This window comes from Symphalangus syndactylus, chromosome 24 (genome assembly GCF_028878055.3).
Source record: "Symphalangus syndactylus isolate Jambi chromosome 24, NHGRI_mSymSyn1-v2.1_pri, whole genome shotgun sequence".
In the NCBI taxonomy this organism is placed as follows: Eukaryota; Metazoa; Chordata; class Mammalia; order Primates; family Hylobatidae; genus Symphalangus; species Symphalangus syndactylus.
In genome coordinates, this window is record NC_072446.2 from 21,397,754 (window position 1) to 21,469,842 (window position 72,089).

The following is a 72,089-nucleotide window of genomic DNA, read 5'->3' on the forward strand; positions in this document are numbered from 1 at the left end:
CATGTTACTTTATATTTGTGGGTCTGTTTCTAGAAACTTCTATTCTTTTTCGCTGGTCTGCTTGCGTATCCTTGCACAAATATTACACTCTCTTCGTTATTGTCATCTGTTAGTAAGTCTTTCCTCCAACTTTGTTCCTTCTGTGGTTGTCTTGGTTGTCCCTGGACTTTTACATTTTTGTATAAATTTAAGAATCAGCTTATCAATTTCCAAACACAAAAAAGAAACCTGTTGAGGTTGTGTGGATTGCACTGTACCTGTAGATTTGGTGAGAACTGATAGCTTTGCAATATCGAACCTTCCAATTCATGAATATAGTATCTCTCTCCATTTATTTATGTCTTTTAACATTTCTCTCCCTAATGTTTTAGAGTTTTCTGCAGAGACTCTTACATATCTTTCAGTGGATTCATTCCTAGCTATTTGATTTTTGATATTATTGTAAATAGTATTGCTTTTAAAACCTCATTCTATAATTGTTTCCCTTTGTTATATAGAAATGAGATCAACTTTTTTAATGTTAAACTTGTATCTAGGGACTTTGATAAAATTAATTTATTATTCCAATAATTTATTGGCAGATTCTTCCAGATGTTCTAATTACTCAAATATGTCATATGTTGATCATTTTATTTCTTCCTTTCTAACCTTTATACATTTTTTGTCTGTTTTATTGCACTGACTAGGACCTTCAGGACAACATTGTGTACCAGTCATGATTAGCAGCCATCCATTCTTTCAACATTTTACCAAGGTTTTTATAGATACACCCTATTAGACTAAGAAAGTTCCCCTCTACTCCTGGTTTGCTAAGAAAGTTCCCCTTCTACTCCTAGTTTGCTAAGAATTTTTATACTAACGAATGTTGAAATTTATCAAAAACTTTTTCTGTTTATATTGAGATAATCTAATAATTTTATGCCTTTATTATATTAATATGGGAAATTGCATTGATGAATTTTAAATGTTAAACTATATTTGCATTTCTAAAATATATCCAACTGGTCACGATGTATTACTTTTTTTCTTAATTTCTTGCACAAATTAACATATTACTCTTAATATATACCAGATTTTAAAGTGTGCTAATATGTTTAGAATATTTGGGCCTATACTTAAAAGAGAGATTGGTCTAAAATTTTCCTTTCTTATAATGGTCCTATCAGATGTTGTTAGCAGGGTTATAATAGCTTCCTAAAATGAGTTAGAAAGGAGTCTTTATTATCCACTGGAAGGATTTGTCCATTTGTATTATTTCTTCCACAGATGTTTAAAAATTTTTTGCCAGAGAAGCCATCTAGACCTGCTTGAAGTTTTCTTTGTTAAATGGTTTTAAATTAGATTCAATTTTCTTAATAGATAAAGGACTCTATATTTTTACTTTTTTCTTGTATCAGATTTATGATGTGTTTTTTAAAGGAATTTGTTCATTTTATCTAAATTTACTGTCATAAAGTTGTTCATAATATCCTCTTATTATATTTTTTCATGTTCATTTGACCTATAGTGATGCCTTTTTAAATTCTTAATCCTGATCATTTTAGGCCTTCTCTGTTTTTCCTGATCAGTTGCTAAGGATCAAAAATTTGTAAAAATGTTATTAGTCTTTTCGACAAGCCTTGGGCTTTGTGAGCCTTTCCTTCGTATATTTGTTTTCAATTTCATTATTTGCTACTCCTAACATTATTATTTCCTTCTTTTTATTTTCTTTGTGTTTAATTTGCTGCACTTTCTCAAATTTATGAAAACAGATGCTTAGATCTGATTTCTACTTTTTATTATTTTCTTAATATGTGTGTTTAAAGCTGTATATTTCCTTCTAAGTACAGTTTTAGATATCTCCAATAAGACTTTTCTTTTTTTTTTTTTTTTTTTTGAGATGGAGTTTTGCTCTTGTTGCCCAGGCTGCAATGCAATGGCACAATCTTGGCTCACTGCAACCTCCGCCTCCTGGGCTCAAGCGATTCTCGTGCCTCAGCCTCCTGAGTAGTTGGGATTACAGGCATGTGCCACCATGCCCGGCTAATTTTGTATTTTTTTTTCGTTGTGGGGAAGGGTTCTCCATGTTGATCAGGCTGGTCTTGAACTCCTGACCTCAGGTGATCCGCCCATCTCGGCCTCCCAGAGTGCTGGGATTACAAGCATGAGCCACCGCACCTGGCCTTTTTCCCATTTTTTATGAAGGTATAATCTACATAAAATAATTCCACTTTTTAGTGTTCAGCTCCAAGTTTTGACAGATGTATACAGTTGTGTAACTACCACCATGGTGAAAACAGAGGAGAGCTCTGTCACTTCCCAGAAATAACGTTATGCCCCTATATACAGGGCAATAATTTTCTCTTCAGCTGCATCTAAGCGGCTATCAAACTCATCCACTGAGTTCTCATTTTTGTGCACTTGTTTCTGTTATAGAAATTTAATTATTCATATAATCACCATTATATGTGATCATATATGTTGTTTCATTTGTTTTTCTACTTTTTAGTAGTTTAAAGCAGAAGGGTAAATCCAGCCCCTGTACTTCATCTTGATCAGAGTAAAAATTCCAACAAGTTTTTATAGGTAATCTTTTCATTATCATTTGGTTGAAAATATTTTCTAGTTTCCACTGTAATTTCTTCTTTGACTCATCAGTTATTTAAAAGTGTATGGCTTATTTTCCAAACACATGGGAAATTTTCTGGTTATCTTTGGATTAATTTCTTGCTTAAATCTACTATAGCCAGATAACATATTCTGTGTGATTTCAGTTCTTTGAAATTTGTTGAGACTTGCCTTATGGCCCAACATATGGTCTGCTTTGTTAAATGTTCCATAAGCTGTTGAAAATAATGTGTATTCTGTAGCTGTTGGGTGCAATGTTGTAGGTATGTCAATTAGGCCAACTTATTAATCATGTTGATCAAATATTGTAAATCTTTACCTTTTTATTTCATCGGATCATATTAAAATCCCTTCAGTGATTGTGGGCTTATCTATTTTCTTTTTAGTTTTGTTGACTTTGAGATTACATTATTTGATATAAATGAATTTTAAATTTCCAAATCTTCCTTATGAATTATACTTTTTATCATTATGAAATATCTCTTTTACCGGGTGCTGTGGCTCATGCCTGTAATCCCAGCCCTTTGGGAGGCCGAGGTGGGCTGATCACCTGAGGTCGGGAGTTCGAGACCAGCCTGGCCAACATGGAGAAACCCCGTCTCTACTAAAACTACAAAAAATTAGCTGGGTGTGGTGGCACATACCTGTAATCCAGCTACTCAGGAGGCTGAGGCAGGAGAATCCCTTGAACCTGGGAGGTGGAGGTTGCGGTGAGCCAAGATCACGCCATTGCACTCTAGGCTGGGCAACAAGAACAAAACTCCATCTCAAAAAAAAATTAAAAAAGAAATATCCCTCTTTATCTCTAGTAATATTTTTGCCTGAAAGTATACTTTGTCTGATATTAGCAAAGCTATTTCAGCTTTCTTTTCATCTATCTTTTTCTATCCATTTATTTTCAATCTATCCTCCTGTTTATGATAGTCCCTTGTAAGCAGCATATTGTTGACTTTGTTTTTCTAAACAGTCTAATAATCTTCAACTCTTAATTAAAATACGTAATTCATTTGATTTTAAATATATTATCATCTTGTTACCTTTCTTTTGCATCATCTAGTATAGGCTCCCTTTTTCCCATCTTATTTTCTTTTTGAAAATATTCAATATGTATTATTACATGACACTCTCAATTATCTTATTATTTATACATTATTTTACTGTCTTATGGATTTACCTAGAGATTGCAACATACATCCCTGATGTACCAGAAAAAATAAATCTAGCCTGGGCAATATGTGAAATCCTGTCTCTACAAAAAAATCTTAAAATTTGCTGGATGTGGTGGCATGCATCTGTGGTCCCAGCTACTTAGGAGGCTGAGTTGGAAGAATCACTTCTTGAGCCCAAGAGGCCGAGGCTGCAGTGAGCCATGTTTGTGCCACTGCACTCTGGCCTGGGCAACAGAGCAAGACCCTATCTCAGAAAATAGTATACACACACACACACATACACACACACACACCCCTACACACATTTATTTCATTCTGAATCCCTAAGTTTCCATCTACACACACACACGCACATACGCATATATATGTGCGTGTGTGTGTGTGCTTTTACCATTTGTCAGAAAACAAAAGGTCCTTGGAACACTTTAACTCCATTTACTACCTCCTAATTTAAATGTTTTTATTGTCCTGTGTTTTAATTCTATGTATAGTTGACCCTTGAACAACGTGGGTTTGAACTGCATAGGTCTACTTATACATAGATTTTCTTTCACTTCTGCCACCGCTGAGACAGCCAAGACCAGCCCCTCCTCTTCCTCTTGCTCCTCAGCCTACTCAGTATGAAGACGGCAAGGATGAAGACCTTTATGATGATCCACACACCACTTAACAAATAGTAAATATATTTTCTCTTCCTTATGATTTTTTAAAAATTTTTATTATTATTATACTTTAAGTTTTAGGGTACATGTGCACAATGTGCAGGTTCCCTAGCTTACTTTATTGTAAGAATATGGCATACAATCCATGTAACTTATAAAATATGTGTTAACTATTTGTGTTTTCAGTAAGGCTTCTGATCAGCAATAGGCTATTAGTAGTTAACTTTTTGAGGAGTCAAAAGTTATACATGGATTTTTGGCCAGTTGCAGTAGCTCATACCTGTAATCCCAGCAGTTCTGGAGGCTGAGGTGGGTTGATCGCTTGAGCCATGAGTTTGAGACCAGCCTGGGCAACATGGCAAAACCTATCTCTTAAATTTAAAAAATTTTAATTAAAAATAAATCAATAAAAAGTTATACATGGATTTTTAACGGTGCAGCAGGTCACCACCACTAACCCCAGTGTTGTTTAAGAGTCAACTGTATATTATCTTAATGTAATAAACATATTACCACAATAATAAACCTATTATCATTATAAACCTATCATATAAAAAGATAAACATATTAATTTATGCAATCAGTGTTCATTTAGATCTATCCATTTATTTATCCTCTACATTGTTCTTTATTTCATCCTGAATTCCAAAATTGCCATCAAGGATCACTTTTCTTCTACCTGGAGAATACTACTTATTATTTTCTTTAGTGTTAGTCTTCTGGTGAAAAATTCTCTTGGCTTTTGTCAAAGAATGTCTCCATTTCTCCTTAATTTTTAAAAATAGTATTCTGGATAGAGAATCTAGGTTGATAGTTTTTTTTTTTTTTTTCCTGCACTTTGAAGCTATCATTTTATTGCCTTTTGGCTTCCATTATTTTTAGCTGTTATCTTTGTTTCTTTGAAAGTAACATATCTTCTTTCTGGATGCTTTATAAGGTTTTCTCTTTGTCTTTAGCTTTAAGCAGTTTGACTATGATACAACTAGGGATGATTTTCTTTGTATTTACTGCATAAGGTTCTTATAGCTTCTTTAATATATGGATGAATGTCTTTTATCATTTTTGAATAATTCTCATCAAATATCTTTAATTGTATTTCTTCCATATTCTCTCTCTCCTCTGTGATTCCAATTCCATGTTTTAGAATGTTGCATCTTATTGTGTGTCTCATGTTCTTTCATTTCCCACCTTTTATCTTTCTTTGCTTCATTTACATATGTTTTTCTGATTTATTTTTCAGATTACTAATTTTCTTTTCAGCTGCATCTAATCTACTATCAAAAACACATCCACTGAGCTCTCATTTTCAAGTGTTTCTCAGTTGTAGAAATTTTTTTATTTGATTCTCTCCTACAGTTTGTTATTCTCTGCCAAAATTCCTCATCTTGTCACCTAGTGCTTTGAACGTTTTAATAATTATTATTTTAAAGTCCCTGTCAAATAATGCTAATATCTGAATTCCCTGTAGTTCTATTTCTGTTGACTGTATTTTTTCTTGGTTTTTGTTCTAATCTTGCCTTTTTGTCTTCCCAGCATTTTTGTAACTGTATGCTAGACCTTGTAGATTAAAAGTGTAGAATATTTTAACCCCCTATATTGTATTAGTCTTAGCCTGGATTCCCCCAGAAAGGAGAACCTGAGACCTTGATTTGTGTGCAGGTTAATTTTGTTAGTAATCCAAGCACACAGGAGTGGGATTCTGAGAAGAATATGACAGGGAAAGAGAGAAAGCCAATTCATGAGTACACACTTGAATCAGTCGTTACTGGGGGTAACTGGGGGTTGATCCAAGCTAAGATCTCCTAAACAACAACAACAAAAATCTAATTGCATCTCAAAATGTCCTGCCTAAAGAACGGAAGAAAGAAGCATTTATTCCCCAACTCACATTCCCCATTGGTCAAGGGTTGCTTATGGGTGGTTAATTCCATTTCACTTCCAGGATGCATGTGCATGATGGAAAGGTAGATTCCCATGGACAGAGGCGTCAGAGTAGCCCTGACATGGGAAGTTAGAGATAGCAAAGGCTGAGGCAGGTGATGTTGAGTTACACCTGCACAAAATTAGTTGTGGCAACAGTGGCTGGAATAAAATACAGAGCAGTAAGATATGAGGAGGGATGGAAAAAACTTACAGTCTCTTTCCAAAGAGGATGTATTTTGCTTCTAACTGGCAGCTAGGTTAGGAAAAGATGAACCTGATTCAATCATGGATTTTAATGGCTCAGAGCCGAGCTTCAGTCTTTTTGAAGGATGGTCTGTTTCTAGTTCTCCCTTACTTCTAAGGAGCAGCTCTCCGGGGTCCTAAATCAATCCTAGGGTGTTTACCAGGGCCCTCCTTCTGTGGCTGGCTCTGAATGCCTGTATTTGTTGCCCCAGCTCCGTAAATCTGCCTTCAAATCAATGAATGCCTTAGGGGGAAAAGTGGTTTGAAATATCAGACTCAGCGTTAACGGTTTCTTTTCTTTCTGGGATCTTGGCCCCTTGAATCCTGGTTGCCTTTGGTAGCTTTCCAAAGCCTTTGATCAGATTTTCTTTTTTATGCCCAGGTTTTCTAGTTGTTCTCAGCAGGAAGATTTGTCCAAAACAAGTTAGCTGCCATTGCTGAAAGCAAAACCTTCCCATTTGTTTATGAAAAGTTTTTGGAGGTAGACATGTACCTTCAAGTGTTAAAACAGCCTTAAAAAACAATCGCCTCAAAGTCTGGGTTGAGCTTTGCATTCACGCTCTCCTCCTCTTTCTAGGACCCCTGCCTCCAGCCCTGCCATAGCTGTCACAATGTCTGGCACTTGGCACACACTTAATATGTGTTAAGTGAATGCACACCCTGCAGAGTTCCTTGCTGTGTCCATGGAGGATGCTGTGGGGGTTGGGAAGACCATCCTCTTCCTTCAAAGTCCCCATGGGGCTGACAAGAAGCTAAGGTGGGGATGAGAGGTCCCACAGACTTTAAAACTCATAAGACCCCCTGGGAGAAGACTGATATGAGCTCATTTCTAGATCCCATCCTGGAGTTTTAATTTAACTCTAAGGCCAACATCTACTGGGAAAATATGCCCTAAGCAACAATGGCTCCAGCACTAATAATTGCCCAAGACCTGGAATTCCTAGTTCAAGGATGACCCAATTTGGGGACCCCTTATAGAGGATCTCCAGGCCAGAACAAGCTGGGCATGAAGATACAATATCTACTGGAATGGTGTTTCCCAAAGCGTGTGACCCCAAGTGACTTTGGATGGTAGAGGGGCCACCACTTGAAACAGAATTGAATCCCAGAGTAACTCTTTTTCTATCCTCATTCAGTCCCTTCAATTAAATCAAGGAGAAAGGCTCAGGATGGTGCTAGGAGGTCCTTAACCCTTCTCCAACACATGTACATCTTCCTTTTTAACAAAAGACGGGCAGGTCTCGGGTTAAGAGCCTTCTTAGGCACAAGTATCAGCTAGCAGACAATAACATGATTTTCACTGTATTTCTGTTTACTTGTAAAGTCTAATTATAGAACATTATTATTGGCTTTCCATTTACCTTAGTGACATAAGTTTAAGTAAACTTTTATATCAACAAAAATATTAAGTTAATAGTAGCTTTAATTGTACATAGCTGGAGCAAAACCCATGAAGGTTGTGTGCAAAAAGTGAAATTTGAGCAACAGTGCCCTGAAGCAGTTCTCCTTCACTGGGAACAGACAGATGATGATGAGAACAAAAGATGTGACCCCAGGGATCCTAGGAAGCCAGAAACCCACACCAAGGGGCCTGGCCTTTTAGTTCCTACCACCCAACCAGGAAGGAATGAGGATCAGTCGGGAACAGACAGGTACCAGCCTGCCCGACCCCTGCCAGAGGTAAGTTCCTCGGGGTCAGGACCAGCCATTTCCTAGTGATGCTCGTTTCCCACATAAACACTCCTTTAAGGAATCCAGCATTTTTTCTAGCACCTCTTGAGACTGAAAGAGACGCATGTGAGAGTCTGAAGGAGAAGGTGAGAAGCAGGTGGGGGCAGTGAGAACTTTCACATGGGACTCAAGAGAAGTGGAAAGAAGTGTGTAAAAGGAGCCAGGTGCGTTTAGGCATTCACAAGACGTCTTCTATGGGGTCTGTTTCTCTCTCTCTCTGTGTGTGTGTGTTGTGAGACACAGTCTCACTCTGCTGCCAGGCTGGTGTGCAGTGGTGCAATCTTGGCTCTACTGCAACCTCCACCTCCCCAGTTCAAGAGATTCTCCTGCCTCAGCCTCCCACATAGCTGGGACTACAGACACCCACCACTATATCCAGCTAATTTTTGTATTTTTAGTAGAGATAGGGTCTTGCTATGTTGTCCAGGCTGGTCTTGAATTCCTAACCTCAAGCGATCTGCCCACCTCGGCCTCCCAAAGTGCTGGGATTACAGGCATGAGCCACCACGCCTGGCCGGTATGGGCTCTTGAACCTTCTTAAAGGGATATTTAATACTCACCAACAGTGGGGCAAATAGTCCCACTTCCAAAACCTTCCTAGGTTGCCTGACATGAAGGCCAGTGATTGGTTCATTACAAATTTGCTGCAAAAACATAAGGCCTGCATAGGCCACCACCATGGGAAGGCAGCCCAGAGGTGACGGAAAGCCAATGGTCCTGCCTGTCACATTTGCCTGAGATGAATGGCTTTCATTTCCCCAAGCCACCAAGACATCATCACCCACAGCACCTCTGCCCGAGTTTAATTTCACATCACGCAGCATTCACAAATGAGTGACTGGGGGCAGTGTTTATCGAGGAAATCTTTTTGTAGCCACCAAACCTGTGGAACCATTTTCTCCTTTAATTTCCGTCCCGTACTTCCTGCAGAAACAAATAAGATTGAGTTACAGAGCCGCTCTGGGAAGGCAGGAAATAACGTATGTATCCAAACCAAGAAACACCCCATCCATTATGTAAGTGAGAGGGGCTGAGAAGAGTGAGGAAAAAGTTGTAAAATGGCAGCCCGAGGGCCCACACTGGTCGGCAAAGGTGTTTTGTTTGGACCACGCAGTGTTTTGTTGTTTTGTTTTTTAATGTTAAAAATATGTAAAAATTCAGAGATTTAACCTACAAATCCAGCTGTCAGGCTTCTCCTGGAAAAATTGGATCTGAACACACTGGGCCGACAATATGGCAACAACCAGATGGAACCAAATGACCGGGGCACACGCTCCCCAGTTTGCCTCAATCCCTACCCCCGCTCCGCTCGTGTGTGTTTCCCATGGAGTAACCAACTCATCTTGGGTTGGCCCCAGGTGGTTCTGGCCTTAACACTGAAAGTCTCATGTCCTGGGAGCCCTCTCAGTCCCAGATGAATTGAGACGGTCAGTTATCTTGGGTACCAACCTGGCCCCGATAAACATAGTGGACAATATGCATACTATATGCATCTCCTGCTAAGCACAGCTCTAAGCATTTTAAGTGGGTTAACTTATTTAATCCTTGCAGCAACTCTATGAGGCAGGTACTATATTATCCCAGTTTTACAGGTGAGAAACTGAGGCACAGTCAGCTGAAGTGTATGCAGCCTGGAGGACTCAGCTATGAGTTGGGACCTCAGTCTCTTTCCCTGGGTGGGGTCTCTCTAATCCGGGGAGTCAGGGCATCTTATTTTAGGTCCATGCAAGAGGAGGAAATTGACTGATCTGCTTCTAATCCGCTTATCCCCATGGCCCTCTTGGTGGCAGAGGTGGTTCCTACCCACCCAACATGTGGTCCCTCCTCTTCTTGCTTAACATTACAGGGCCTTCATTTTTGTGCAGGGCCCATCATGTACAGGGAAGGTGAGCCCCTCCCCAACCCAACCCAAAAGAATGACACTCGATGGTCCCCAGCATGGTCATTTTACTCCACTTAGCTTGGTTTGATTGGTTTAGGATTTATGGCCCTGTTCTGAACAATGAGACATTAAGAGGAGATGTGGTGAGGTTTTTTGCTCCTTGGAAGGTTTTCACTCCCTGATGAAAGTAGCAATAGGCACAAGACCTTCTCCTATATTCTGCCTTGAATGAGGTTGTGTAAGGATGGGATGCTCGGAGCTGTAGCAGCCATTCTGTGACCAAGGCACAAACCTAAGGATGAAAAGTCAACAGATTCAGCAGGGTGGGCCCGAGGGACAGAAAGAAACTTGGTCCTTGGTGACACAGTGAAGCCACCAAGCCAACCCTGAAGTTACCCACCTCCAAATTCCTTTACTGATTGCTTAGGTCACTGTTAGTTCATTACATTGTAACTTGCAGCTAAACATATCCTAACTGATATGCCATGGGACCCTTGAGAACTCCTTTGCTTTTCCCATAAAGTCTAGAGCAGCCCATGCCCTATTTTCCTTCTGTCTGAGCCCTCCCCGATCCTGTAGGGACTTCCAAGGTTTAGGAGGCACCTCCCAAGCATGAGGCACACACAGGCCCAGTCTCACCATGTCAGCCACATGGAAGTGAACAAAACAGAGAAATATCAATTGGCTGAGGAGCCAGAAGCCAGAAGTGTGCAAAAGAGCCGGGTCAAGAGAAGGGGTGTGTTTCTCCCAATGTATTCGGCAAGTAATGGAGTGAGCGCTAGTGAGGATGAGACCTGTCCCTGTGACAGTTCCTTCCCATCCCCTCCAAGTGCTCTCCCCCATCATAGTCTCTGCAGGTCCTGGCTTTGACATTCACTCGCCGTGTGACTTTAACGGGGTCCTTTGCCTTTCTGTGCCTCAGTTTTCCCATCTTTAAAATGGAGATAATAATAATCTCATCCTCGTAGTGTTGTGTGGTAATTGAACAAAATGATAACTGTAACATTTTCTCCAAGGTGCCTGCCACATAGGCGCATTCTGTAAATGTTTGTGATTATCTTTATTATGGAGGTGGGGAGATGGAGTAAGTGAGAAGGAGTTAGGCATTCCCATTTTGTGGGTGAGTAACCTAAAACTTTGAGAGGTTAAAACGGATTGTCCTCAAGTCCCCCAAATAATAGGTAAATAACTAAATTTGAATTTAAACCTGGATCTATCCCATTCCAAAATCTGTTCTGGAAAGCAGAGTATTATTTTGAAGCAGGTACTAAAGGCAAGGAAAAAACCAAAAATTTCTATTCACATTTGGGATTCTTTCAATTAAGAAAAGCAAAGAGGTTTTCTGGATGGCAGGCTAACCTATTTTTACTGAGACCTTTAATTAAAGACAATTACCCTTGGTGATAGAATGGCTGATCTCAGCTCTCAGGAAAATTACCCCAAATGGCAAACAGAATTAAATATCCACTCGGTTACTGACAGATGCTCTCCGAAGCAATAGAACCATAGGACTTGATTACAATGACAAGAATAGGGTCTGGGCCCCAGATTGGAGGAGAACAAAATCCACTTTCAAACAATTCTCCAATGATTTCAATTAACCATGGGCTAAACCAGGCAGTTAGTTGTATAAGCATAGATCTCTTTGGGGTTCAAATTTAATTTTGTCTAGTACAAATGCTGCTTTGAGATTTTCGGAGAGAAAACACAATACTCAGGAAATGAATTTGGATCTCGTCTGCGTGTGTTGTGTAATTAGAGATCAGGTGGGCTCTCCCTATTCCCCAGGGCATGTTTAAGTTATTTTGTTTGATGATAATTATTTATAATTATTATTAGCAACATCCTCATAATACTCCCATTCCTACTTACCTGTCCAATTCCCATCTACCATAAAAGAATCAGCAAACTCTAGGCTCTGAGCCAAATCCGGCCAATGCTCGTTTTTTTGTAAATACATGTTTTACAGCACTGCCATATTCATTCCATTTACATATTGCCTCGGGCTGCTTTCCTGCTGCAAGGGTAGAGCTGAATCGATGGGTAAGTTGCAACAGAAACTGTAGGTGGCCAGCTAAGGTGAAAATTTCTTTCAGGCCCTTTAAGAAAACATGGCTTATGCCTGTAATCTCAGCACTTTGGGAGGCCAAGGAAGGCAGATCATCTGAGGTCAGGAATTTGAGACCAGCCTGGCCAACATGGTGAAACCCTGTCTCCACTAACAATACAAAAATTAGCCGGGTGTGGTGGCATGGGCCTGTAATCCCAGCTGCTCAGGAGGCTGAGGCAGGAGAATTGCTTGAACCCTGGAGGCGGAGATTGCAGTGAGCTGAGACTGCGCCACTGCACTCCAGGCCTGGGTAACAGAGTGAGACCCCATCTCAAAAAAAAAAAAAAATACAAACCCCTGCAGAGGCAGTAGAGAGGAAGACTTTCTGAAGGAAAGTCCATGCTCAGAAGTTGAGACTTTGCCCAGAAGGTGATAGGGTGCCCCTGGAAGGTTAGAAGGAGGGGAAACATGGCCCCTGCAGCAGATGCCATCAGTGCCTCATCCTGTCCCCTGGTCATCTCCTCTGCGAGGATAAGGTCATTTACTGCAAGCACCTGTGGGCATGCAAGCCCTGCCCTGTCCATGGTCACATTAGTGATCCAGGGGCTCTAACGTCCGGACAGCCCAGGCTCGGGAGTCAGCTAGACCTGTATTCAAATTCCAGCTTTTCACATGTCCTACTGAGTGACCTTAAGCAAGTTGCTAAACTTTTCTGTGGCTAGAGAGATGGGCAGGCCAACTTTTCAGGGCCTCGAGGGACATGTGAGGAGAAACAGGCAGCACAGATGTTATGTTAGATTTGTGCTTGTTTAAAAGACAAGGAGAAGGACAGGTGCAGTGGCTCACATTCAAAATCCCAGAACTTCGGGAGGCCAAGGCAGGAGGATTGCTTGAGCTCAGGAGTTCAGGACAAACCTGGGCAATGTAGTGAGATCCTGTCTCTACAAAAAAATAACAATTACCTGGGCATGGCGATGTGTGCCTGTGGTCCCAGCTACTTGGGAGGCTGAAGCAGGAGGATCACAACCGCAGTGAGCTGTGGTCATGCCACTGCACTCCAGCTAGCCTGGGTGACACAGCCAGACGCTTTTTTTTTTTGTTGTTGTTGTTGTTTGTTTTTTTTTTTTTTGAGACAGAGTCTCGCTCTGTTGCCCAGGCTGGAGTGCAGTGGCGCAATCTCGGCTCACTGCAAGCTCCACCTCCCAGGTTCATGCCATTCTCCTGCCTCAGCCTCCCAAGTAGCTGGGACTACAGGCGCCCACCACCACGCCCAGCTAATTTTTTGTATTTTTAGTAGAGACGGGGTTTCACCATGTTAGCCAGGATGGTCTCAATATCCTGACCTTGTGATCCGCCCGCCTCGGCCTCCCAAAGTGCTGGGATTACAGGCGTGAGCCACTGCGCCTGGCCAGACACTTTCTTGAAGAAGAAGCAGAAGAAAAAGAAAGGAGGAAGAGGAAAGAAAAACAATAAAGAGAAAAAAAAACTGTTGTAAAAAACCAGTATAAGTCCTAATAGTGTCCCCTGTCCAACACAGTGGCCGGCTCAGAGAACGGAAGTCTGTGTCTCATCTTTCCTCTGGGATTTGAATAAAGTCAGTTCCACCTGCTTAAGAGCCTAGAAAATGGGGGCCATTTTTATTATGTTTTGATTTCAGCAAATTACCACTTTCCTCAGGAAAGTCCACCAAAATAATGGACAGGAAGTTGTAGAAATTCAGGAGAGAGACCCATTTTGCTCGAATGACAGCAAACCACATTTGAACTTGAGCTAATTTAATTCTCTGCTCCAGTTCAATATTTCCAGCGAAGATTTTGAGAAACAAAATTAGATTTTCAGTAATGAAGATGCATTTCAATACATGCCACAGCTGGGCAGATTCAAGTTATTCAAGTTGTTGTACCAAAGGCGCTATTTCCTGGCCACATTGAAGAGTAAAATCTGAAACTCACAGTTTAAATGAAGCCAGGAAAGAAAATAGACCCTTTAGCACTAGGCAGGATGGAGAAGGTTTTAGCCAGGCCCTTGAACTACTTCATTCACAGTATCTTACTGTGCTGGAAGAAATAATGACCCAGCTCTCAGGAATATAGACAGTTTGAGCTGGAACAATTTTTAGACGTTACCTGGAGCAACCAAGGTTCCATAAAACAAGAACCATAAGATGTTTTTTGTTTTTTTTTTTTTTAATAAAACACGGCCAGACGTGGTGGCTCACGCCTGTAATTCCAGCACTTTGGGAGGCTGAGGTGGGCGGATCACAAGGTCAGGAGATCGAGACCAACCTGGCCAACATGGTGAAACCCCGTCTCTACTAAAAATACAAAAATTAGCTGGACGTAGTGGCACGTGCCTGTAATCCCAGCTACTCAGGTGGCTGAGGCATGAGAGTTGCTAGAATCAGGGAGTCGGAGGTTGCAGTGAGCCAAGATGGCGCCACTGCACTCCAGCCTGGCAACAGAGCAAGACTCTGTCTCAAAAAAAAAAAAAAAACCCCAAAGAAACAATATTTTGCTCTGTTGCCAAGGCTGGAGTGCAGTGGTGGTGGTGTAATCATAACTCACTGCAGCCTTGACCTCCTGTCCTCAAGTGATCATCTTGCCTCAGCCTCCCGAGTAGCCGAGATTATAGGCACACACCACCATGCTCAGCTAACTTTTCAATTTTTAGTAGAGACAAGTTCTCGCTATATTGCCCAGGCTGGTCTCGAGCTCCTGGGCTCAAGTGATCCTCCAGCCTCAGCCTCCTAAAGTGCTGGGATTATAGGCACGAGCCACCACGCCCAGCCCACCATGAGATGTTTCTAAGAGTACAAGAGCCCAGCAATTAGTAACAAAATCTTTAAATCCAGCTATCGAGAAAGATACTCCCTTTTCAATTCATCTTTCCCATTACATCAATGAAGGAGTCTCTGTTTGGTGTTACTAGTTCTTTAACACTTCCTTTTGAAACAATAGGCCTTAGGTCAGTGGCCGCACTGCCCGGCTAGAATTTTCCTTATAGATCAGGAGTCAGCAAATACTTCCTGCAAAGGGCCAGAGAGAGACTATTTCAGACTCTGTATGCCACGTGGTCTCTGTCACAATTAAAGGCAAAGACAGCCATAGATAAAAAGTCATAAAGTTTATAGACAGAATGTCATAAAGTATGAGTGTGGTTGTGTTGCAATACACCTTTATTTATGGGTACTGAAATTTGAAGTATTCTTCACATATCATGAAATATTATTCTTTCTTTGATTTTTTTTTCCCAACCATTTAAAAAAGAAAACATCTTTCTTACCTTGGGAACAGCACAGAAACAGGTGGCCAGCTGGATCTGGCCATGGCCATAATTTGTACACGCTGTTGTAGAGTGGGGTGGTGGCCAGAGAAGAGGAGTTCACCGTGCTCGTCACCAGCTTGGACTCTGGAATTCCAGCTCCTCAGTTTATCACTTCTGTGACTGCAGAGAGTTGCTTTGCTTCTTTGAGCTTCAGCCTTCCCCTCTGTAAAGTGGGTAATAACCGCACCTACCTCAGCAGATTGTTATGAGCAGGAAGTGAGTGCTTAGAACATTACATGGATGCAGTGTTAAATTGATACTAGCTCTTGTTATTGTTTATTTTTACTTTTACTTTCTCTTTAGAGCAAGCGATACTGGTTTTTCAACCATGGTGATAATATAGTTTCCTTTTTAGGTAAAAAGTCAATTTAAAGGGAAATATCATTTGAATGCATATAGTCTTATGCAAATAGGGCAAAAATTATAAATGGGACACTCAAATGACCAAAGATTCAGAAATACTTTGCCAGTTCCTTATCTTCACTACACAAGGTTGAGAAATAAATATTAATGATCAGACAGTCTTCATATAAAAAGAGAATTAGCCCAGGTGTGGTGGCTCACACCTGTCATCTCAGCCCTTTGAGAGGCCAAGGCAGGCGGATCGCCTGAGCTCAGGAGTTTGAGACCACCCTGGGCAAGATGGTGAAACCCCATCTCTACTAAAATACAAAAAATTAGCCAGGTGTGGTGGCAGATACCTGTAATCCCAGTTACTCGAGAGGCCGAGGCAGGAGAACTGCTTAAGCCCCGGAGGCAGAGGTTGCAGTGAGCCAAGATGGCGCCACTGCATTCCAGCTTGGGCTACAGAGTGAGACTCTGTCTCAAAAAAATTTTTTTTAATAAAATAAATTTTAAAAATAAATAAAAGAGAATTCGAGTGCATTCCCTTGTCTGTGACTTTTAACTGTTAGAGTCATGTATGTACATTGTCTTCCTGCCCCTGCTATAGCGCAAGCTCCTAGAGGGAAGGGACACATGGCTTCGGAACCCCTAATCCTCAGATGTGGAACATAGCCCACAGACAGTGACCGCTGATCATTGTTTTTTGAATTGAGGTAAGATGGATTATTCTATCTCAATTGAGAACTAAAAATAAAATCCTAAGCCCCCCAACCAACTGAATGGACCTCCCTCTTGGCCAAGAGAAGCTCAGAGGAACCATAAAAACTGAGTTCTGGGCCACAATGGGAGAGGAGGTCAGACTCCATATAAACCCCTTCCCTTTTGTGGCTCAGACACAATAACTGACCAACATTAATGTGAACATAGAGATCATAAGACTGATAGAATGGACTCTGGCAATAAGATACCAAATTATAAACAGGATCTAAGGCCATGCTGAGCAAGGGTTAAGTCACACATCCCCATCCTTAAAGAAACTACTGTAGTCAGGTAATGACCACAAGGCTTCTCTTTTTCTCTAGCATCTCAACAAGCACTGACCTCAACATCAGCAACACTGAACAATTGCAACTTACGCCATATGCTGACTAACTGACTCCCTGTGCCACAAGCCACAACTTCAGCTTTAACAGGACAGAGACTGATTTCAGTAACTTCCTCCCGATAAGAGACTGCCAGCCATAAACAGGTTCTGACCGGTTTATAGAGGCTGTACACTGAGTGCCTTCATGGCCCTGCTTCACCTTTTGACCTATAGGGCCTAACTAGAATGCATTTAAACAATGTCTCCTTCCCAAAGAGAACATAGGCTACACATAGTACACGTTTGTTCATGCATACATCAGAACCCCTTTCATGAACATTCATAGCTCCTCCTGTAACCCGTTGAATATATCTACTTGGCCAACCCATTCATGAATTCCCGTCTCGTTTTTCCCTTCCTCAAAGTGCCTACTAATGGCCTCCTCCAGAGGCAATCTTTCCCATTCTGGCAGAATGGCCACCTTCCAGGCTATAATCCTTTATAAGAAATAGTCTCCTTTCTAAATTTATAAATTTGTGATTTTTTTTCAGTTGACACAACACATATGAACCTTCAAGTTGCTTCCAGCCTCCCAAAAGACCAGGAGTCTGATTTCTTGATTCATTCATTTCACAAACACTTAAGAACCCCAACCAGGAGCAAGCTCTGCTCAGAGAACCCTGAGAAAAGGAATAAATAGCCATTGCTCCAGGTCTTTGATGGTTGTCTCTGAATTCTTTGATCATGCATTTCTAACTTTAAAAACTGCTAAATACTCACCTTTAATATGTATCAATTATTAATATATATTTATTATTATTTATTGTTATGGTATTATACAATAATAATTATATTATTATATAGTCATAACTTTGTATTTTTCTTTTTTTGGAGACAGAGTCTCACTCTGTGGCCCAGGTTGGAGTGCAGTGGCATGATCTTGGCTTACTGCAACTTCCACCTCCCAGGGTTCAAGCAATTCTCCTGCCTCAGTCTCCTGAGTAGCTGGAATTACAGGGATCTACCACCACACCCGGCTAATTTTTGTATTTTTAGTAGAGATGGGGTTTTGCCATCTTGGCCAAACTGGTCTTGAACTCCTGACCTCAAAGTGACCCCACCTCAGCCTCCCAAAACGCTGGGATTACAGGTGTGAGCCACTGCACCCAGCCATATAGTCATAATTACACATAATAATATAATTTATTATAAGATATAAAATATGATTAATTATAAAATATAATTCTATATTTTATAAAATATATAATAAAATACATATTTTATATAATATAATCGTAATTATAAAATATAATTATAATTATAAAATATAACATCTGTTATTATAATTAACAATATATATTTATATATAATATATAATTTATTGATTATTATTAATATTTATTAATTATTTATTAATATTATTTATTATTTATTAATTAGGAATAAAAAGGAAGAAATGACCGTAGCTCCTGAGCTGCCCCTGGTGTGATGAACCAGGAGCAGCTCAGAAGCAATGATCATTCCTTTTTATTACTAATTAATACTTGAATTATTAATTATATATGCATTTATTTATAAACTGCATGTGGATACCACCTTTTTTTTCTTGAGACAGTCTCTCTCTGAAGCCCAGGCTGGAGTGCAATGGCACGATCTCGGCTCACTGCAACCTCCGCCTCCTGGGTTCAAGCGATTCTCCTGCCTCAGCCTCCCAAGTAGCTACGATTACAGGTGCCCACCACCACGCCTAGCTGATTTTTGTATTTTTAGTAGAGATGGGGTTTCACCATGTTGGCCAAGCTGGTCTTGAACTCTTGACCTCAAGTGATCCACTTGACTCAGCCTCCCAAAGTGCTAGAATTACAGGCGAGAGCCACTGCGCCCAGCTGTGGATACCGCTTTTCCAGTCTATCCCGCATGTTATAAAACAGGCAAAAGACTGTGAAACCAAAGTTCTAAGGTTCGCAGCACTGCTACTCCCTTTCCACACACCCCACTTTGAAGAGGACCCTGGGTGTGGCAGAGGCCAAGCTGACACCTGCACACAGTCATAACGCAGGGGTAAGCCCCTGGTCACAGGGTGACTGTGTTTGCTGGATGGGGCAAATGAGCCAAGGTTGGGGACATCTGTGACAGAGACCTGAAGCTGAGCTGGAGCTGAGATGGAAGTAGACTTAGGGAGGCAGAAAGTCCCGAAGGAACAGTCCCTCCCAAGCCGGGTCCCCGTGGTTCCAAGCTCTCTTCCTCCTGCCACCTTCACAGCTCGGGAATGGCGGGGAGGAGGGAAGAGGCAGGGAGAGCTGAGATGCCCTTTATCCCAGCACATCATCTTAGCATGGCCGGAATAACTCCCCCCATCATGAAATTGGTCATGGGGGTTTCCTTATTTCCCTCCTTGTGTTAAGGAAGCCTGCACGTTGCAGCAAAACTTCCTGCTGTCTTTCTGGCAAGGAGCCCAGCTTCATCATCACTGAGCACTGCCCTTTGCTGCCTGTGCAGAACACGACAACAAAGCCTGACAGTGGGATTCGGATTTTGCAGACCCTCGACAGCAGGTCTGTGGGGCTTGGGAGCCTTCCAGGGGCCCTGCTTGTTACAGAAGCTGGGCACGCTGCTCCGTAGATATTTGTCTAGTGAATGAATGCAGGCACAGATGAATGAATGGAGGAATACTTGCTCAAGTCCTAGCTCTACTATTTTCAGAACAAAAACACTAATAGAGTAGGAGCTAGACTGCATTATTTTCAATTCTTACAACTGTACAGCAGAAATTATTTTAGCCCTGTGAATACTGGGACTGAGAGGAGAGAGGTCTCCCAGCATCCCACCTGCTAGGAAAGGGGCAGAGCTGCTGCGAGGCCCCAGGTTGCCTGGCCCTGAGCCAGCTTCTCATCCCCTTTGCCAATGGCTTCAATGTGGGGGCTGAAGGGGATGCCACTGGCTAGGTCAATCCAATCATCTGACTCTCAGATATCACCTCCCATACCTCTGCCATCTGTTTACCCACAAGCTACTGGAATACTTCCAGGGACAGGGCTCCCATCTTTACCTTTGGAAAGCTAGGAGATTCTTCTTAATTTGGAGTGCACGTTGGTCTCCCTGTGATGCTGTCCATGGAGTCCATCCTTGGGAGTTTTAGAAAACAAGTCTACTCGCTTTCCCTGCTACCCACGGAGGGGTCCATACAGCGCTGTTCAGGATTCCCGTCATAACTTAAAGGGAAACTTTCACAATGTCCACAGGCCTTGATGTCCTGCAAATGAAAGAGGAGGATGTCCTTAAGTTCCTTGCAGCAGGAACCCACTTAGGTGGCACCAACCTTGACTTCCGAATGGAATAGCACATCTGCAAGAGGAAAAGTGGTGGCATCTACATCATAAATCTAAAGAGGAGCTGGGAGAAGCTTCTGCTGGCAGCTTGTGTCATTGTTGCCATTGAAAACCCTGCTGATGTCAGTGTCATTTCCTCCAGTAGCACTGGCCAGAGGGCCGTGCTGAAGTGTGCTGCTGCCACTGGAGCCACTCCTATTGCTGGCCACTTCACTCCTGGAACCTTCACTAACCAGATCCAGGCAATCTTCCAGGATCCACGGGTTCTTGTGGTTACTGACTGCAGGACCGGCCACCAGCCTCTCACAGAGGCATCTTATGTTATAACCTCCCTACCATTGCTCTGTGTCACACACATTCTCCTCTGCACCATGTGGACATTGCCATCCCATGCAACAAGAAGCTCACTCAGTGGGCTTGATGTGGATGCTGGCCCGGGAAATTCTGCCCGTGCAGCGGCACAATTGCCCACAAACACCGGTGGGAGGTCATGCCTGATCTCTACTTCTAAAGCGATCCTGAAGAGATTGAAAAAGAAGAGCAGGCTGCTGCTGAAAAGGCTTTGACCAAGGAGGAATTTCAGGGTGAATGAACACTGCTCCAGCTCCTGAGTTCACTGCTACTTGGCCTGAGGTTGCAGACTGGTCTGACGGCGTGCAGGTGCCCTCTGTGCCTATTCAGGCAGTTCCCTACCCAAGACTGGAGCGCTCAGCCTGCCACGGAAGACTGGTCTGCAGCTCCCCCTGCTCAGGCCACTGAATGGGTAGGACCAACCACTGAATGGCCTTACACTGTTTTTGCACAGGCTCTTAAGCAACGTGGAAATAAGGTTGACAGAAAATAAACATCAGTTTCTAAAAATGTTTTCAAAAAGAAAAGGAAAATCAGTCCACTCTTTTAGATATGTGGATTAATGTGTGTGTGTGTTTGGAGAGGTAGATAATGCTAGCATTCAATATTGATAGAATATTTATATATATTTAAGATTTATTGAGTGCTTATCATGTGCCAAGTACTTTACAGAAATTATCCCACTTAATCCTCACAACACAACTGTGAAATAGGTATCATCAGACGCCCTTCTTCAGATGAGGACACCAAGTTTCAGAGAGCTTGCACCACCTGCCCAGAGCCCCACACACAATTCCTGTCTGAGCAGAAGCTACACCCAGGCGCACAGTAACCCCAGCACCCTCCTTTCAGCTGCCATGCCACCCTCTTGCAGGCCTTACTAGCCTGGTCCCTTGCCTCTAAAGACAGTCCATTTGTGTTATTCAAGTAATCACTTTCCCTTTTAAAAATGTTAGAAAGCACAGGATTCATCCATAAACCCATCACCCAAAGATAACTATTGTTAATATTTCCACGCATTTTTCACATGTAGATATAGATAGTTTGGGGTTTTTTTTTTTTTTTTTAAATGAGCTCATACTATACATATTATTTTGTAACCTATATTTTCTACTCAATTATGTATCTGGAATATCCTTCCATAACAACACATCAAAGCCGGCATCATTTTATGACTGCCTGGAATTTCATTCTATGGATATACCAAAATATATTTAACTACTCACCTCTCATTGCGCATTTAATTTTCTCCAAATATAAATCCTCCAACATATATCCTGGCACGTGGATCTTTGTGCGTATATCCCACTATTTCGTAGGTTATTGCCTATAAGGAAAATTGTTTGAGTCCAAGGTTATGCCCACTCAAAGGTGTTGCTACAGAATCCTGACACCCCTCATCAGTGTAGGAGAGGGCTTGTCTCTCCACCCTCTAGCCCACAGAGCTGTCATCTTTCTTAATCTTGGCCAATCTAAAAATTATAATCAAATGGCCAGGGAAAATTATAATAAAATGACATCTTGTTTTCATGCACTTATCTTTTATTACCAGTGAGGCTGAATTTATTCCAATATCAGACAGTTTCAGTCCATCTTAGGCATATTACATCAATTACTATGGTGTCCCTAAGAGCACAAAATACCCCAGGTGGGGTTCAAACCAGCATAGATTCAGAGGCATCTGCCCAATGGGTCTCAGCCAAGTGGTTAACGGTCCCCACAGGGTGCTGCCCAGCCACCAGGGCCTAAAATGTGCTCAGACTCCAGACATGGAACAAGACTGTCTGGTTAATAGCACATGTGGCCCAGCCACCCCAGTGTGGCATTTACAGCTCTCTGGTTTCTGTCAATGCTGCCCCTGCTAAACTACGTGGCTGTCTAGTCTGCACTAAGTGCAAAGCTGGCTCCTGTGCTGGGCACCTCACCCACGCCCACAGGAAAGGCTGCCTCGATTTGAACCTCTCCTTGGGGCCTGCAGGGAGGGGTGCCTGTGTGTAAACACACTTGTGGCTTTTTGTTCTCCATCCTGCTGATTATTTTAAAGCTAGGAGTTAAGTAAGATTCAGCTTAGTGATCAATTCACTCATGATGCTGCCTAACCTGTTGCTGTTTTATAAACTCAGGAAATTCTTCTCATTGATGGGTCTCAGTGTTGAGGGTGTGACAGACCAGCCCCCTCCCACGATGCTGTGCATGCCTGGAGGAAGGGATGCGGCATGGCAACCTCAGCTGTGTCCCGATGACCAGCATCCCCCCGCCTTTCCCAGGGGAACTGCACCTCTGTTTATCTTGCCCAAGTCCGTCCACGACCCGCTTCCTGTGCCCCACCTCCAGCCTATGGAACAGGCAGAGTTCCAGACCTGGGTTCAAGTTCCCCACTGCCAGGTGCCAGATAAGTTACTTATCTTCTCAGAGCCTCAGTTTGCCCATCAGTAAAATGGGGACACTAATAATAATACCTACCTCATAATGTGGTTGTGAAGGTAAAACAAGAGTACCTCCATGAACATAATCTTGGAAATGACAGCATGTAGAGCTGATTTCGTTTTTATTTTACAAATACTGATTGAACGGCCAGTTGCATTCCATTGTAATCATGCTTCAAATATAAGTGAGGCATAGGAAAACTTACAGAGAAATTATAATTACCGGATCTGGCTGCCCCCACAGGCCTTTCTGTGGCCTAGGATATGGGCCCTGATGCAAGATACATGATCACTAACATTTGCTGACTTGAATTGAGCTAAGGTGGTCAAAGCCAGTGTTTATGAACCATTGAGTTCCTTTCAGCTCACAATAGCTTAGTGGTGAATGACTCAGTGGCTGCAGCATGTCTTTTATTCACTCATTCAGGAAGCATTCATGAGCTCAGATGTCAAGTCTCGTGCTGGGGAAGGCCCAAGAAGAGCAAAAAGGGGCCCTGTTGTCGAGCTGTTTATCATCCAGAGGAGAACAAACACCCACACATACTACTGTCCAAAGCCAGTGGCCAGAACATATATGATGATACACTCTGACCTGCACCCTCTGCAGCAGTCAGCCCAAGATGGTCAGGACTTGGCCAATGACTGCCAGCTTCTCAAGTCAACCCTTGGGTTCCCTTTCACAGTCCTCTCATAGCACATGCTTCCATAAAGGTATCACTGCTAATGGTGAGATTGCGAGGCAAATCCAGAGGAGATGTTCTAACCACTGAGCTATGCTGCCTGGCGTGGGAGGAATGAAGAAAGAGAAGAAGGAAAATGAAAGGAGAGAAGAAGAAACCTAAGTCCTAAACACAGAATGACACATTCTCTCCCACAAAGGTTATGAACAAGCCACATCTTCCTTACACTAAAATTAACTCATTCTAGCCTGTCAAGCTTTGGTGTGTTTGAATCACCTAGGAGGCTCGTTAAACACTTGGATCCTGGGACCCACCCTTAGAGGTCCTGAAACCAACGGTCTGGGTTGGGGCCTGGGAATCTGCAATTTTACCCTAAGTCTTCAAAGTCCTTGAACCTCAAGGCATGGTCTTCACACAGCATCTTGGCTATCACCTGTGATAGCCCCGCACCTGCCAATGCAGACTCCCGGGCACGCCCTTCAACCTATTAAATCGGAATGTGTACTTAAACAAGATCTCTAGGTGTTTTATGTGCACATTACAGTTTGAGAAGCCCTGCTTTTGGTGATTCTCATTTAAGAAGTCCAAATACCACTTGGAGCATAATAAATAATACTAACAATGAACTAGGCAGTGTTTGGAGTGCTTAACGTGTAATAATTCATTTATGAGTCAAAAGAATCCTATGAGGTAGAGTCTATTATTATCCCATTTTACAGATGAGGAAAATAAGGCACAGAAAGCTGAAGTAACTTACCAAAGTCTCAAAGCAGGCACATATGAAGGATGAGGTTGAAACTCAAGCCGACCAGCACCTGCCGCTCCCACTTGGCTGCTGAATTCACCTGGAAATTGACAAGCCCTGCATCATCCTGGCTGCCCTCCTGGGCCCTGACTTCTCTAACAAGGTGATCAGCAGCTCTGCAAAATCAACAAGAGCTGCACTCCTCTAGGATGTCCTGTGGCCAAATAACACATGCAAATTACATTGATTCCCTGGGAAGAAAATGGCTGTGTGGGTCTGGGCAAAGTTATTACATTTTTAAACTCAATCAGTTCAGAAAAAAAATTGTGCACACAGAAAGACATGCTAGGGGCTCAAATGAGCCCTACAATTAAATCAATTCATTGCCTCAAATCTGCAGTGAATATTATTAAGTTGGTGCAAAAATAATTGCAGGAAGAAAAGCTAGGGAAAAGAAACTTAAGAAAATTGCAAGGAAGAGAAAATATATTTACTATTCATCAAATGGAAGTGGATCGTTGAAAAGATCTTTACCCTCTCTTCATGTTGAACGGGCTGACTAGGAGGAGAAAAGGAAAGGGTTGGTCCTGCTGTCTGAGCAGTGGCAGAGGCAGAGGAGGTGGAAGGGAAGGCAGGTGAGGCAGGCACACTGAGTGTAACTTGTGTTGAAAAAACTCCTTGGATAAGTGGACCCATGCAGTGACTTAATATATTCCATAAGGTTCTGGGGCAAAAATGATGGCAAAGCAGGTAAAGAGCCACTCATAGTGTCTTCCACCCAGAAGAACTTGTTTGGAGACTTTTGTGCCCTCTGCCCTCTCGACTAAAACTATTTTATAAAACCAAGCTATGTTCTCTGAACTTAAAATGTCAAAACATTAAGAAAACCTGTACAGCAGGACTGATTGCTTCAGTGTGCCTCACCGCTGCCTGTAAGCACCCTTCTCTCTGGGACGTTGCTTGTATTTGGTGGCTCTGTTCTCCCATCATTGCTGCAACTGAGTTATTGGGTAGTCATGTTCCCAAGTGAGATCAGGCAAGGCTGGAAAAGGCAAACTCAGCAGCGGAAGCTTCAGGGCTTTCTGATGGATTTTTAAGGATATGAGGACTTGAGAACCTTGGAAGGTTTTTGGTTTGGTTTTGTTTTTCCAGTTCCATGAAACAAGAAAGACAACGACAATCAACGGAGATGGCACACATGCAACAAGGAACAGAACGGACTGAGTCCCAAGGCTAGAAAAGGATCTCCCCTTGATCAAAAAGGATTCTGTGTTTGTACATTTCAGCAGAGAGCCAGCTCTGCTTCCAAAAGACAGAGAGTGACAAAATGGGCCTCTGAGCAGCCCTGGGCCTACCCATCAAGGCTGAAATCCATTTGTCTTGGGTTTTGGCAAGGTGCTCTGGCAAAAGCAGCAGCCAGGCAGCCAGAAACACAAACCAGAAGACCGTGCTTTGAGACAGGCTTCAGAGGGGCCAACTGAGCTCTAGTGCAATGTTTAATCAAAGATAAAGAGCTCATTGCAGTACTATTTATAACGGCAACAAAAACTTGGATGATCAGCATAAGATTGGCTAAATACATTTGTCTATATCTGTACAGTGAAAAGTAGATTTTCAAAGAATATCTAACAACTTAGAGAAATACTTATTCAGTTGACACTTGAACCATGCAGGAGTTAGAGGCACTGATCTCCATGCAGTCAAAAATTTTCACAGAACTCTGGACTTCCCCAAAACATAACTAATAGCCTACTACTGACTAAAACCTTACTAATAGTTGAGTAATACATATTTTTGTATGTTGTGTGTGTTATATGCTGTATTCTTACAATAAAGTAAGCTAGAGAAAAGAAACTGTTATTAAGAAAATCATGAGGAAGAGAAAATATATTTATTATTCATCAAATGGAAGTGGATCACTATGAAGACCTTTATCCTCTTTTCATGTCGAACAGGCTGACAAGGAGGAGAAAAGGGAGAGGTTGGTCTTGCTGTCTTGGGGGTGGCAGAGGCAGAAGATTAGGAGGAGGTAGAAGGGAAAGCAGGTGAGGCAGGCACGCTGGATGTCACTTGTACTGAAAAAACTCCTTCTATAAGTGGACCCCCGCACTTCAAGCCCTTGTTGTTCAAAGGTCAACTGTCATATAATGTTAAGTGAAAAAAAAAGAAAAAGCAGGACCCACAGCACAGAACTAACTTTTCCGTACAGAGATAGATAGATAGATAGATAGATAGATAGATAGATAGATAGATTTTTTTTTTTTTTTTTTTTTTGAGACAGAGTTTCACTCTTGTTGCTCAGGCTGGAGTGCAATGGCACCATCTTGGCTCACCGCAACCTCCGCCTCCCAGATTCAAGCAATTCTCCTGCCTCAGCCTCCCAAGTAGCTGGGATTACAGGCATGTGCTACAAAGCCCAGCTAATTTTGTATTTTTAGTAGATATGGGGTTCCTCCATGTTGGTCAGGCTGGTATCAAACTCCCGACCTCAGGTGATCTGCCTGCCTCAGCCTCTCAAAGTGCTGGGATTACAGGCATGAGCCACCATGCCTGGCCAGACACAGATGTATTTTTAAGAAAAAAAACTGGAAGAGTAATCACCAAATGTTAAAAATGTGAGAAGATTTTATTTCTTTCTCATATCTATCTGCATTTTCTAATTTTCCATAATATCTATACATTCTTCTTATAGACAGAATAAAAGGAATTTATAATTCTTATCGCTATAAACCAAAAATACATTGCTATTTTTTCCTGATACAGTAAATATAATAACAGTTACCATTTATCGAGTGCTTAGTATGTATTTTAGATAGATGATTTTATTTTACAGTTACAATAATCACAAGAAACAGGTACTATTATTATCTGTATTTGCTTATGGGAAAAGAAGCATTTACCATTCAAAAGTTAAATGTCTTTCCTGCAGCTCAGTTACCACTTAAAGGACAGAGCTGGGTTCCAAGGAGGATGTCTGTGGTGTTAATGTCCATGCTATTAACTCTGAAGTAGCCCCAGAAAGTGAGGCCCAGGTAGGGTTGCCAGATAAGCTACAGAACACTCAGGTAAATTTGAATTTCAGGTACACAATAATTTTTTTTTTTTTTTTTTTACTGTATCATGCAATGTTATTCATCGTGTAGCTACATTTCTAATTTAACTAGGCATCCTGTTGGTTGGTTGGTTGGTTGGTTGGTTGGTTGGTTGGTTTGTTTTTTAATTAGAGAAATGACTTATTTCGCAAATTGCTATAGGAAGGGATTGAAAGTAACGTAGCAGTCCAGCAGTTTTAGGAAAAGTCAGGTTCAGGCCCCAAAGCTATTTATTTATTTATTTGAGACAGGTTCACTCTTGTTGCCCAGGCTGGAGTGAAATGTCATGATCTCGACTCACTGCAACTTCCACCTCCCGGGTTCAAGCGATTCTGCTGCCTCAGCCTCCCAAGTAGCCGGGATTACAGGCATGTGCCACCATGCCCAGCTAATTTTGTATTTTTAGTAGAGATGGGGTTTCTCCATGTTGGCCAAGCTGGTCTCGAACTCCCAACCTCAGGTGATCCGCCCGCCTCAGCCTCCCAAAGTGCTGGGATTACAGATGTGAGCCACCACGCCTGGCCTCTTTCAATAAGATCTGAGAACAGTCAGCCCCCAGACAAGCACAGAGAAAATCTCTATATGTCTTGGGTTCCCTTTTGTTACACCCTCCTATGAAGGAGAGGGAGCTTTCACTAATACAGATTGGATGCCTGGAGCAGACAGCCCCATAAAAGTGAGGGATGCTTGTGATTTGAAGACTCCACCAAGCAATATTGCTGAGGACTTGAAAGCCACACTTCAGGCATGCCCACACTGGGTGGTAACAGCTTTCTGAGTCTCCTCTATGAAGTGACTTGTCTGGCTTTGCTGTCAGTAGTCAGAGTAAGAAGTGACTCACAGCCCCCATCCTCAAGTCCTAGCCCCAGTCCTGGGGCTCACTGTGACAACCACACAGCTTTCACATCCAAACTTAGACCATTTGGCTGGTCTATTAGGATCATCTAGGGAGTTTTACAAAATACTGGCACCTGGGCCTTTTCCCAATAATTCTGATTTATTTGGCTGGCTGGTGGTGGGAAGTAATTCTAATGCCCAGGCAAGGGTTAAACCTCACTGCACTGAATCAACCACAGTAAACCAGGTGCTGGGATACCCATGACGGGAGAATGTCACATTCATCTGTCAAACTGAAATACAAAAGTAAACCTCACTGGGTTGCTAAAAGGATTAAATGAGCAGCTCAGTACATGCCCTGCACAGAAAATACTTGGCAAGTGTGATTTCTTTCCCAGAATCAAACACACTCACTGACATTTATTGATCCTTTTTTTTCACCCAGACTTATGATCTCATTTAGTCCTCAAAACAGTTCTATAAGGTAGAGATCATCATTGTCCCATTTGTAAGATGAGAAAACTGAGTCAAACAAAGGTGACCTCATTCTCAAGGTCATCAGCTAATCATAGTGGAGCCAGGACTTGAACCCAGGGCCTTTGACTCAGAATCCCACACTCTCAGTCCCTTCCCTGTATTGTCTTCTTGCTGACAGAGCCCTCTAGGGCAGATGAAGCCACCTATACACCACCTCCCAGCCTTTGCCCTGACCATTCCTTTGCCTTGAATGGCAATCTCTTCTCTGCCTCTGCAAATTATAACCTGCCTAGGAAACATCCCGGTCATTCTGGGCTCTTGTAGACCTCACGGTGAATGCTCAGTCATCCATTCATTTATTCTTTCTCTGACTAAGCAAACATCTATGGAGCAACTACTGTGTGCCAGACACTGTGCTAGACACTGGATATAAACACTAGAGTCTTGGTTGGGCCTGCCATTCCAGGATGGAGACCAAAAATAAACAAAACAAACAAATGTATAACTGCACATTGCAGAGATTGCTCTAAAGGGAACTGGGAGCTTTAGCCTGACCCTGAGCACAGAAAACCACGGGTGGTTTTAAGCAGAGGGTTGGTGTGACCGAACTTGTTTTTCTGGCTGCTGTATGGAGGACGGATTAGCTCAGGGGTGAGGGTAGAGGCAGGGAGGCCACAGAGGAGGCTAAGGGAGGAATCCAGGTGAGACAGGAAGAGGACTGGCTCAGTGTGGAGGTGGCCTGAGGAAGAGGATGGACATCTTCCAGAGAAGCAGCTTGCTGCCGATCGGATAGGGTGGTGGGGGGGGTCACTGCCACTGGCTCTGGCCCTTATGACAGACATTCTGCAGCTTTATTTACTGTGGCTTGTTTCGTGACTGTATACATTGCCCCTGGAGTAACATTCTAAATATTTAACCATCGGTGTCATGAGGGAGAGGCAAGTATTGACTAAATCAGAACAAACTGTGACTCCAGCTTTGGGCAGTATCCCCTGCTGGGCTAGGCATTAACCCTTTAGTTGTTGGACATCAGTGAGGTCCAAGGGATCCCAGGTGAACAGCCTGGGTGGAGGCAGAGGACTCTGGGGGTTTAGGATGACACTATTTGTTAGCAATACTAAAACCAAACAGCACATGCCCCCTCAGGACGCCTCCCTACTCGATTTTAAGCTTCTAGGAAGCAAGGCTAGACTTAAGAAAATCAATTAGCTAGAAATTTGTCCAACAGGTATCCCATCCCTTGCAAAGACCTGGACTTCCCTGGGAAGATGTCCAGGCTGACATTGCAATTTGGCATTTCTGCGAAGAGATGCAGAGTCCTCCAGAATCAGCCCCTGAGCCTACGAGGGTTACATGTTCTGTGAGCCCAGGACTCGGGAAGAGAACATGTTATCTGTGGGGGATTGCTGCTGGCAGCCCTGGAGAGACTGTTCTGTGCTAGGGCACACCGCCTCAAGGATGTGGGGATCTTGGCAGACAGTCCTGGGGAGCCCGGCCAGGAGGACACAGCGGGAGGCAGAGGGAGCCGAGCCACTCCTCCCCAGGGTTTGTCCTGAACTTTGTCATGTTGAAATTCTGACATTTTTAACGGTGGAAAGAAATTTTAAAAGATCATGATTAAGAACAAAGAAGCAAAGAAATCTATGTGAGTGAGCACAGTTTGTTCTGGAAGGCTCTCCCTTTGCACATTCAGCTTCTCAGTTCTCCGCCTGCAAAGGGGGTAGATTTGCTTTTTGTGCTCTTTGTACTTTAGAAGGATGTTCTGAAGATTGACGAGGGCCTATTAATAGCCACCATGTTAATGGTTCCCTCCCTTCTTCCTCGCCTTCCCTCACTTCCTTCCAGAGATGTTCTACTGATTTAGATAATGGAACATGCAGGCACATTGTAGAGTCTGAACTCTTCTAGTAGCCTCGTTATTACCTCCCTTCATCCTGACATCCTGGGGTGGGGCTGTTATTGTCATCTTATGGGGGCTGAGAGAGGAGTATGACCAGCTGTGGCCATGCTGCTGCTGAGAGACAGATCTGGAAATGGAACCCAGACCTCTCTGACTCCCCAGTCCAAGTTTTGGGCTGGCTATAGATTGTCCCTAGCGCCCCCTCCCATGGGAAAGTCCATTTTAAAAAGGAAGATGCCCTAGAATTTAAAACCACGGTCAGTCTAAACTGCTTAGAAATGAAGCATGGAAGGAAAGCAAGCATGAAGTCTGGATATGCACCAGCCTGGTTTTGAATCCCCTTTTTCTACTCACCAGCTGTGTGACCTCAGGCAGAGTGTTTAACCTCTCTGGTCTCAATGCCTATTGAAGGAACAAGGATGCTCTGGCTTTGAAGGCCATAGAAAGACAGCCCCACAGCCTAAAGGTTTCAGAAAAACAGAAAAGCCCAGTGGCTGACGTGAAGAATCTGCAACAGCTTTGGTCAGTCCCGGAGTCCAGCCTAGTTTGGTAGCCTAGCAGCTATGGGGCTTTGGACAAGGTGCATAACCACTGTGTGCCTGTTTCCTCGTCTGTAAAATGGGGACAATCACAGCCCTTGCTGTAAAGGGTGGGCATGAGAATCAAATGGGATCATTCACACCAAATCCCACCATTAGGCTGGTTCTGGGTGTCCATCATTAAGGATGAAATAAGGTCTAGGCTGCCTGCAAAGGCCTCCAAGCATTTTGGCCAGTGCAGCAAACTCATATTGCCACAGCCATCAGGACACCAGACAGTGGCGCCCTTGGTCCCTGACCTTGAGCAGTGGTTAAGAGCAAGGAGTTGGAGCCAGATGTTCAGTTCCAACTCTGGCTCTGCTGCCTTCTGGCCCATGACCTTGGGCAAGTAATTAGCTTCTCTGTGCCTTAGTTTTCCCAGCCATAATATTAGTACTTACCTCCCAGGGTTGCTGTCAGAAGTAAACAAATGAGTATGTGTAAATGCCTTGGAACAGTGCCTGGCATATAAAACATTCCACCAAGGTCTCTCTTCGTATTATTATTTTTCTCCTCACTTCACATGTTGGTAATCTCCAAAAGAACCAGCTATCTCTGCCGTGGGAAGATGCTCTCTGGACCACCTCACATTGCCACTAATGACCGAGGACCCCAGCCGGATCTGAAATATCCATCTCCTCTCACCCCTCAGAGCGACCGCAAGCTTAGACTGTAACCTGCCGGGTTCCAGAGAGGGCAAGCCTTCCTCCAGTAGGAGTCCGTGGCTCCATGTCACTGGTTCTAAGAGGCTTCTTCCAAAGGCTACATTTCTTCTCATAACTATCCCACTGCCGTCTCTCCAGACCTGCCTGTTATATATAAATACACTTAACTTTTATGGGGTCTGCGGTGCTCTCAGCATAAAGCATCTCCTCTGTCCCACAGGACTAGGGGAAGGGCTGGAACATGGAGCATGTGCACATGTGACAACACCAGGACAGATTCTGAGACCCAGATGATTGGAACCTACACCACAAGGTATCACTCTAGAGACATAAAACATCACTGAAGTCTTTCAATCTCCCCCACTGCATGTGTGCAATTTGGACGTGATCCTCCCAGCATGGATCAGCGCATCCCATTTCTCTCTCTTATCCTCCTCCGCCACCACTGTGCTTATCCGACTATTGGGGAGGCCTCCTGGCTCCCGGTCCTGCCTCTGTTCTGGCACCTCCTTCACTCTGTGCTGCACACAAGCTGCGCGGGTGATATGGTACAGCAGAACCCCACTGGTCACGGCCTTGCCCCAAAGGCTCCTGAGGCCCTTAGAGCTGCTCTCACAGCCAGCCCGGCAGGGCCCTCCTAGGCATTTGACTCTCTCTTTTAATCTTAATGGCTAACTTGATCTCATTCATCAATAGTTAGATGCATGTATTTTGTTTCTGGTTTGCAGATGAAGCAGCAACTAAAGCCATCAGTTCATTCATTCATTGATTCATTCAGTCAACAAATATTCATTGAGGGCCCACTATGCATCAGGCTGTGTCTCTGATGCTCAGGTCACAGTGGTCAGCAAGACAAAGTCCCTGGCCAGAGCCAGTTGCAAGGCTGTAGGGATGTGCAGAAGCACAGCAGCTGGGCCTCAAGAGGGCCCGAGCTTGCTTTAAGGCTCTGCTGTGGCTGTCTGGAAACTCTTAACTGTTTTTAGACAGGGGCCCTGATTTTCATGCTGCACTGGGTCCCACAAATTGTATAGCTGCTCTGTCCCTGCCCTCAGGGAGCTCACATTCTACTGGGAGACAATGGACACTCAGTGAATCTTAAACGTCAAGCCCCAGAGGAGAAGTGCTGTGAAGAAAGTGAACCAAGGTGGTGTGTGCCAACCAGTGAGGGTGGCTTGGCCAAGGATGTCAGGGAAGGCTTCCCTGAGCAGGTGCCTAGAGGGAGCCAGGCAGCCAGGCAGTGGTGGGAGGTGGGTGGGGAGAACCTTCCAGGCAGGAGGAGAAGAGCAAGGGCTGAGTCCCTAGGGCAGGAGGGTGTTTGCTAAGCTGAAGGGACAGGGAGGAGTCGGCGTGGCTGCAGCTTGGAGAGTGAGTGAGAAGGCACTGACCTAAGCAAAGCAGGGGGCCATTCAGTGCAGCTCGAGGGGAGGATCCAGAACCCCTACCCACCAGCTCATGGTCTGACCCTGTCCAGATTCACTGCAAGGCCTGAGGCTGGTCCTGAAACCCAGATCCTCCCCAACGGGATCTCTGCAATGAGAAGGGCTGGCTGGACAATGTTCACCATCCCTTCCAGTTGCAGCCAAGTTGGGACGGCCCTGGGGGGTTTCTCTTGTCCGCATGCCATGGATACAATGCTGGCGCGGAGGGGGCAGCCACCATATCTTCCCCTGCGGGGTATGAGGGGTTCCCAGCTCCCCAGCACAGCCCTCAGGTTTCAGGGAGCTTGGCTACTGTTTCTGAGAATCTGCTACAACTTTTTGCAGACCCCAAATGTGAGTTCCAGCCACATCATTCCCCCCACTTCTCTCATTCAAGAACCATATTCTTGAATCTGCTACAACTTTTTACAGACCCCAAATGTGAGTTTCAGTTACATCGTTCCCCCCACTTCTCTCATTCAAGAACCATGTTCCTGATACTACCTTATCCTTACACTATTGTGCTGTTATTTACTTCACGGTCAGGAATTGGATTAGGACTTTTTCTTAAATGATCTTAAAGGGAAACATTGTATCATTGCTATGTAATACTTGCCATAAATAGAAAGTAACCATGAAATAAACATTTTGCAATATCCATGTTATCAAATTCTAGCTAGATACTATCCTAGCCTCAGGCGTGCTCTTTATTTAAAATGGAAATGTGCAAGTGCTAGAAATGGCTTAAAGGGGCTAAGGACTCTAGAAGCAAACAGAGACTTTCTCCTAAATAAGCAGAAAGTCTGAGAAAGAATGAAAAAAGGACCATTTCACCCTGTGACTCAATTTTGTTTAACATCATGTATGAGTACATCTTAAAATTATCTTCCTAACAAAACCAAACAAAACCTAAACCCAAACAAAATGAAACGAAGCCCAAGCCTGTCTCACTTAAAGACAAGAGGCTGAAAGAAGTGAACGGGGAGCTCACCGAGACTCCCGGAGGGCCAGAGACTCAGGGGCGGGGTTCAAAGCATCCCGCAGAACTGGCCCAGGGAAGATTTCTGGAAGCTCGTGCTGGGCACAGGTGTCACCACCACTAGCTCAACGGCCTCTGACAGCAGAACTGCTGCCATTGCCACCACCCCTAGAAATAGAATGTAGCTGCTGCAACCCCTCACTACAAGTGTGCTCCCAACTTCTTCTTTTTTTTTTTTTTTTTTAGGACAATGTCTTGATTTGTTGCCCAGGCTGGAGTGCAGTGATGTAATCATAGCTCACTGCAGCCTGGATCTCCTGTGCTCAATGAATCCTCCCACCTCAGCTTCCCAAGTAGCTGGGACTACAGGCGTGAGCCATCACTCGGGCTAATTGTTGTGTTTTCTATAGAGACAGGGTTTTGCCATGTTGCCCAGGCTCCACCTTCTTTATGTTACTAGCTTCTAATTCAAAATCTGAGTGCTTCATCTGATTGGCAGGACTGGGATCATGTGACTGTCTTCTAGCTGCAAAGCTGGCTGGGAAAATGAGTGACATTTTCAGCTTCTATCATGAGAGGTGGATTTTTGTCTCAAAAGATGGGAGATTCCCCAGGTGTGGGAAGGGAGGTTGAATACCCAAATGTCAGAAAAAGAATGAGAGATGACCATTACATGTACCACCTGTGCCAAAGAGAGTTAGCACAGCAAACCCGGCCACCATCCTTTGGAAGGCAAGAAAAAGTCCCTATGAGGTTGGCCCTTGGCTAGAGTCTGGGAACTCAGATTTCATGAGGGTCCTACCCACCGTTAACTGGTAAGAGTGGCTTCTGTGCCTAAAATACCTATACAAAGAATAGCGTTTATGCTGAACACCTGAGCTCCTTCTGGGAGTCTGGAATTTTGGTACCTGCCAGGCCGAGGTTGCCACATGATCTGCCTCCAGTAAAAATCCCAGGCCCCAAGTCTCTAGTGAGCTTCCCTGGTGGACAACATCTCACATGTGCTGTCACAGCTCGTTGCTGGGGGAATTAGGTATCCTGTGTGATGCAGCAGGAGAGACTCTTGGAAGCTTGTGCCTGGTTTCTGCCTTCACCTACGAGCCTCTTCCTTTGCTGATTTCACTTGGTGTCTTTTCATCATAAGTCACAGCCAGGAGGATGACCGTATGCTGAGGCCTGGTGAGGCTTCCTACTGAACCGTCAATCCTGAGGGTGGTCTTGGGGCCCCTCCAGCATACCACCAATGTGACAGCCTTTGAAAAAACACCCACTCAGCCACACTCAGCAGCTCTCAGAGAGGAGGAAAGTCTAGACACTCTTGGGATTTGTAACTTCTAAACAGTGACAATGACTCTTCAAGTCATGTTTGTGAACTGGGTAAGGCAAGTCTGGATAGCCCTGTTCACAGAGGGGGAAACTGAGGCGCAAAGAGCAGAGTGGCCTGCCCAAGACCCCAGGTCCAGTAAGCTGAGAGTGGGAATGAGAGCCTGAGTGGTTCAGACTCCTAATCCAGGGCGCCTGCACTGGGTCACTTCCCCAAAGCTCTCTCCAACCTTATGAAGCCTACATAGGATTCATCCTGCCAGTTGAGGGCTCCATATTTTACAAGATCATTCCAAGCAACCGGAGCTTTGTTTGTTTGTTTATGAGACAGGGTCTCACTCTTTCGCCCAGGCTGGGGTGCAGTGGCACAATCATGGCTCACTGCAACCTCGACCTCCCAGGCTTAAGTGATCCTCCTACCTCAGCCTCCCAAGTAGCTGGGGCTACAGGCACATGTCACCATGCTTGGCTAATTTTTGTTTGTTTTTTTGTTTTGTTTTGTTTTTGAGACGGAGTCTCACTCTGTTGCCCAGGCTGGAGTACAGTGAACACAATCTCAGCTCACTGCAACCTCTGCCTCCTGGGTTCAAGCAATTCTCCTGCCTCAGCCTCCCGAGTAGCTGGGATTACAGGCCCCCACCACCATGCCCAGCTAAGTTTTGTACTTTTAGTAGAGACGGGGTTTCGCCATGTTGGTCAGGCTGGTCTCAAACTCCTGACCTCAAGTGATCTGCCCACCTCAGCCTCCCAAAGTACTGAGATTACACGCATGAGCCACCATGCCCAGCCAAATTTTTGTATTTTGTGTAAAGACAGGGTTTTACCATGTGCCCTGACTGGTCTCTAGCTCCTGGGCTCAAGTGATCCCCCACCTCAGCCTCCCAAAGTGCTGGGATTACAGGTGTGACCCATCACACCTGGCCAACCTGAGCCTTTTTGCAAATGTATATGTAGTTATTTCGATTATGTCTGCCTCAAATGCAGTATGAGGCCAGAATGTTTTTCCACCACCACTGTCTAGTAATTAAACATGCGTCCACCCACCCCCTAACATCAGCATTTCTCTACCTGTCGTTCTCAGACCACCTGCATCTGAAGCAGAATCACCTGGTGTGCTTGTTTAAAATGCAGATTTCTGGGCCTCTCCCAGACACGTCCATTTAGAATTCCCAGGAGGCACCAGAGAGCAGGCACTTAAAAAGCTCCCCAGGGAACGTTTATGTTCAGCACAGTGTCCGCCAGAGTCCTCAGCAAATCAAAACAGGACCAGAGAAAGTGCAGGCTGGGGGGACTTCAGAGTTAGGCATCCGTATTTCAGCCTGCATTGCAGGGTCCCCAGTGACATATTTAGGTCTCATTCTACATATTTATTTAGAGTCAAAATCGTCAGCAATGTCTAACATAACTGGATACTGTGCTTGCAAGTTCAACTCAAAACAGAGGCCGAGTTTTGCCTTTTATTGTTGCTTTTAGTGTCCAGAAGCTGGCACATCTTCCTCAGCCATAATAGTGGGCTGGCTGGTGGCCCCAAAAAGATATATCTATGTCCTAATCCCTGGGACCTGTCAAAATTACCTTGTACAGTAAAGAGTGGATATTACCTTATATGGTAAAATATGTGATTAATTTAAGGATTTTGAGTGGAGGTGCTTATCCTGCATTATCTGCATTATCCTGCATTATCCTATATCCAATGACAAGTGTCCTTATTAGAGTGAGGCAGGCAGGCTGGGTGCAGTAACTCATCCCTATAATCCCAGCACTTTGGAAGGTCAAGGTGGGAGGACTGCTTGAGGCCAGGAATTCAAGACCAGCCTGGGTGAGACTCCCATCTCTACAAAAAATAAAAAAATTAGCCAGAGGCTGGGCACGGTGGCTCACGCCTGTAATTCCAGCACTTTGGAAGGCCAAGGCAGGTGGATCACCTGAGGTCAGGAGTTCGAGATCAGCCTGGCCAACATGGTGAAACCCTGTCTCTACTAAAAATACAAAAATTAGCCGGGTATTTTAGTGGGTCCCTGTAGTCCCAGCTACTTGGGAGGCTGAGGCAGGAGAATCGCTTGAACCTGGGAGGCAGAGGTTGCAGTGAGCTGAGATCACACCATTGCACTCCAGCCTGGGCAACAAGAGCGAAGCTCCATCTCAGAAAAATAAAATAAAATTAGCCAGGCATGGTGGCTCATGCCTGTAATCCCAGCATTTTTGGTAGCTGAGGCAGGAGGATCACTTGAGCCCAGGAGTTCAAGACCAGACTAGGCAAGACTCCCATCTCTACAAAAAATAAAAAAGTAACTGGGCACGGTGGTGGCAAGCCTGCAGTCCCAGCTACTCAGGAGGCTGAAGTAGTAGGATCACGAGCCCAGGGCTTCGAGGCTGTAGTGAGCTATGATTGCATCACTGCACTGCAGTCTGGGTGACAGAGTGAGACCCTGTATCCAAAAAAGAAAAGAAAAGAAGAGAGGAGAGAGAAAGGGAGAAAGGAAGGGAGGAAGGAAGGAAGGGAGGGAGGGAGGGAGGGAGGGAGGGAGGGAGGGAAGAAGGAAGGAAAGAAGGAAGGAAGGAAGGAAGGAAGGAAGGAAGGAAGGAAGGAAGGAAGGAAGGCAGGAAGGCAGGCAGGCAGGCAGGCAGGCAGGCAGGCAGGCAGGCAGGCAAGCAGCGAGGGAGGGAAGCAGACGGGCGGGCAGAGGGAGACTGACAGAGAGGGGGTGAGGTTGGAGTGATAGCAGCCACCAGAGGTGGAAGAGACAGAGAATGGACCCTCCCCTGGAGCTTCCAGGGGGACCGTGGCCCTGCTGATGCCTTAATTTCAGACCCTGGCCTTGCAGGGCTGCAAGAGAAGAAATTCCTGTTGTTACAAGCCACCCTATTTGTGACTATCTGCTACAGCAGTGGCAGTTTTCAGGGAAACTAATATAACCCTGAAAAGTACTCCGTGCTTTGAGAAGGAAAAGTAAGGCATGAAACTTGCCTGACCCCAGGGCCCTTGCACAGGCTGATGGTTCAGCCCACGTGCCAGCTTGCCACATGCCCAGCTCCTCACAGGTGCTTTCCTTGACACCCCCTCCCACCATAGAAAGAGCTGCCAATCGCTCTCTAGCCCCTTACCCTGTGTTAGCATTTCCTTTGTGCTCACCATGACATGAAATGGTCTGTTCATTGGTTTGCTTGTTGGTTGTGCCCATGAGAGTGGAAACGTTGTCTTGTTCATTGCTGCCTTTCCAGTGCCAGGCACTGAGTGGGAGCTAAAGAAACATGTGTTCAGTGAAAGTAATTGCTGTTATGTTACACTAAACATCGAGAAATTCAAACTCTGTCTGATAAAGCTTAATATCCCAAAGAATTTTTCAGCTACAAAGGATCTTTTGGCTGCACCCAGCCCCCAGGGTATGCTGTTACTCCCTTCTGCCATAAATTCACTTAAATGGGAAACTGAGCACCTGACCTTTGCCCTCTTCCTGCTAGTCATGGCTGTATGACCTTGGTCTTATGTCCGTCTCTGAGCCTCAGGTGGCCTCATTAGTAAAATGAGGACTTTGATTTACTGTTAGCGATGGGTCTATATTCAGGGAGCAGTTTCCACCTGCCCCACCTTGTGCTAAACCCTTTACAGGTGGACTTCCATGGGGCCCTCATGACAACCCTATGACATAGGAACTATTATTGACCCCACTTGACAGATGAGGAAACTGAGGAACAAGAAAGTGTCATCACTTGCCCAGAGTTGCATACCTAACAAGATAGAATACATGCGAGGCTGCTACGCCACTCAAGATGCCCTCTGCTCTCAAGCCTGCCACTCAGTTTGAACAGTAGGCCAAGGGTGACCTAAATTGCTAACAAATTTATAGGTACGTAACTGCACACTTGCTGGTCTTTAATCACAGTAGATGTCTGAGGAAACTGTTTTCTTCTCTCACTTTAAAAAATATGTAACCGGCCAGGCATGGTGGCTCACACCCATAATCCCAGCACTTTGGGAGGCCGAGGTGGGCTGATCACTTGAGGTCAGGAGTTCGAGACCAGCCTGGACAATGTAGTGAAACCCCATCTCTACTAAAAATACAAAAAGTAGCCAGGCATGGTGGTACACACCTGTAGTCCAGCTACTCAGGAGGCTGAGGCACGAGAATCACTTGAACCCAGGAGGCAGAGGTTGCAGTGAGCCAAGATTGTGCCACTGCACACCAGCCTGGGTGACAGAGCAAGACTCCTGTCTCAAAAAATATATATATGTAACAAAAGCCAGCACGCTGAAAGTCTGACCAGCTGGGCACCTAAATCAAAGAACAATTGCAAATGATGTTGCCCACTGTGCTCTGTAAACATGCATGGGGCAGAAGGTTCTGGTTGTAATGGCCCTCACATTCATTCATGTAAGACTCCTGCTTCTCTCCCGACACAGGCAGATATATTGCTGTATCAGTGGGAGGGATGTCAAGAGCCCTTGAATTATTTACTATTAAAAGGCACTGAGCTGCCGGCGTCCTCTGTGAATTATTTAGCACTGTCAGGTAGTTCTGTATGTGCAATATGCATACATTGTGTTCGCATTCACTCTGTTAAAAGTGACTTCATTCTAGGCAGTGTTGGGAACATCCCTGTCTCTGGTATCAGTTATTCAGTCCATCCTGAAGTCAGGAAGAGCTAATGGTGTTTGCTAGGGGTGCAGAGGTTCAGAACAAAAACCAGGAGGAAACAGAGGGATTCATGTCCCCCATAAAGGTAAGATGACAGGGTACCTCTCGCAGGGCAAAAGGCAGAGCAACACAGACAATGAGGTTTTAGCTGCCCGTTGACTGAGAGCGCCCTGGGTGCCTCATGCCAAGTCTTTCTCTCAAGATGTAGGATATCTATCCTGCCTTTCCTGCAGTAGCTGGTAGATAAGATGCATGTATATGACAACTGAGGAAAAAGCAAAACGGTGTTCATCTAAACTTCACCTCTTACATCAGGCAACACATCAGGCGACCTCTGACTCTTACCCCTCAGAGTCTTGGACCCTACATCTTTAAAATGGGAGTGATGAGACTTTCCTTGTGGCACAGAGCTGAAGAGCAGGTGAGTTTCAGGCAGAATCTGTACACGCTCGTCTATCTACACCTAACACAGCATAGGCACCAATAAGTGTGTGGGGGATCTGGAAAATGAATGAATGTGAAGAAAGGCAGTTGGTGTCTGACTGGATAAAAGGAAACGGAAGAATCCACCGTGATTGAGTCCTGGACAGCAGTGATATTGAGGGATCTGAGAACCAACTTTCCTTCCTACTTTATCCTTTTTCATCTAAATTTTAATTGTTATGGGTATATAGAAGGTGTATTTACGGGGCACATGAGATACTTTGATACAGGCATGCAATGTGTAATCATCACATCAAGTAAAAGGGCATATCTAACCCCTAACTTCATTCTTGCAGGTCCCAAGTGCTTCTGCTGTGCTAAGGACTGCAACATGTGTGGGATGCGGAGATGCATTTAATAAACATTTATTGAGCATGTACTATGTGCTGGGCACTGTTTAAAGCTGTGGGAATATATTCATGAATTAAAAACCAGGCCAAAATACCCATCCACTCTAGTATAAAGAAAATAGAGTTGCTGTCCTCGAGGAGCTTAGGAAGAGAGATGGGTAAATGAATCATAGCATAAGGTGTCACAGGTGCAAGGAGCAGAGAAGGAAAAAGGCAAGAGGCATGGGGATAGGTGGGCGGGGTTTCAAGAGAAGCATCATAAAGGAGGTCGCATCTAAGCTGTCAAACCCTCACCTGCACTATACACAGAGATGCTTGGGAAAGATGCTGGGCTTTGGCTAATAGTGGAATTCTCAATTCATAAAAGAGCAGTTTCAAAGATGGGGCCTTGTGCTGCCATAATAGATGAATTTCTGTGTCGAGGAGATAATAAAAATTTTAATTAAACATCTGCTGGGTTACAAAAGGCAGCCTCATGAAAAAGTAATCTCTGTCATTTCCTCTTGAAAATATCTAGTGAAAAGTAAATGGGGAAAGGAGCCTGATAAAATACAAGGCAGCATCTCAGCCAGGCTGGAGATCTAGCATGGAAAATTGGGAGAGCTTTTTCTTCTCCTTTCTCGCCAACCTCTTCTTGAAGGTATCTATTTTCTTAGGGGCTGCCCGTAAAAGAACCTGCAGTCAGCCCATTAACAGGATTCAGGCAAATCCCAGCACTTCTCGTGGGTGGGAGGAGAAGAGGTTGAAAGGAGCTTCAGTGTCAAGGTCAGCCTTGGGGCTCATTTGGTTGCAAATGATGGAAACTCAACTGTCTTCAGGCATGGATGGATCCAGGTAGTCATGATGCAATCAGGAATTTGTCTCTGACCATCTCTGGTCTCTGTCTTCCTCTGCATTGGCTTCATTCTTAGAGGGCATCCCCCATGTCCTAGCAAAATGGCCTCTGTAGTCCCAGGCGTACATCCTACCAGCTGAGCACCCACAGCAGAAAGATCATCTCTCGTTTAATAATGCCTGCAAAAGTCCTGGGATTGGCTGTGAGTGGCCCGACTTGGGTCACATGCCCATCCCTAAACCACTGTCTGTGACCAGAGGAGTATGCATATGCATTCTCCTGTGTCAGGCATGGGTCACACATCCCCTCTCAGCACCAAGGGTCTGGAGTCAGCCCTTCTTGAACCACAGAGTCTGAGAGCAGAGAATTGCTAACTCATCAAAGTCAAACTAAGGCTCAGTTACCAAAATAAGGGCGGAAGGGATGCCGGTCAGATCAGAACCACCATCACCCAGTAGAGGCTCCTGGGAGAGTTTATCTCAAGGAGAGATGACTTAATGCTGCCGCTGCGTGAGCCTGGGATCCCAAGGGAAGGTGTGATTCTCAGTATACATTGGTGTCTAAACCCTGAGCCCCACCTTAACCAGGTGACCTTGACCATGTGTGCTCACCCCGAGGAGGAGCAGGCTGTGGGTATAGTGTATAGAGCCTAATCCCCAAACTCTGTGCCACATCAGGGTCCCAGCAGCCCACTGCAGTAGCCCTCCATGAAAGCATATGGCAAAAGTCAGGAACCATCCCCCCCTTAGCTGCTGTGCCAATCGGTTACCATGAGCTTAGGAAGTGCTGGTGGCTGGGTGACCAAAGGGACATGCTCCCCAGCACAGGCAGAGCAGCAGGACTTAAAGGCTTGTCTCAGGGGAGGCATCGGAAACCGTGGCCACGGAAGCCACACATGGGTGGGGATGATATGTGTGCACATGTGAAACCCCTGGATACAATCAGAAGTGTCTGATGAGTGAGCAGATCCAGGCAGGAGTAATAACAACCATAAGCCACCTCGTACCAGGCAGGCACTGTACTGAGCACCTGAAGATATCATTTCTTTTCATCCTAACAGCAACCCCAGGAAATAAGAATCACAATCCTTCTTTTATAGATGAGGAAACTGAAGTTGAAAGAGATTATTTCACTTGCCCAAAGTCACACAGCAGTAAGTGACAGAGCTGGGATTTGAACCCAGGACTCCTGTACCACACAGGTCCTGCTATTCTCACTTCAATATGGAACCCCCCCATATATATATACATACACACACAGATACACACACACAGCAGGTAAACACTTTGCAAACATCCACAGTGAGGTACCAGATCATGCAGGTTACAGAGAAAATGAAGAATCATCCATGGTCCACAAGTAGACATTTTAGTGCTGGGGGCTGGGTTCGGGTCCCGATTGCAACCGTTTTAAGCTGCTGGACTCTTGCAAGTCACTTAAGTCTCTCCTACCTGTTTTATCCCCTGTAAAAAGGGAATAACAGTATCCTGACCATCCCGAGAATTCCACAGGATCATGCACATGGATGTGTTTGAAAACCGTGAAGTGCAGCATAGATGTAAATAATCACAATAATATTCTGCAAAGAGGAGGCCAATTAATGTATTAAATATTTTTGAAGGAGAAAATGGTTTGTGTTGATACCACAACAGTTTCTCAGCACGAACAATACCATCTGCCTGCAAATATTGTGATGTGGGAAGGAAGAAACAATCTTTACCCAATTATCTTCCTTATAAAGATATACTGAAGTACAATTAATTCTCTAACTCTTCTATAATATTCTCTTAATTAGTGGTAAAAATAGGCATTTCTTCCCAAAGCTTCTGCTATTATATACTAAACGCTGTTTCCTCATTCGTAATATGCTAATATACTAGTAATTAAGAGCTTTGAGATTCGTTTAATGACTGCGTTTGGTTTGTTGAGGATAATTGCGTCTCCTACTCACTATTCTGGAGTTCCCAGGCAGAATCTAGGAGCATAAATGGGCACAAAAGGAATAAGGGGAGCCCCTCCACTCTCTGGGTGGTGGCCCCCTCCAGACCTGTCTCCTCTAGACTCTGAGGGGCATGAGCTTGGGCACTTTCCCTCCTCCTTCCTGCAAAGCAGTGTTCTCAAGGCGCATTTCCTCCTGTCCCTGCCTTTGGACTTGACAACTCACTCCCTCCAGACTTCTCACCTGCAGCCTGCAGCCTGAAGATACCACCTAGTGCAGGCTTCTCAGCCTCAACCCTGCTGACAACTGGGGTGGGAAAATCCTCTGTCGTGGGGGCTGTCCCCTGCACCATAGGATGTTCAGCAGCATCCCTGGCCTCCACCCACTAGTGAGTAGCACCCCACCTCCCAGGTATAACAATCAAAAATCTCCCCAGGCACTGCCAGATATCTCCTGGGGCAGGCGGGGTGCAAAATCAGCTCCAGTTGAGAACTGCTGACCTGGTGTAAAAAGATTAAGAACAATGGAAAAGTCTATTCATAGAGGGTCAATTAAATAAATCATGGCACATTTCTCCAGTGAAACTTCTTCAGCAGTTAAAAGGAGTAAGTCAGCCCTATACAAACCGATGTAGAACAACCTTCAAGCAAAAAAGTCAAGGAGCAGAACAGCATCTATAGGAAGCTGATTTTTATGTTCACTGTATTTGCATTCAGGAGAAGGACACAAGAAGACTGTAACAGTTGTCACCTCATTGGAGGACATTTTAGTCTGTCCTGACTACTATAACAAACTACAATTGACTGGGTGGCTCGTAAACAACAGAAATTTATTGCTCACAGCTCTGGAGACTGGCAAGTCCAAGGTCAAGGTGCCAGATAGATTTGGTGTCTGGTTGATATGGTTTGGCTGTGTCCCCACCCAAATCTCATCTTGAATGTAGCTCCCATAATTCCCATGTGTTATAGGAGGGACCCAGTGGGAGATCATTAAGTTATGGGGGTGGTTTCCCCCATACTGTTCTCGTGGTAGTGAATAAGTCTCACGAGATCTGATGGTTTTATACAGGGAAACCACTTGCGCTTGGCTCTCATTCTGTCTTGTCTGCCGCCATGTAAGACGTGACTTTCACCTTCTGCCATGATCGTGAGGCCTCCGGAGCCAAGTGAAACTGTGAGTCCATTAAACCTCTTTTTCTTTATAAATTACCCAGTCTCAGGTATGTCTTTTTCAGCAGCATGAAAATGGACTAACATGCCAGTGAGGGCCCGTTTCCTGGTTCATGGATGGCCGTCTTTTTGCTGCATCCTCACATGGCAGAAGGTGAAAGGGAAACTTCTCGGGCCTCATTTATAAGGGCACTAACCCCATTCATGGGCTCTCATGACCTGATCACCTCCCAAAGGCCCCACCTCCCAATGTCATCACCTTGGGGGTTAGGATTTCAACATGGATTGGAAAGGAACATAAATATTCCATCCGTAGCAGAGGGTAACCAGATAGCTGGACATCAACACAGAAGAAAGCCTTGACATGTCTCAATTTTTGTATGAATTTTGTTCCAGACATGCATTACTTATTTAAAGAGTAAATATAATTAAAAAAAAAAAAACACCTAATACATTGTTTGACTTGGAACAGCCTCAAATTCTACTTTTGTTCACTCCTCAGGGAGCCTCTCAGACAGGATTTTTTTAATGTCACATTCTGTCATCTTGAACATAATCAACAACTCATATCTTGAAAGCAGTTTCCAAGCCAGGTAGACTGACGTGTTCTATGTGAGGTCAGGCCACTGCTAGGTTTTCAGAGAGAGAAACTGGGGTCTAAGGCTTGGGAAGGTCAGGTCCCTGATTCTGAGATGACCTCGAGTCCTCTGCGACATTTCACAGCCAGGGTTGATGAGAAAGCTGAAATATAAAATCCGGAGATACAAAGGATCACCCTGGAGGGGGGAGTTTGATTCATTGCTTTAAGAAAAGAATTTAAATGGGACTGCTTCAAATAGTGAGCCCCTTTGGCAGAAGAAAAATACATCTTGCCTGAAAAGAAGTGTGATTTATTTCACCCTCTTTAGGACTATCTCTGATGATAGACATTTAAGTCCTGCCTCATACATGGGTCAGATTACGGGTAATGAACATGGCATAAGAGACTTTAAAAGCCATTTAATCTTTCTGGTATCAGTCTCCTCATTTGTCAACCACTCAAGTCATTGAGCCAGACCAATATTTTCCAGTGTGTTTGCTACAACTCTGCAGAAAAGTATGAGTTGTTATACAAGAGACAAGGCCTCATGAAAAACTAAGCTTGAGAAAAACTGGCTTAAAGGAAGTTAGGCAAGTTGCTTTTTGCAGGACTTCTCAGAGCCTTTATTGAGAGGGACAATATTTTTTCCTGAAAAATTAATATGTGAGGTTTCTTTCCTTCCTACATTTTCCAGGGTCTTTTTCCTAGAAGGCACGGAGACCCATCTCTGCTTCCCGGCCCTGGGAACTATTGCATGATAGGCAGAGAAGCAGCCTCAAATCAAAGTTTCTTTCTGCCTTTAATAAGTCAGGTGAAATAGCACAGGAATGTGACATGTCTTCCAGCAGCAGAAAAAGGGTGATGAGTTTCAAAGGCAAGGAGAGAGATAAAAGAATCTGCAACACTAGAGACAGAAGATATTCTGGGGCTTCAGTGCCCTGCAAAGTGGTGTTCTCCACCTCCCTCCCCCCGTCACAGGCCCCCACCAACCAAGTAGATAACAAGACCCAGAGAAGTCACTGGCAAAGAATTCCACTTGTCAGAGGCAGCAAAGCTTCCAAACAAAAAGAGCAATCACTCAGAGGATGCTTGATAACTGGAGGAGCCTCTACACTACCCTATGCCTTATTGCATTCTGAGATGCCCCTCCCGAGACTGTACAACACCAGGTGAGGAAACGCCTGTGATGACCAAGGCTGAATCTTCCAGTAGCCCAGAGCAGCTCAGAGAAGCATGAGTGGGTTTAAAATGTACTTTTTAAAAAGTCAATGACAACAAAATGCAGGATTTGGAGCACACCTGAAGTTTGCCAGCTGAGATTCGTGTCTACAACAAGAGCTAAAGGGCAGAATGAATCTCTAAGAGGGAACACATGCCTTCCTAAACCTCTCTTTCTGTTTGTGGGTCATAGATGTCTATGGGGATGTGGTGAGTCTATGAGGATGATAAAGAAACAACATAAATTGCCGAGACTAATGGAACACCCAATGCGTTCTACCGGATGTCCTATAGTTCTACCAACTAATAGAGCACCCCAGCCCTTCGGGGCTCAGAGGAGGACCCGATGGAGGAGACAAAGAGAAGATATTAGGGAGCAAAAGTAAGCTGCTTAGATGGTGCCCAGAAACTGAAGGGTAATTTAGCATTTCTATCAAGAGCCGCAAAAAATGTGTGTGCCTTTTGGGCTAGTAATTCTTCTTCTGGGAAACTGTGATAAGGATTTAATATAGAATGCCAGGGGGATCTTTAGGTGAAAAAAAAATAAGTTATTCATAATTGGGGATGCAAGGGAAGGAAATAAATTGAAGTCCAAGAATTGAAGAATGAACAAGTAAATTACAGCACCTGCATCTGATGAACTATTACGCAGCCATTAACAGTGAGGCTTATGGAAAAACGTTAGTGATTTGAAAATATTTAATGTAAGGGAGCAAAGCAGGATACAAGTTGGTACATTTTGCACATCTCAACTGGGAATAAAATGCACAGAAAAAAAACCCTGAAAAGAAATGTACCAAAATGTTAACTGGAGCAGGCAAGCAAGCAAGGACGGAAAAACCAGAAGAAATGGTTTTATAGCAACCGAGGGCAGCGTGTAAGACGCAGGTGGGAATTCGCTCTATATCATGATGTCAGGCTGCAAGAGCCCACCTGGAAAGGAGAGATGGGCTGGTCAGAGGAGGGCAGGGCACAGTGAGAAGATGGCACAGCATAGGTCCTCTCCCAGATTCTGAAATAGGGCCCTGTATTAGTTTTTTACGCCTGCCATAACAAAAATGCCACAAACTCAGCAGCTCAAAACAACACAAATGTATTGTCTTACTGTTACTGTAGGTCAGAAGTCCAGGAGGGCTTGACTGGGTCCACTGCTTAGGGTCCCACAAAGCCAAAGTCAAGGTGTCAGCAGGGCTGTGTTCCTTCCTGGAGACTCTAGGGGAAAATCCACTTCCAAGCTCATTCATGCTCTGGTTCTATTTCGTTTTCTGTGGTTGTTGGATTGAGGTTCCCATTCCTTGCTGGCTGTCATCCAAGGCTGGTCTTTGCTCCAAACAGCTGCCTGCATTCCTTCTCAGGTTTTCCATGAGACACTCTCCACGTCCAATCCCTCTGACTTCACCTTCTGTCCCATCTCTCTGCCTCTGGCTAGACAAATTTCTCTGCTTTTAGGGTGTCTGGTAATTAGACTGGGCCCACTCAGATAATCCAGGAGAACCTCCCTATTTTAGGGTCCATAACTTAACATCTGCAAAGTTCCCTTTTCCATGTGACATACGGTATTGGCAGGTTCCAGAGATTAGGGTGTGGGCATCTTTGTGGGCCGTTCTGACAACTACAGATCCCATCTCTCTTGCCGCCTCATTTCAAGAGCACCTGACCTCACTTTCAATCACCCGACACCACACATCAGACTAAATGAACCACATCTCTCTGCCATCCTGCATCCAGTCTAAATGAACCACAGCTGTCTGTCTCCAAATGTGTGCCCAGAGCTGGAACACATCTAGCAACTCCAGCAACCTGAACAGGGCACCGCACAGCCATAATTGGTTGTCTTCTCCTCAAGAGCCTCGAGAGATTGTTATGTAGCCAACATCGACCAGGCTGCACCTACTCAAATCAAACACTTATCAGGTGGCTGTAAGAAAAATGTGAGAGAGAGCTAGGCATGGTGGCTCATGCCTGTAATCCCAGCACTTTGGGAGGCTGAGGCAGGCGGATCACTTGAGGCCAAGAGTTCAAGGCCAGCCTGGCCAACACGGTGAGACCCTGTCTCTACTAAAAATACAAAAAATTAGCTGAACATGGTGGTGCCTGCCTATAATCCCAGCTACTTGGGAGGCTGAGGCATGAGAATCACTTGAACCCAGGAGGTGGAGGTTGCAGTGAGCTGAGATCTCACCACTGCACTCCAGCCTGGGTGATACAGTAAGACTCTGTCTCAAAAAAAAAATGTGAGAGAGAAGGAGGAATGACAGTTCCTGTGCTGCCCTCATCACTCTGCCAAACTCTCCCAGCCTCGGCGGAATGCTCCTCAGAGTCGCCTGGGGAGCCGTCCCTGAGAGAGGCTGGTTACTGAGCCCCACTCCTCAGACCAGCTGAATCAGACCTTCTGGACAGCGAGGCCCTGGAATGTGCATTTTCAATGAGTCCTCACTCTCCCCCCAGTAATTCCTATGCACACTGTTTAAACGGGTGTCTCTAACTTGAAAGCCTGAAGCTAGTAAATGAGAAAGGTACATGCCTTGAGTGAGAGACAATCAGAGGGCGGTTGGACTCTTCTCTGGACTCTGAAATTAATGCAGCATCAAGGGGAAGCCTTTTGGGAAACAGTGAAGAAAAAGAGAGACTGGCACTGCAAAGCCAGACAATGGAGTTCTGGTGAGGAGAGTTCACGGTGCAGGGCACGGAGGAAGATGGACGAGCTGGCCTGAGTGGTGGTGATCTTGGCAGCTGGCTTGGAGGATAAGCCTCAAGTAGAGCTAAGCTGAAAAGGTGGCACAGCACCACTGCAGTGCCCAGGTCTCAGGGCCGGGCGGACCTGGGGTTATCAAGTTCCCCAGCTGTCTTATGCTGGGAAATCACTCATTCTCTCTTAGATTGCTTCTTTATCTGTGAAATGGGGATAATGATAGTCCTTTCTGGATAGGGGTCTCAGGGAGGTGGTTCCCTTAAGGCTCTTTTGCTTGTATCAGTGAAGAATGCGCTTGACTGCAAGTAATAGAAAACCAGTGACAGAAGTCCCAGAGGTTGGTTCTTATTGGCAAGGGTTCTTCAGCAGCTGCACAAGATCAGGACAGAGGTCTCTGGCTCTGTAGTCAGGGCCTCCCAAATGTACACACTGATCACCTGGAGACCCAGGTGCAAATTTGAGTGCAGTAGGTCTGGAGTGGGGTCCACATTTCTAACAATCTGGCCCGAAGACCACGCTCTGAGTAACTTTGTTGAGATGGAGTCTCGCACTGTTGCCCAGGCTGGAGTACAGTGGTGTGATCCCGACTCACTGCAACCTCCGCCTCCCAGGTTCGAGCGATTCTCCTGCCTCAGCCTCCCAAGTAGCTGGGATTACAGGCACCCGCCACCACACCCAGCTAATTTTTTTGTTGTTGTTGTATTTTTAGTAGAGACAGGGTTTTACCATGTTGGCCAGGCTGATCTCGAACTCCTGACCTCGTGATCCGCCCGCCTCAGCCTCCCAAAGTGCCGGGATTACAGGTGTGAGTCACTGTGCCCAGCCTGGAGTCTTTCCTTCATGGCTACAAAACTGCTGCTTTGCTCCAGCCGTCACATTTTCAGGCAAGGCACAAAGAGGCACAAAGGGGCTATGCCAGCCATATCTGCTCCTGTTATCTAGGGGAAAAAAAAAAAAAATGGAGCTTTCTCATGAGTACCAGAGCAGACATCCTCATGGGTTTTGTTGCTCTAAAATGGGGCTTGCAGCTAGCCACAGCTACACAGGAAGCTGAGAAAATGAAAAACAAGATTGTTAGGATAGGCTTAAAGTTTAAGCCTTAAATCAATCACAATTCACCCAGAGCTGGGCACTCTGCTGCCCAGTGTAAAATCAGGTTTGTTTGGCAAGAAGGAAAGGATGGATGCTGGGGAGCAAACAGCAGCATGCTAGCCACACTCCACTGCTTGTTTCATGAATAAAGCACTTCACATAAACTCTCAATAAATGGTAGCATTTCATCAGCAGCATCTCATTAACATGTATTAAGAGGACAAAATGCCAGTTGCCTTCCACACTCCCAAATAACCTCATGCACAACAGGGGAGGGGGTATGAGGCCTCCTGGACTGCGCAGAGCATACAGGGTCATGGGAACCACCTTGAGCAGCCCAAGGAAAGTGTCTACACAAGTCAATATCTAAGCTCCCTGGGATCATGGGTTACAGAAGTAAATCCCGGAGCACAAGGCCAGGTTTCCTCCCCTTCTCTGTAGCTCCCACTTCCCCAAGGGGCGATTTCCAACTCCATCCTTGCCCTCTTCCTGAATCACAGCCTGAGATTCATAAAAAGAAAATGCAAGGCCTTTCCTGAGGTTGTATCAAAGTAAAGCTGCTGCCTTCTTTTGAGTTGCAAGGAGGGAGACATGGATCGGACCCATCTCGTGAATTCAGCCAACAGGAGAAAGTATCTTCATGGAGGGTCTTGAGTCTGCTTCTGTTTCCAGGGTCAGAAAGGAGAAAACCCCAGAGAACCTGGAAGCCCTGGAGACAAAGCTTCAGCTGCCGGCTTCCTATTGGAATGTACGGGGTTGGAGCTCCCCTCCAGCTGGAAGCCATCTGACCTTCCAGGGCCCCGTGGACAGGGACCTGGTTAATTCTAACCTCCCTGCAACTTGTCCCCTAGGTTTTCTTTTTAACTGAGTTTCTGCCGTGAGCAATGGTACATCATGGTTGTTGTCGGAGTCCATTTTACAGACAGAGAAAAAAGCAAAGAACCAGAAAGGTGAGCTCTGAAAACTCAGTCTGAAGTTGTCTTGCCTTGAAGGATGTTGTGTTTAGATCTCGTTAACAAGCGATCACTGGTGTTAGAGTTTTTACAAATGAAAAGGGCCCCTCATTTTTCATTTGTAAGGAAGGAGTTATGGGCATAAAGAAAATTCAACGAGATTTGGAGTCCAAAGGCCTGGGTTTAGATCCTGGTTTTTTCCACTTAGCAGTTCTTTGATGAAACTGAGCCAGTTTCACTGAACTTCATCTATGTGGATATTGGTAATAAGAATGGAGATAATATAATCATTATAACACTTGAGAGGAAGCTTAGTGGCACTGTTCTAATTGCTTTCCATGTATTCACTCATTCTGCCACAATACTGAAGCCAATGTGGGTTATCATCATCCCCACTTCTCAAATGGGGAAATGGAGGCACAGAGAGATTAAGTAACTTGCCCGAGGACACACAACTGATAAGCAGCAAAGCTATGATTCCAACCCAGGCTTATTTCCACTCTACACCACTGCTGTTTGCAGCCTTGAAAATGCTAGACCACATAGGGTATGATTTTGATATTCAGGTGTCATTATCCCCATCTTATACAGAAAGAATACACAGAGACCACCCACCTCCAGAGGCCCAGGGAGACACAAGAAGGTAGCTTCTCTGTGGGTTTCCTCCTCCCTCCCCTTCTGCAGCCCAAGTCCCCACAAATGGCCTCCCTGATGGAGCCTCATCCTCAGTCCTCACAGTCCTCACCCATGCTGAGCACAGCCCCGCAGCCCATGGCCTCAAATCAAGAGCACCAGCCCCCTATTCATCCCACTGGCAGGAAAACCAGTTAAGCATTTTGCTATTTTTATTTCTGCCAAAGCCATCGGGTGATGCAAAGAACAATTTCTTTTCCTTTTTCTCTCTTTTTTTTGTCTTTATTAATACATAATTACCCTTCCTCCATCATTCTACAGAATGTGTGCTTTTCTGTCTAACATCGAGTCTATTTAAAAGCTGGGGTGAGATGTATTTTCAATGCCAAGAAAAAAAACCTTGTTTGGTCCCTGGAGGGGAGAATGAGCAGAGATGAATATAATGTTTGTGTTACTGACTGTTGTTCCTCATGAAAGGCTGTAACGAATAAGAAATAAAAGGCAGGGGGTAGAGGGAGGGGCAGAAAGATGGAGCTGTGTAACTGCTGGCTCCTGGCCCTCTCTGAAGCCACTGGCCTGGCTAAAAATCAGCCTTGAGTCCCCACATTACTCCATCATGGTGGGTACAGGGTATTCCATGCCAAAACTCCACTGCTCCTGACCAATGGGTTCATTGCTATTCAGGTCTTCCTTTGAAAATGATGAAAGTGTACCTAATCCACGGAAAGAGAAAAAAGCACACAAAACAAATATTCCCAGTGGTATTAGCACAGCAGATCTGACAGGGGCTGGCCTGTGCAGTTGAATCTCAATTGAAGGACATTAGAGGGAAATGGGGCATCAATAGGGGATTTATAAAGATGAAGAGAGAAGCTTGCCTACACAGTGTAGTTGTATATAGATTGATAAGATTAATGATACAGAAACCTATGTAGGAACTATACTAGAAGCATCAAAATAATGATGGTGAGGAGTAAGTCAGAAAATGCACATATCAGGCCAGGCACTGTGGCTTTCACCTGTAATCCCAGCATTTTGGGAGGCCAAGGTGGAAGGCTCATTTGAGGCCAAGAGTTCAAGACAGGCCTGGGCAACATAGTAAGACTCTAACTCTATAAAAATTTAAAAATTAGCTGAATGTGATAGCACATGCCTGTGGTCCCAGCTACTCAGGAGGCTGAGGTGGTAGGATTGCTTGAGCCCAGGAGGTTAAGGTTGCAGTGAGCTGTGATTACGCCACCACAGTCAAGCCTGGATGACAGAGCAAGAACTTGTCTCTAAAAAAAAAAAAAAAGAAAGAAAAAAGAAAATGTACATACCACAGTGCATACGCCTGGCTACATGTTAACTATCAGCCACCACGACGCAACTAGCTTGCTAATATGAATGGTTATGATGTCACTGTGTAATACAGTCATTATAACCAAACCTAACATTTATTGGAGAGTTACACTGCTCTGAGTGCTCCACTGCCCACAACAGCCCCTAGAGATAGGTACTCTTACTGTCTCCATTTCGCCAATGAGGAAACTGAGGCACAGGGAAGTACATTACTTGTTCAGGTCACTCACTAGAAAATGACAGAAAATAACTCAAAGACTCTGGCTCCAGAGTCCATGGTTTCAGTAACCATCAGAACAGCAGGGCTTTAGCACTGCGGACTCAGACTGACCTGGGTTCAAAAGACAGATCTGTGACTCTTATTTCCCCTACAGAATCACAGTACTTTTAAGCCCTGGAGAACCATGAAGATGGCAGATTGAAACTCCTTGATTTCCTAGGGAGCACAGAAACTTGGGAGCACAAGAGAAACCTCTCCCCGAGCTCATGCAGCTGGACCATTGATGGCCTGCTCTGGACTGGGCCATCATCATTTCTGGCTTACCTGTCTGGGAGATGACCAATGGGGACCACTCTGCAACACCCCAGTGCAACTTGTGCCTCAGCTCTGGGGTTCTGCAGCCTGCTTCCCCCAGACCTGGAGAGGGGAGTTGAGAGTGCAGGGGCCTGAGGACTCCCTGAATGTCATAGCCACCACTGAGGATCCAAGGAATCTGCCATCATCTGGTGTCTCCCAAAAAAACCTCCCAAGAGTGAACCCCAAGTGTTCCTCCCCAGATGGACACTTCCCTGCACTTTGATACTTGGTTTGATCAAAACCTACTGAGACGCCAAGGAGGGAACCATAAAACCAAGTTACACACAGCTCCAAGGAGGCTACTCACAAATGCATTACAAGATTGATCTTTTCATTTTAAAACATCAACTCTTACTCTTTTCCTCTGCAGGTTCCCCACTGGTGAAAGGGAGATAATAATAGTACCCAGCTCTGGGGTTGCTATGGACATGAAATGAGCAAGGACACAGCGCTCAGAACAGTGTCAGTCTCCGGGAAATGTTAGGTGTGGTTCTAACGACTCTATCACACAGTAACATCAGAACCGTTCATATTAGCACACTGGTGCCTAGAAAGGCTGAAATGATTAACATGTAGGCAGGCGTAGGTAAAGTGTGCTGTGTAGGAGGCCCTGGCTTTATGATGACGGCTGATATTACAGAGTGCTGGTGCCCCACCAGGGATCCTTCTAAGGGATCTAATGAATAGATCCTAACCCTCACAGCACACCCATGGGGAAGTTTAACTCTTTCTCCCCATTTCCTCCTCATTTGGTGGCTGTGGGAACTGAAGCACAACCAGGTTAAGTCACTTGCCTGAGGCCAAACGGCTAAGAAGCTGCAGAGACAGGATCTGAGCCCAGGCAGCCTGACTCCCGAGTCCCAGTGTGTAACCACGACACCACACTACCTCTCAGATCCACAAAGGAATGTATGTTTCAGGAAATAGTCGCCAGCGACATCACTTCAGCCGTGCCCACACCCCAGCCATGGCCACCACACTCGTTGCTGGCTCCCTACCAAACTGCTTTTTTTTTCCTTCTCTGTTTTCATTGTTCTGTTTTTCTGATTTTTTAAAGGAGAAAAAAATTAATCCTGAATGAAACCAACTTTCATTGCAAATGAAACTGAATTGTCCACAACTGAAAGCATATAATTAGAGAATGTTAATCTCCTAGCGATTCTTCTCCCCACCCCACCCCAAACCAAAAATACATGAACATTTGCAAAAAAGAATTCATCTTTACCTAAAACTATAATTAAACGGCTGCTGGCGGTTACCTTGGTGACATTAAAAAAAAAAAAAAAATCCTTCACTACAGCTCCCCACTCTGGATAATACAAACTTGGCAGCCAAATAAGTCAACAGGTTGCCCAGGAAACTGTTTCCTTGACAACCATGAAGATGGAAGGGGACGAAAGAGTTAGGGAAATGTCAGGGTAACAATGCTATATTAAAGAAGAAAGAGCACCTTTGGCATGCTGAGAAGCTTCCCAACTTGTACTGAGCAGCAGAGCAGAGAACACAAATGACTCTGAACACGACGAAGGCAGCTGGAAGAACGGCAAACCCCAATTCTCCCTTCAGTGGCTCACCCACAGGGTGGAGTTCCAGTGGCGGGCATGGAGCAGCTGTGCATTGAGCACCTACTACATGCCAGCATCGTCCATGTCCCCTGGCTCTAGTCTTGGATGGTTCTCTGCACTTTGGAACCTTGGCCAGGTGGGCCTGGATGCTGGGAATGACAAATAAATGGCAGGACAGTTTTTTGAAATGTTAGTGTCTGGAGTTCTCCCTGTGTGTTCACTTTCCCGTCCTCTGTTTTAGCCAGGCTAACTCTGTGATTTCTGGCCTGGTCTGGGGGGGAGAGAGTGTTTTGCAGGATTGGGAAAGCTGAAACTTTGTTTTCAAAGGCCACATAGCTCCTGGGTGAGATTGGTCACGTGTCCTGAAATGCCAGGAGAGCAGACATGAGCATCCCGGAGGAATACAAGAAGGGAGAGGGAGGGGTGACCCCAGAGCATACAAGGATTCCTCAAGCTGGGATCCTGGGTCCTGATCCTTGGCCATGCTGCAGGTGGGTGGGGGAGTGTCATGCCCTTGGAAGGGAATGGCCACAGGGTCTCAGTCTGACCAAGAGTGGCCAGGAAGGAAGCAGCCAACCTGGGACATTATATGGGCTGGGACAACATATGTCTCCAGAGCGACCCATGTGGACAGACGACCATCAGCGCCTGGCCAGGCTTTTGGGGCTATGTAAGGTTCCAAATCTTTCTGCACCCAACCAAGAACAAGTGAGGGAGGCTTCAAGTCAATTTAAAGAAAATAAAGGAATGTTCTATTTCTTGTCTCCCTAAGTGTGTGGACAGAGAGCCATACTTGCCAGGTATAATTTTCAGCTGTGTTTTCCAAACAACTTGAGAAAGTCCTGCGGCTGAATTCTGCAAAGACGGGAGAGAGGAGAGAGGAGAGATGATGCCGAGGCTTCTAGAACCGAAAATTCCAAACCTATTTTCTCTTCCACAAAACTCTGTTACCTCTGGCTGGCCTTGCCATTGCCGTTGCTTTGCACCTTGTCCAAACAGGCTTTTAATCAAATTATTCTCTGACCATAAGTGAGAATGCAATGACATACTGCTAATCCTCACAGAGCATATGGTAAACTCAGGACTGTCTCTTGTCATAGGTGAATCTGACATTGGCAAAAGGAGAAATTGATCTGACACTAACACATGTCAGTAGCATATACAGAAAAACTTGCACTGCCATAGCACCTTCACAAAAGGCAATTTCTTTGCTCTTTTCAACAAACCCTGTGTGGCAGGTGCTCATCTCACAGATGAAACCAAGGCACAGGAAAGGTGAAGCCTTGCCCAGGGTTCCCTAGCCAAGTCAGCCGCAGGGCCCAGGACCAAGGCCAGGTCTAGTCAGTCAAACTCCGCCCATGTCTGTTTCCCTCTGTGCTACATTTCTTTTCTCCCTGCCTGATTCTTTCCTGTTTTCCTTTCCTTTCCCTGGGTTTTTTTTTCTTTTTTTTTTTTTTTTTTTTTTGAGACGGAGTCACTCTGTCGCCCAGGCTAGAGTGCAGTGGTGCAATTTCGGCTCACTGCAACCTCCACCTCCCAGGTTCAAGAGATTCTCCTGTCTCAGCCTCCCGAGTAGCTAGGATTACAGGCACCTGTCACCGCTTCTGGCTTTTTTTTTTTTTTTTTTTTTGTATTTTTAGTAGAGTTGGGGTTTCACCATCTTGGCCAGGCTGGTCTCGAACTCTTGAACTCGTGATCCACGCACCTCGGGCCTCCCAAAGTGCTGTGATTGCAGACGTGAGCCACCGTGCTTGGCCTCCCTGATGTTATTTCCAGAAAGGGGTCCCAATGCAGACACGAAGAGAGGGTTCTTGGATCTCGTGCAAGAAAGAATTCAGGGCAAGTCCATAGAGTACAGTGCAAGCAAGTTTATTAGGAACGTAAAGGGATAAAGAATGGCTACTCCATAGGCAGAGTGGCAGCACGGGCTGCTCAGCTGCTTATACTTATAGTTGTTTTTTAATTATATGCTAAATAAGGAGTGGATTATTCATGAGTTTTCCAGGAAAGGGGTGGGCAATTGCTGGAAGTGAGGGTTCCTCCCCTTTTCAGACCATATAGGGTAACTTCCGGGTGTTGCCATGGCATTTGTAAACTGTCGTGGTGCTGGTAGGAGTGTCTTCTAGCATGCTGATACATTATAATTAGTGTATGATGAGCAGTGAAGCTGACCAGAGGTCACTTTTGTCACCATCCTGGTTTTGGTGGGTTTTGCCAGGCTTTTTTACTATGAGCTGTTTTATCAGCAAGGTCTTTGAAACCTGTATCTTGAGACCTATCTCATCCCGTGACTAAGAATGCCTTAACCTCCTGGGAATGCAGCCCAGCAGGTCTCAGCTTCATTTTACCCCGCCCCTATTCAAGATGGAGTCACTCTAGTTGGAATGCTTCTGACATTTTCAGTCTACTTTTTTTTTCCTTTTGCCTCCCCAAATACTTCAGTGGTTCTTAACTGGGGAGTAACCCCCTCCATCCTTGCCTAGGGTCCATTTGGCAATGTCTGAAGAATTTGGGCTTGCCATTCAGAGAGGGGGATGCTCGTGGGTAGAGTAGAGACCAATGATTCAGCTCGTCATCCTGTAATCTTCAGGAAAGCCCTGCACAACAAAGAATTGCCAAGTGCCCCAAATATCAACAGCCAAGGCTGAGAAATCCTGCCCTCAGAGGGGGATAAGAGGCTGCAAATGGGAAGCACCCGGCCAGGACCTGCCAAGGACTGCGCCATCGTAGTGATTGCCAATGATGCCATTCAAGCGCTATCGCAATTGGGAAGTCCGGCTTACTCATGATGAGGAAAGAAGAAAAAGTACACTGAGCACTCGCAGGCTTTGGTTCTGAAGTTTATTCCTTTAGTAAGAATTCATTGACTTCCTTCCATGGGAAAGGCCCTGGGGTCCACAAAGGAATGGAACGTCTTGTTTTGTGGACGAGGTCACACAGTGGCCTTTAAACCTAAATGTACAACCCAGGACGTAATCCCCAAGAGTACTGAGGATGAGGGTCCCAGAAGGTCTATTGCCACTGGCTGTCTCTGTAACCCTGGGATCAATTGGAATGTTGCTAAATTCTTTCTTCCCAAATGCCAATAGGCATTTACTAGAGGGTGAGAAAAGGCATTCAGGAAATGCAAACACGAGCCACTGCTTACACATAGGAGAACCTCAAACCTCAAAAACAGCCAAAGATAAATTATTTTGCCCAACCACTTTTCTCCCTTACACCCGCCACCACTGAACAAAGAAAAAGTCTGGAAGGTAAGGGAGAAGAATGCGGTTTGCATATCTAACAGCCCCTCGGAAGGTGAAACTAACAGAATCAGAGATGATCAGCCTGAGAGGTGTAACAAGGTCGGGGGGTGGGGAGGTGGCAAACTGTTCAGCTTCTAAAAACATGAGCTAAAAATACCCTGCACATGTCACTTACAAATTCACGGAGCTGTTTAGACAATACTGTGATCAGACTGCAATTGATACATGTTTTCCCCTCAGTGATTAAACACAGCCTGATTTTTAAGTACCAAACAGCTGCCTCCAGGTTTGTCTTGAAAAACCAGTCTTTCATTTCTGTGTTTGATTGGCACACCAGGAGGTCCCAATCACAGCTCCTTTATCCCCAGCGCCTAAAATCAGATGATATTCGGCTTTGGGAAGGGGCCGCTGAAAGGAGGCAAAGGGGAAAAAGGGAGGAAGCAAAAGCTCCAATGAGAAGGCTTCTAATCACAGGCAACGAAGATACCAGCACCTTCTACCCAGCAGCTTTCTCCCAAAACCATGAAGGGCGGTAGGGGCGGAGATCAAGGAGATAAAATGACAACAGCCTGTGTCTCTGGAAATAATTAAATATTCCCGCTTCACACTGAGAGGGAGGGCAATAAATAGTTCAATATAATCAGGCAAAGCTTTTTAGGGACCTGGAGATTTTCAGTGAATGTGAGCAAAATGATTCTGCTTAAGAGCCTGCCTCCCCACCTACCTGTAGGGGCAGTGGGCTGAGCTGAAGGTGGTTTCTGCAGAAGCTGAGAGATGGATGTGTCCAGAGCCTCTGCATTTCTTTGAGAAGAGGGGGCGTCTGGGTTTTCTTTTGGGGTTGATGGAAAGGTTCTAAAGTTAGATAGCGGCAATGGTTGCACAATTGGGGGAATGTACTAAAAGCCACAGAATTTCCCACTTTTGAAAGATGAATTTTATGCATGTAAATTACATTTCGGTAAGGCTATTTTAAAAAGAAAATAGATAAAATCAAGAAGTTACTCTACATAATTGTTTTTTCTTTTGAAAAAGAGGGGAAGGGTGGTTTAGACACAAAGACTCTGGATTCAAATCCTGTCTCTCCTGACTTGTAGCCGTGGGATTCTGGGGACCTACTCAGCCTCCCTGAAACCCAATTGTTCCATCTGTAAAGTGGGGATGTTAAAAATGTCCTTCCCTCATAGGGCTGCTGTGAGGACAAGTGTGATGCTGTTTGTAGGAGCCTGACACAAGGGAAGTGCTCGCTGAGCTCTGCAGAATGAGATGAATGGATGGTTTGTATGAGCATGGAAAAGCTCCACTCACAGGTGCTTAGGTGGAAAAATGGGCTGGAAATGGGGTGAGCCAACAACTTTCAGATGACAGGACTAGGGAACCCTGTGGTGAGAGCGTAGTCTCTTCAGACCCTTGCACAATCACCTGCCCTAGAGATGGAGCTCCCGTAACAGCTGGCACTCATCGAGCACTTACTGTATGTGAGGTACCTCATATGCACCTCATCTCACTGAATCTTTATTTCAACCCTAGGAGGCAGGTAGTTAGATCCCCTTATTACCAACAGACACAGCCTAGTCACTTGCACAAAATCACCGAGACAGCAAAAGGCGGGGCCAGTTCAAACCCAGGCAGGCAGGTACCTGAGCTAAGTCAGGGGAACTAGAACTGGCTCCTACCAGCTTGAGAAAGCAAGTTGTTAAATATCCAGGCATTCTAGTGATTAAATGTGGGAGAATGGAGGGTCTGACATGCCTCATCATACCCTGTAGCTGTAGCTGTGGGACCTGTAGCTGTGGGACTCTGGGCACATACTCAGCCTCCCTCCCCGAATCTCAGTTGTTCCATCTGTAAAGTGATAATGTCAAAAGTGTACCTCCTTCATACAGCTGCTGTAAGGTCAAGTATGATGCTGTTTGTAGGAGAATTCTACAAGTAGGTTGTTAAATCATTGGTAACAACCTCGGTAGAAATCAGCCATGATATATTTACACCAAGGAAATCAGCAATCACTCTAATCCTGGGCTCTTCCCCAGCCCTCCCCACATCCAGCTTCCCAGCACATCATCGATGACCACACTGGGAGAGAACTTTTGGCTTCTCCTTCCTACTTGTAATAAGAAACTCTGACATGCTCATGGCTCTTTAGGGTTTACAATATGCTTCTAAATCCACCTCAACCAAACCACAAAACTGTGAGGGAAAGATTATTTGCATCCTCACTTATTTGTGGGATCTAAAAATCTAAACAATTGAACTCAGGAAGATAGAGTAGAGGGATGGTTACCAGAGGCTGGGAAAGGCTGTGGGAAAGTGGGGAGGTGGGGATGGTTAATGGGCACAAAACAACAGAATAAGACCTAGTATTTGATAGCACAACGGTGACTATAGTCAATAATTGCACATTTTAAAATCACTCAGTTATTTAATTATTTACATTATTTATTTAAATTATTTTAATGAAATAATTTTAAATAATTGAGTTATTTTTAAATGTACAAATTATTGTGCATTTTAAATTAAATGTGTAATTTAATTGTACCTACTGTTTTATTTTAAAACAGTATAACTGGATTATTTGTAACACAAAGGATAAGTGCTTGAGGGGATAGATACCCCATTTTCCACGTCGTGATTATGACAGATTTCATGCCTGTATCAAAACATCTCATATATCCCATAAATACATATACCTACAATATACCCACAAAAATTGTTTTTAAAAATTTTAATTATTTGCATTGATGATCAAAACAGCCTCCATGAGGCGATCAACCCAAGGGCCTAAGAGGACCGCAGACCTTCTGAGTTCTAGCCAGGCCCTTTCATCTTGAAAGGCAGCCACCCCAGAAGTGGGTAGCAGGTAGGGTCTGCTTAAAGCTATCCAGCATCTCCATGGCAACAGGCAGTAGCTGCCCCGTGGGCGTTGGGGAGGGGACCCTCTGCCTCATTCCACAGACTGATTCCACAGGTCCCACGGGCCCTGCTGAGGAGTCAGCAAAAGCTTTCTGCAGTTTCCACATGGAGACGATCTGGAGGTGGAAGTTAAGTGGGTGTGGATCTCAAGGCAAGTAAAACTCCGAAGTCAAGTCTGACTGAGCCCAGTGCTTTGCATAAGAGAAAATAAATGTTTCATGAATGAACGAATGAATAAGTGAATGAATGAAAAGTCTTGTCTATACTCAGAGACTTACAAACTCAGTCTCAAGCATTAAGAGAGGGGCTTGTTCATTGGTGAATTTCACTAATGGCTTCCCTGCATTCATGCTCTTTGCTTCAGCTTTCTGGTCCCACACTCCCTGACTCTGGGTCCAGGCATATGACTTGCTTTGGCCACTGGGGTATGTTAGCCCATCTGATGCCAGCAGAGCTTGAAAAGCCTGAGGGTATTCCCACTTGTCCTCCTGCATGATTGAGATACTATAGCTCTCTCTGGGACCACTGCCACCACCATGGGAACGTGTCAGACTGTGACGAATGTGGTGGTAGGTGGAAGAGCCAAGTGGTCCCAGCAAAGACCATGCTAGACCACCAGCCCCCAGCGGAACCGCCAGCTGACCACGGACACATCAATGGGACCAACTGGGATCAGCACAACTGCCCAGCCTACACATCAACTCATGAGAAATAATCATGATAATAAAAGGTTATTGGGGCTTTTTCATTTTAAAAAAAGATTTATGTTTTAAAAATAAATGTTATTGTGTATATTTGAGGTTTACAACATGATGTTATGGGATACATATGGATAGTATAATAGTTTAAAAATTGTTTGAAAGGACATCAAGATGGAAATAATAGGCACTGGGGACTCCAAAAGGGGGAAGGGTGAGATGAGAATGAGGTTGAAAAACCACTTATTGGGTAGAACGTTCACTATTTGGGTGATAGGTCCACTAGAAGCCCAAACTTCACCATTACACAATATATCCATGTAACAAACTTGCACAGGTACCCCCTGAATCCATAATAAAAAATATTCTTGAAAAGGTTATTTGTTTGAAGCCACTAAGTTTTGGGGTTATTTGTTATACATCAGTAGCTACCTGATACAGGCTGCCTGCTTTGCAATTCTCCAAAAAGCTCAGAAGGGCCTGCTTCTCTCTTCCCTTCGAGTCTGCTGCCTCACTGAGAATTCTGCTGAAAGGCTTTAGTGTAGCTGCTGCTTCTCTGAAGACTCAGGTACAAGATCATCTCCCAGTGAGGGAAACAGGGAAAACTGCCTTCAGCTAAATGAACAAGGACATCACTGAATACCACCACTCCCTTGGGAAATATATTCTAATAGTCCCCATAGCTGAGAAAGACCCAAAGAAATTCTGAAGAAACAATAGGCTTCATTTTCATTTCTGCTTTGGAAGAAAGTTTTGCCTGAATCATTGCTGATCTGTCTCCCCCGCAACCACCATTTACTTGCAGCCAGATTCCTTGCCAGGATTAGAGGACATCAGCCAGTCTAGAACTGATGACTTAAAGGGTGTCTGGGCTTTACCCTTCTTAGGGGATCCCTTTTTCAGGGATGACATAAAGTCCCAAGATACACCAGAATCAGCGCTACTAAGGACTGGCAGGATCCAAAATGTGATTTTCAGTCTCTTCCCAGTGGAGGCGAAATGAAGTGGTCTGCACTCTCTGTACTCCACGTGTGGTCCAGGGAACAGCAGCATGGGGATGGGATTATCTGGGAGTTTGTCACAAACACCAAATCCCAGGCCCCATCCCTAACTTCCTGCATCAGAACCTGTGCTTGAACAAGATGCCAGGTGATGCAACTGTACATTTTGTGTGGGAAACTCTGCTGGACAGCACCCGTCTCTGCTGGTGGAAGTTCATGTAAGTTACAGGGTTTGTTTTTTTTTTTTTTTTTTTTGAGACGGAGTCTCGCTCTGTCGCCCAGGCTGGAGTGCAGTGGCGCAATCTCGGCTCACTGCAAGCTCCGCCTCCCGGGTTCACGCCATTCTCCTGCCTCAGCCTCTCCAAGTAGCTGGGACTACAGGCGCCCGCCACCACGCCCGGCTAATTTTTTTTGTATTTTTAGTAGAGACGGGGTTTCACCGTGGTCTCGATCTCCTGACCTCGTGATCCGCCCGCCTCGGCCTCCCAAAGTGCTGGGATTACAAGCGTGAGCCACCGCGCCCGGCCAGTTACAGGGGTTTTAAACCAGAACATCACCTTCATTCTCAGTGTTATAAAGGACATCCTCTGCTAACAACACAAGTTTCCCAACCCCCAATGCGTGCAACGTGCACACACACACACAGGCATGCACACACTTCCTTCAACCAGGCTGGTCAAAGTCCCTCACTTGTGAGTCCTACTTGAAAGATTATGTCTTCTGAAGCACAGCGCTTTGTACCTTAAAGGGCCTCTCAAACGTCCCACTGAGACCCAGGGGTTCATTCACCAGAAGCACTTAGTCTTGCTAGGAGATTAAAGGTTTCAAATGATTCCTTTCTGATCCCAACAGGATAGCTGCTTGCCTAAAATACAAGAGCCTCGTTGGAAGTAATCTCCATGGAAATCATTAACCCAGTTTATTAACAAGGAAAAAAATCCTAAGGATATTTTAAACTTTTAAAATATCTTTGCAAGCTAATGGCGATGAAAACAAAGCATTTTTAAGGCAAAAGAGTCCCTATAGCAGAAGTTAAAGGAAAACGCTCTCTGAATTCTAGCAATTCTATTTTAGGCTCTTAATAAGCCCTGGAAATCCTGTTAATTTAAATTACTGACCACACACCAACACCTTCCCTGAAATAATTCGCACCTTAATCATCTCACGAAATATTTTTTTCAAGAAAAAACATATGGGCTGGGCATGGTGGCTCACGCCTATAATCCCAGCACTTTGGGAGGCAGAGGCAGGCAGATCACAAGGTCAAGAGATCGAGACCATCCTGGCCAACATGGTGAAACCCCATCCCTACTAAAATACAAAAATTAGCTGGGCGTGGAGGCATATGCCTATAGTCCCAGCTACTCGGGAGGCTGAGGCAGGAGAATCTCTTGAATCCGGGAGGCAGAGGTTACAGTGAGCCCAGATCGCGCCACTGCACTCCAGCCGGCGACAGCGGGACTCCATCTCAAAAAATAAAAAACATATGTATATGAGGTTACTTATGTGCTGCTAACACATTATTTTCTTGAACTCTCTGAACTATGGGATGAAAAGACCATTGAAAAACAGACCTAGGCTATGTTTCCAAATGATTTTTCATCACCTGTTCACGATAACCTTTTCAAGAGACAGCTGGCGAGGCTGAGGGTGGCTATAATTATATAGCTACCAGCCCTGAAAAGACAAGGTTGTTCAGGGGTACTGATAAGACACGGGTTCAGAATGTTTTAGGCAGCATGCAAATGTATTCTGATTTTTTTCAACTCCCTTCAGAAGGGGGAAAAAAATCTTGTTTGAAGTATATTCTTGAGGTGGAGCTGGTAACAGATTAATTAGAAAAATGAAGTGATTTGATAGGGAAGCCCTAACCGGTCAGCTCCATCTCTCTGTCCAGCTGGGATGAAGCAAGTTGTTTAAGGACCAGCCCCCTAATTTCAGAATATGGTCAAATGGGTCCTCTTCAGCCATTTGGAATCAGTCACTGGAATGACCAACGGGTGCCTGGATCACATCCATCTCCCTTTTTGCTGCCTCCACCTTCTGATTCTCCACTTTAGAAACGTTCCGCCATCTCTTAGTCTGTGGGGACTGGGAGATGCTGAACTCACTTCTGACTCTAAAGGGAAACACCTGACCCAGGCCTGGCCAATCAGCTCATCTCCTCCCTTCCCAGTTCCCAGTGATTGGTTCAGGGGTGGGCAGGTAACCTAAGTCAATCCACTTAGAACTTTTCCTAGAACTTTTCCTGGAACTATTCGAAAAGAGGCCCTCTCTTTCCACTGGAAGCTGCAGGGGGTAGGACTGGAGCTTCTGGAGCCTCCTAAGAAGAGCCTGCCTGGGAATGAGCCAGCAGAGTAGACGGCAGAGCTGAGGGAGGGAAAAGCTACTTGCTCCATAAGCCCTGGATCCAGCCATACCTGAAACCTCTAGACTTCTAAAATCCGAGAATTAACAAATTCCCCTCTTTTGTTTGTTTGTTTAATAGTTTTGAGTTGAGCTTCTGTTGCTTACAACAAAAGCTGTCTACCTTGTTCTATTCAAAATCCCTCAGGATTTTCACAGCAACGTCAAGAAAAACAGCATATTCCTGTGCCAAAAAAACAAAACCCCTCGAGATCATCCAGTCTATCCCTTGTATTTGAGTATGCAAATAATCTAAACTTTTTAAAATTTTGTATTCTTAGTCAACATCCCAAGGGACTGAGACTCTGCAACCTCCATCCAAAACCAATTTGAGAAAACACTAGTTGATGAAATTTTGAGCTTAAAGATGCAACATACGTCTGTAGGTGGCTTGGGAAATATTCTTCTGGCTGACAAAAAAAAAAAATCCACCAACAAAACCAAAATCCTAATATTAGATTTCATGTGCTACCAAGTAAACTTTTTCTCATATAGAACAAATTGTTTCTATAGAAATGAATGCTTTTCTAGCAACCCAATCTCTATTAGGGTTGCTATGGGAACAGATTGAGAAAATTGGGGAAATGTAGAAAAAGGTAAATGACTGCTCAGTTTCTTTTTTTTCTTTTCCTGGAAACCCACAGAGGGCAAAGGCCTTTTTACTTCTGAATACCTTAATACTTGGGGCTGACTCCAGGAACACTTACGAATATAATTTTAACTCTGTTGAATTCTCATTCCCAAGCAAGGGTTTCATTGAATCTTTAAAATTTAATTCAGAATACAGCAAGTTTTAGTAAGAACCACCCTCCAAAGTTTGCTTTTAAGGACCAAGGGTAGGCAGGACTGTGGAATAAGAAGCTACAAAGCTATGAACGTAAACGTATAATAATAGGTGCTAACGACCACACACGTGCTACAGATACCGTGTTTTGGAGAGCAACCCTTCATTTGGAGAAACATAAGTACACATGCTTTATGAAAGCTTCATTGTACACAGTAAAATCAGCAGGTTGCCCAGCTCTTGTAGTGCAAATGAGGAATACACTGGTGAATGTTTTCCATTCTTTACCTAGGAGTGGAAGGGAGTGCAAACCCAAGTTAGACGGTCTCTTCCCCATTACTCTGTTTCTGAAATCATCTATTTACAAGTAGGGTAATATATCTGTCTGATAAAGGAAGAGAATTCTCTCTCAACTCTCACCAGCTGTAAGGCTGGTAGGATGGAGTGGAGAGACATTAAAAACCAGAAAGCCATAATCACCAGTTTAGAACCTCATGACCTTGGGGTAGTCATTTCATTGCTCTGAGCCAATTAAGTTACTCTCGTCTGTGAAATGGGATTAACAAGATCTGTGAAACGGAGATCTCAGCTGGTACAGAGTGGAGTTATCAGCCCTGCTTCATACGAACCTCGCATGTCTTCTGGAGCCAGACAGATAATATAAATGTGTGAAACCGGAAGTGTTTGGAAAACAACGGAGAATAGCGAGGTCTGTGGCAAAACCAGAAAGCAGTATGATCCTATACAGTTCAAAACGAGTTTAACACCTTGCCTGCAGGTTACATTCACCTTGGAGCCTGCCAGCTGAAACCCCCACATCTGCATCCGCTGTGTAATATGGGTAATGTGACAGAGATGTGATACCACTGATGAAATAGAGCCTACCCCCACAGAAACTTGACTGCTGAGGGAGGGAGATACATGGGGCCACCGGGAATGCCTTCAGGGAGAGAAGAGAAAAGAAGAGTCCATCCTGTGAAAGTACAGCTCCTCACCTCCTCCTCTGCCTCCACCCTGATCCAAGCTATGGTCATCTCTCACCTGGGAGAGGCAGTAGCTTCCTCGCTGGAGTCCCTGCTTCTACTCCCGCCCCTACAACCAGTCCTCAACACACAGCAGAAGGAATCCTTTATAACAAAAGTCAAATTGCACTGCCTCCTCTGCCTCTGACCCTCTGGGGGCTCCCCACATCCTTCAGAATAAAAACTGCACCTCTGGCAGTGACCCTATGTGACCATACTATTCCCCACTCTCTGCCAGCCACACTGGCCCCCTTGCTGTTCTTCAGGCACACTAGGCATGCTCCTGCCTCAGGGCCTTTGCACCTGCTGTTCCCTGTGCTTAGACATGTTTCCTCTGGACGTCCACACGGCCAGCTTCCCCAGCCCCTGCAGGCTTTTGCTCCACTGTTACTGCTTCTTAGCCAAGCCTTCCTTTGGCCATTCTATATAAAATGAAGACACCCACCCCCAGAACTCAGCCCTTCCCTGCTTCAGTTTTCTTTACACCTCATATCACCAGCTAGCCTCTTTACTTGTCTCCCTCTGCCACTGGAGATAAACTCCATGAAAGCAAGGATTCTTGTCTGCGTTTATCACTGAATTCCCAATGCCCAGAAGAGCACCTAGCACAAGGAGGCTCTCAGCCCCCTTTGCTGAAACACCGTGAATGAAGCAGGAGAGCTGAAGAGTGAGAGGAAGGTGCCAGAGCCCATGCTGGTCTAGCCTCCCCAGGGCCAGGGGGAGATGTTTCTGCATCAGGGCCACTCTTTCAGCAAGTGTGAGCCCCCACCACAGGCCAGGCAAGAGGTGCTGGAGACAGGATGCCATGATGAACGGGACAGGTACATCCCTGCCTCCCAGACAGCTTACAGCCTAGCAGGCCAGGCAGACAACACATGAATCCACAGAATCGCAGGCAGTGAAATGTGCCATAAAGAAAAAAATAACACAAGGTGAGGAGTCGGGGAGTGGGAAAGGAGGCTTGATGTTGATGTTGGGGGATCAGGGGTGGCTTCTCCGAGCAGGGTATACTTGGGCGGCAGCCTGATGGAGTGAGGAACCCAAAGGATGGGGCACAGAGATCATGCCTCTGCCTGATCCCTCCACTCTCTGCTTCCCCACCCTCTGACTTGACGGGAGCCCCACCTGTGCCTGTTTGTCCTTCCCCCTTTTAGAACTGATGGAGCCTCACACCACAGGTGAGGGGCCTGGCTGGAGAACTTAGTCTGCCAGCTCACTCCGTCTCCCTCTTCCTGTCTGTCAAGGGGCTTGCCAGGGAGAGCTAATATCTCCTTCTTTCTGGGTTGTGTGATCTAGCCTTGTTCTCATCTTCTTTGGTATAAACCCACCTTGTATCTGGAAAGGCAATGCACCCGGCTAAAACATTACATATCCCGGCCCCCCTTACAGCTAAGCTGCAGCTTTGTGACCAAGTTCAGTGTTGTGGGGCAGAATTTTCCTTAAAGAGAGGTGCCCCAGCTGGGAAGTGGGCTCCTTTTGCCCGTTGCCCCCTTTTTCCTTTCTGATGCCCGGAATGCAGACACGATGGCTAAAGCTCCAGCAGCCATTTTGGTCCATGAGGCAAACTTGAGGGAGGTGGTGCAAAAAAAACAGGACCTTACAGACCAAGGAGTGGCCAGACCTGTCTCAAACTGCCTGCCTACTTCTGAACTTACTTTGTGTGATTAAAAAATATATCCTCCCATTTGATACACTCCAGGGCTATATTATGACTTTCATGAGCCCTAGGTACATTTGCCTTCATGGGCTCCTCCCACTATATAAAATTATAATATAAAATTGTTTTAACTATATTTTAAGTATAATAATTATAATCTAATTATATAATATATAATAATTAAAAATATTTCATGACTATGTTGGTATAAAAGACAAATATAATCTAGGCTGGATTCATTATTATGCATTCATTATTACTATATTCATTTTTTTCTTCTGATCTTAAAATAATTTTTTTTTTTTTGAGACAGAGTCTCACTCTGTCACCCAGGCTGGAGTGCAGTGGTGCAGCTATGGCTCACTGCAACCTTCACCTCCTGAGTTCAAGTGATTCTCCTGTCTCAGCCCCACGAGTAGCCAGGACTACAGGTACCCGCCACCACGCCCAGCTGATTTTTTTTTTTTTTTTTTTTTTTTTTTTTTAGTAGAGATGGGGTTTCATTATGTTGGCCAAGCTAGTCTCAAACTCCTGACCTCAGGTGATACACCCGCCTCAGCCTCCCAAAGTGCTGGGATTATAGGTGTGAGCCACTGCACCCAGCCAAAGAAATTAAAACGGAAACTTTTTTGTGGGCCCCTGAAAATATCACAGGCCCCAGACCCTGTGCCACCAATGCCTGAACAAGTGCGTCCCACTCCACACGCCTCACTGTGCTGTAAGGTCTTTACAACCTGATGACGTAGGTCCTTTAATTCTTCCCATTTTTTCAGATCAAGAAACTGAGGCCAGACAGGTAGAACATCTTGCACATATTTGAATCCTGGTCCATTCAACTGCAAAGTCTAAGTTCTTAACTTTTTTTTTGTTTGTTTTTTTGAGATGGAGTCTCACTCTGTCACCCAGGCTGGAGTGCAGTGGCGCAATATTGGCCCTCTACAACCCCTGCCTCCCGGGCTCAAGTGATTCTCCTGCTTCAGCCCCCTCAGTAGCTGGGACTACCGGTGCCTGCCACCATGCCCAGCTAATTTTTGTATTTTTAGTACAGACAGGGTTTCACCATGTTGGCCAGGTTGGTCTTGAACTCCTGACCTCAAGTGATCTGCCCACCTCAGTCTCCCAAAGTGCTAGGATTATAGGCCTCAGCCACTGTGCCTGGCCTAAATTCTTAACTTTTGATGCTAGAAAAGGAGCTGATTCTTGATAAAGCTATTATTATGAATGCAAACAGCTTTGACAACTTAAGAAAATAGACTTGATAGATGGTAACAAAGTGTATTGGACACACAGAACTTCTGGTAGCTTTTTATTTTAATCTATAAGATAAACCCAGCTATGAGCTCTCTGCAGGAAATGTTTTAAATCCTCATTTTTTTAGGACTGGATTTACTCATCCAACTCCACAAAGAAAATAACTCCATTTAGCTTGACAGACTCCACAATGAAACAAATTATTTTTCTTGAAATGATCCTAAAAATAGCATGGAATGGGTCTGCTTACAGATACCAGAGGCAGTAAGACTGAATATGTTAGCTTTAAAGGTGCAAATGTGTTTTGAAACAGACTCTTCTGTGGTCCCAAGAAGAAAAAATTGATTTTCCAGATAGCGCAATAAATCATGCAAGGAATCAACTTTGGAGCAAAAACAGCGTGAACTTTGAGAGGATGGCACAGAACTCAATTCATCTTCTATGCCTCCCCTAGTCAGAGCCAAGAAAAAGGCTTTCCCCACTTCATCACTATGTTTATTTCCTTTCACATCCTCTTACCACAAATTAAAAGGCAAGGAAATGTTGATGAAACAAAGACCGAAGTATTGCTTATGCTCTGCAAAGGCACTGCCGCACAGGAGAGATGAGCAATGGTTGGTTTCTTGAAAATAACTGCATCCTACAGAGCTTTTTTCTCTCCAAGCTATGATCTAAGTAAACAACTTGACCCTCAAACAATGCTTTTTGTTTAATCATCCATCCATTCAGCAACTATTAGGTGCTTCCTGGATGGTCTGCACCATATCAGATACCAAAGAGCCACCTATGAGACTCTGCCTTTGGAGAGCAAAGCTAGCATCTAGATGAGGGCAGAGACGATACGCAGAAGAATCAAGTGCCTGACACTGTCCCAGACTAGAGGTTAAGAATAGGAATGCTGGGGTCACGGGTCCGAATCCTGCCATTACTACTTCCCAGCTGTATTAGTCCATTCTCACGCTGCTAATAAAGACATACACGAGACTGGGTAAGTTATAAAGGGAGAAGGTTTAATTGATTCACAGTTTAGCATGGCTGGGAGGCCTCAGGAAACTTACAATCATGGCAGAAGGGAAAACAAACACTTCCTTCTCCACATGGCAGCAGCAAGAAGTGCCAAGCAAAAGGGGGAAAAGCCCCTTATACAACCATCAGATCTCATGAGAACTCACTCAATATCACAAAATCGTGGAGGTAATTGCCCCCATGATTCAATTACCTCCCATTG

The 72,089-nt window shown here is 44.8% G+C and overlaps 1 long non-coding RNA gene across 2 annotated transcripts; it reads right to left on the bottom strand.

Annotated features, from left to right (window-relative positions):
* Window positions 1-9,121: 9,121 nt before the first annotated feature.
* Window positions 9,122-35,460, bottom strand: LOC129474781 (uncharacterized). 2 transcript variants are annotated; one of them, XR_010119330.1, is made up of 5 exons: window positions 35,406-35,460; window positions 21,927-22,027; window positions 20,070-20,273; window positions 15,550-15,754; window positions 9,122-9,259 (listed from the first exon to the last, which is right to left on the bottom strand). It is a non-coding gene; the product is annotated as an uncharacterized lncRNA (long non-coding RNA). The 2 variants fall into 2 exon arrangements; XR_008654634.1 differs by lacking the exon at window positions 35,406-35,460 and adding an exon at window positions 24,564-24,654.
* Between the last annotated feature and the right edge of the window lie 36,629 nt (window positions 35,461-72,089).